The following is a 72,089-nucleotide window of genomic DNA, read 5'->3' as shown; positions in this document are numbered from 1 at the left end:
ATGCTGTATATTTGTAAACTTTCTTCTAGCATGGAAAAAAAAGACTCTTGGTAATAACAGCCGAAAATTTTCATAAATGTTCAACCTCTCCTCAAATTACCATTAAAAAAACAAAAACAAAACAGAGAAATGAGTGTTTATGTAGAAAGCTGCTGATGGAGAAAGTTTTCCTGAAACATTAAAAAAATGAAGAAATACATTCTGAAGTTTTAGTTCATCCATAGTCTAATCTGGTTCTTAAAAATCTGCATGATATGAACAGACCATAAATATATTCATTTATCCATTCTTTGCTTCCATATACAAATATTTCTTATCTCACTAATACACGGCACGCAGAGGTCTAGGCAGCATATATCCACGTATAGAATAAAATAGAATGACCTTCCTGCCTTCATGGAGTTTAGCTGCTGCTGCTGCTAAGTCGCTTCAGTCGTGTCCGACTCTGTGTGACCCCATAGGCGGCAGCCCACCAGGCTCCCCCGTCCCTGGGATTCTCAAGGCAAGAACACTGGAGTGGGTTGCCATTTCCTTTTCCAATGCGTGAAAGTGAAGTTGCTCCGGAGTTCAGAGCCAGCCCTAAATGAGAGTAAATAATCGGAGAAAGGATGTAGCATGAGTATTTATTCCTGAGTCAGCAGAGGAAGAAAAAGAAGGCCAGACTTGGGACTTCCCTAGTGGCCCATTGATTAAGAATCTGCCTTGCAATGCAGGAGACGCTGGTTCAATTCCTGGTCTAGGATCTAAGACCCCGCATTGTTGTTGTTTAGTTGCTAAATTACCTCTGACTTTGCAACCCCATGCACCGCCAGGCTCTTCTGTCCATGAGATTTTCCAGGCAAGAATAATGGAGTGGGTTGCCATTTCCTTCTCTAGGGGATCTTCCCAACCCAGGGATCAAGCCTGTGTCTCCTACATTGGCAGGCAGATTCTTTACTGCTGAGCCACCAGTGAAGCCCAAGACCCTGCATGTTGCAGGGTAACTAAGCCCATGTGCTGCAACTGCAGAGCCTACTCGCCACAACTAGAGAGTCTAATGCTCTGCAACGAAAGACCCCACATGACACAACTAAGACCCTGCATGCCACGACTAAGACCAAACACAGCTAAATAAATAAGTAATTGAAAAAAAAAAAAGAAGACCAGACTGACAGAGCCAGGGCAAATCTGCAGGGGAGAGACACAAGGGAGAAGTAGGTGGGGGCTAAATCATACATGGCCCTTTGGACTACAAGGAAGTCTTTGAATAGTGCTGGGCTAAGAATATATATATTTTCCATCTATAAATATATATTATAAAATATTTTGTTATGAAAAAATTTAAACTTGTACAAGGAAAACAGAATTTGTAGTACAATGATTACTGTGTAACCTATTAATTATCCACTTTCAACAATCATTAATATTCTCCCCTATTGTTTTTTTACCTATACTTCCTCCATTTCCTATCTCTACCTGATTATTACTTTCTATTTCTATTTAAAGTAACATGTATATATTCTCAAGGATTCACCCATGTAACTCCTATCAAGGCATAGAGTATGTCCACCACCCAACAACTTTTAACCAGCTTTTTTGAGATAGCATTGACAAAGCAACAATTCACCCATTTAAAGTATGTAATTCAATGTTTTTTGGTAAATTTACACAGTTGCACTATTTAATTTGAGAAGATTGTTGTCTCCCCTAAAAGAACCTCTTTATGTTTTAGTAATTACTCCCTAAGGCCCTTCCCAATTCACTCAGTGTCTGGGCAACTACTAATCTACTTTCTATTTCTATAAATATACGCATTCTGGTATCTTGTATAAGTGGGGTCACACAATAGGCAGTCTTTTCTGACTGGCCTCTTTCACTCAGTGTATTGTTTTCAAGGTTCATTCGTGTCGTAGCATGTAATGGTACCTCAATTCCCTTTACTGATAAATATTAGTCCATTGTATTAACACACTACATATTATTGACCTATTCATCAGTTCCTAGAGAAGGAAAAGGCTACCCACTCCAGTATGCTGGCCTGGAGAACTCCATGGACTGTATATTCATCAATTAATGGACTTTGAGTTGGGTCTTCTTTTTAGATATTATGAACAAACATTGCTAAGAACAATCAAGTACAAGCTTTCATGTAGATATCCGTTTCTACTTCTACTGGGTATATACCTATGACTAAAATTGGTGGTGGTGGTGGTTTAGTTACTAAGTCATGTCCGACTCTTGTGACCCCATGGACTATAACTTGCCAGGCTCCTCTGTCCGTGGGATTCTCCAGCAAGAATACTGGAGTAGGTTACTATTTCCTTCTCCAATGACTGAAATTGCCAGGAGTGAAATTTTGAGGAACTGCCAAACTGTTTCCCAAAGTGGCTGCACAATTTTACATTCTTGCCAGCTGTATATGGTAGTTTCAATTTCTTCATATCCCTGCCAATATATTGTCTTTTATTATAGCCATCCTAGTGGACATGAATGGTGCCACATGTGGTTTTGATTTGTATTTTCCTAACATCTAAGAATGCTGACCTCTTTTCATGAGTTTATCATACATTTGTGTATCTTCTTTGGAGAAAAGCCAGTTCAAGGCCTTTGAGTATTTTTAGATCTGGTTATCTTGGAAGCAACAGTTAGAACTGGACATGGAACAACAGACTGGTTCCAAATAGAAAAAGGAGTATGTCAAGACTGTATATTATCACCCTGCTTATTTAACTTATATGCAGAGAACATCATGAGAAACGCTGGACTGCAAGAAACACAAGCTGGAATCCAGATTGCCGGGAGAAATATCAATAACCTCAGATATGCAGATGACACCACCCTTATGGCAGAAAGTGAAGAAGAATTAAAAAGCCTCTTGATGAAAGTGAAAGAGGAGGGTGAAAATGTTGGCTTCAAGCTCAACATTCAGAAAACGAAGATCATGGCATCTGGTCCCATCACTTCATGGCAAATAGATGGGGAAACAGTGGAAACAGTGTCAGACTTTATTTTGGGGGGCTACAAAATCACTGCAGATGGTGACTGCAGCCATGAAATTAAAAGACGCTTACTCCTTGGAAGAAAAGTTATGACCAACCTAGATAGTATATTAAAAAGCAGAGACATTACTTTGCCAACTAAGGTCTGTCTAGTCAAGGCTATGGTTTTTCCAGTGCTCATGTATGGATGTGAGAGTTGGACTGTGAAGAAAGCTGAGCGCAGAAGAATTGATGCTTTTGAACTGTGGTGTTGGAGAAGACTCTTGAGAGTCCCTTGGACTGCAAGGAGATCCAACCAGTTCATTCTGAAGGAGATCAGCCCTGGGATTTCTTTGGAAGGACTGATGCTAAAGCTGAAACTCCAGTACTTTGGCCACCTCATGCGAAGAGTTGACTCATTGGAAAAGACTCTGATGCTGGGAGGGATTGGGGGCAGGAGGAGAAGGGGACGACCGAGGATGAGATGGCTGGATGGCATCACGGACTCAATGGACGTGAGTGTGAGTGAACTCTGGGAGTTGGTGATGGACAGGGAGGTCTGGCGTGCTGTGATTCATGGGGTCTCAAAGAGTCGGACGAGACTGAGTGACTGAAGTGAACTGAACTGAACTATCTTTTTATGATTGCATTATAAGAGGTCTTGATATATTCTATATATAAATAACTTATCAAATATATGTTTTGCAAATGTTTTCTACTATTCTGTGGTTGCCTCTTCATTTTCTTGATATTTGTGGCATGAGAACTTTAATTTTCATAATAGTTTATTTACTTTTTCCTTTCGTCATTTGTGTTTTTTGTTGTCATATCTAAGAAACCATTGCCTAAACTGAGATCATGAAGATTTATTCCTATGTTTTCTTCTAAGAATTTGATAGCTCTAGCTCTTACATTTAGATTGAAGTCTATTTTTAGTTAAGTTTTGAGTATGGTGAAAGAAATTGGTTTACTTTCATTCTTTGGCATGTGAATATCCAGTTGTCCCAACATTGTTTGTTAAAAAGATTATTCTTTGCCTCTTGAATTTTCTTGAAACTATTGTCAATTGAGCATAAATTTGGGGATTTATTTTGGACTCTCATTTCAACTACATTCATCTATGTAATCTTTCCTTATGCCAGCACCTCTCTGTCTTGATCACTGTAGCATCACCCAACAATACCCCCTTTAAAATGATCACTCCATCAGTGTTGTATGAAATGGTTTGAGGAGAGACAAAGGTGGAACCCAGGAGAATGATTAATAAGTGATTACAGTAGTGCCTGTGGAGAAATCCTGGTGACATATGTTGGTGTCACTGCAAGGGCATAAAAGTGGACAGGTGTATTTTGGAGATGTTGGTAATTAAAGACATAACAGAAATGACTTCTGGGTGCCTTTCCTAGACCTTAAAACTCCTCAGACCTTCATTTGCTCCTTCTTGTTATTCATATTCCTTTCTAGGGCTCAGATGCTCACCTAACTGGAAAGACTATCTCTGAGTCCTGCTTCTAATTCCCTTCAAACTTCCTGACCCCATCGTAGTTTTACTCTGTAAAATTACCTTGCTTCTTTTGTCTCATTTAGGAGTGTGAGAAATTCTCTCTCAGTCTTACTCTCTGACCCTCCCTCCCTTTCTCTCTCTTTTTAAAACTGGTTTACTGTTTGTTTTCCTCAAATTATAAGTTTGCATTCCTCAACTTCTTACTAGTTCTATAAGAAAGGATTCCTTATCAGCTTTTTTCACCTCCATACTTATGGAGTGGTTACCTGGTACTGCTACTTGAACTACATTGCTTCTCTCAAAAATTATACATATTAATACACTGAAGCCCTAACTCCAAGAGTGAGAATATTTGGAGACGAAGTATTTGAGAGGTATTAACAATTAGGTTTAGATGTGGTGATTGAGAGTAGGGCCCTCATGACAAGATTAGTGTCTTATGAGACCCCAGAGAGCTTTCTCTCTCTGTCCCTCCCTGTATCTCTATCTCTGTTTCTCCCCCATGAGAGAACACAGGGAGAATGTTGCCATCTACAAGCCAGAAAGAGAGCCCTCGTAAGGAAAGTGAATCAACTAGTACCTTAGTCTTGGACTTCCCAGCCTGCAGAATTGTGAGACAGAAATTCTTGTTATTAAAACTATCAAGTACACAGTAGTTTATTATGGAAGCACAAACTGACTAACAAAGCTGGATGAAAGAAGATGCATATATATATGTGTACATATATATATATGTGAGTGAAGTGAAAGTCACTCAATCATGTCTGAATCTTTGCGATTCCGTGGATTATACAGTGGGATTCTCCAGGCCAGAATGCTGGAGTAGGTAGCCTTTCCCTTCTCCAGCGGATCTTCCTAACCCAGGGATCAAACTCAAGTTTCCTGCATTGCAGGTGGATTCTTTACCAACTGAGCTATCAGGGAAGTATATATGTATATATATATAATAAATGAGGCTTCCCTGGTGGCTCAGACGGTAAAGCGTCTGCCTACAATGTGGGAGACCCAGGTTCAATCCCTGGGTTGGGAAGATCTCCTGGAGAAGGAAATGGCAATCCACTCCAGTACCCTTGTGTGGAAAATCCCATGGACGTAGGAGCATGGTGGGCTACAGTCCATGGGGTTGCAAAGAGTTGGACACGACTGAGTGACTTCACTTCAAAATGAATTCCAAAGTGCAGAAGATTGAAGGTTGTTTTGGGGAAAAAAATATACTTTGGTGAGTTTTTAATGTTTACTTACTATGTAAACCTAAAACAATGCATGGTATCAACTAAGGGGTTAGAAAGAGAAGACAGTCCAAGACAATTTCCTAAAGGAGCCCATGAAGGAATAGGTAGAGGGCAGGTGAAAAATCAGCCAAGGCTACAGTTTATTTCAAGAAAAAGAAGGTATCAATAGTACCAAATGCTATTGAGAAGCCAAGTAAAAATGACTGTTAACTGGATCATTAATTCATTGGATATTTACTAAACACTTACTGTGCAGAAATCTGGAACTGGTGGATGGGGAACATGCGCAAAAGATAACTACAGTATGTAATGGTGTATGACCCAAGTCGAAGAAGCAAAGTGACGTGAAGTCGCTCAGTCGTGTCCGACTCTGCGAGTGCTAACTGAGTGCTAAACAGTGGCACAGGGAACAGTTACAGAACACAATCATTATGTATTAATTTAAACTCAAAATCTCCTCTGTGACAGGCTGAAGAGTGGGATGGGGAAGGAGATGGAAGGGAGGTTTGAGAGGGAGGGGACATGGATGTACCTATGGCTGATTCTGTAAAGCAATTATCCTTTAATTAAAAATTTAAAAAATGTATATATTTCCCTAAAAATAAGTTGAGATATCATCCAGTGATCCTGAATCATTAGAGCCTTCAACCCCTCACTTTACTTCAGTTCAGTTCAGTTCAGTCGCTCAGTCATGTCTGACTCTTTGCGACCCCATGAATCACAGCATGCCAGGCCTCCCTGTCCATCACTAACTCCCAGAGCCCACCCAAATATGTCCATCGAGTCAGTGATGCCATCCAGCCATCTCATCCTCGGTCGTCCCCCTCTCCTCCTGCCCCCAATCCCTCCCAGCAACAGGGTCTTTTCTAATGAGTCAACTTCACATGAGGTGGCCAAAGTACTGGAATTTCAGCTTCAGCATCAGTCCTTCCAATGAACACCCAGGACTGATCTCTTTTAGGATGGACTGGTTGGATCTCCTTGCAGTCCAAGGGACTGTCGAGAGTCTTCTCCAACATCACATTTCAAAAGCACAGTCAGCTTTCTTTATAGTCCAACTCTCACATCCATACATGACCACTGGAAAAACCATAGCCTTGACTAGACGGACCTTTGTTGGCAAAGTAATGTCTCTGTTTTCGAATATGCTATCTAGGTTGGTCATAACGTTCCTTCCAAGGAGTAAGCATCTTTTAATTTCATGGCTGCAGTCATCATCTGCAGTGATTTTGAAGCCCCCCAAAATAAAGTCTGACACTGTTTCCCCTGTTTCCCCATCTATTTCCCATGAAGTGATGGGACCAGATGTCATGGTCTTCATTTTCTGAATGTTGAGCTTGAAGCCAACATTTTCACTCTCCTCTTTCACTTTCATCAAGAGGCTTTTTAGTTCCTCTTCACTTTATGCCATAAGGGTGGTGTCATCTGCATATCTGAGGTTATTCATATTTCTTCCAGCAATCTTGATTCTAATTGTGCTCCTTCCAGCCCAGCGTTTCTCATGATGTACTCTGCATAGAAGTTAAATAAGCAGGGTGACAATATACAGCCTTGGTGTACTCCTTTTCCTATTTGGAATCGGTCTGTTGTTCCATGTCCATTTTTAACTGTTGCTTCCTGACCTGCATACAGGTTTCTCAAGAGGCAGGTCAGGTGCTCTGGTATTCCCATCTCTTTCAGAATTTTCCACAGTTTCTTGTGATCCACACAGTCAAAGGCTTTGGCATAGTCAATAAAGCAAAAATAGATGTTTTTCTGGAACTCTCTTGCTTTTTCCATGATCCAGCGGATGTTGGCAATATGATCTCTGGTTCCTCTGCCTTTTCTAAAACCAGCTTCAACATCTGGAAATTCATGGTTCACGTATTGCTGAAGCCTGACTTCAGAATTTTGAGCATTACTTTGCTAGCGTGTGAGATGAGTGCAATTGTGCGGTAGTTTGAGCATTCTTCGGCATTGCCTTTCTTTGGGATTGGAATGAAAACTGACCTTTTCCAGTCCTGTGGCCACTGCTGAGTTTTCCAAATTTGCTGGCATAATGAGTGCAGCACTTTCACAGCATCATCTTTCAGGATTTGAAATAGCTCCACTGGAATTCCATCACCTCCACTAGCTTTGTTCGTAGTGATGCTTTCTAAGGCCCACTTGACTTCACATTCCAGGATGTCTGGCTCTAGATTAGTGATCACACCATTGTGATTATCTGGGTTGTGACGATCTTTTTTGTACAGTTCTTCTGTGTATTCTTGTTCAGTTATGTGGGAAGAAAAAGATATTCATCCAGATATGCCATAAGTTTATTTTTCACTAAGCTAAAAAAAAAAAATGTATCTTGAGAAGAACATAATAGAATAGCTGAGGTTGGAGGAGTTTAAACATTTGTATTGAAAATAACCTCATTTTCCTCCAAAGGCAAAATCTGGCTAGAAAAGTCCTCTTCCCTGTGCTTTGCCCAGGCTACAAGAGGGGGACTATCAGCCATAATTAGAGCTGTGGGGCTAAGTCCCCACACATTTCATTGAATACTTATCCTTGATAAAATGTCTGTAGACATAACGAATATAACAGACACATTAGAATTATGGACTGTAAAAAATATTGCAGTATGAATTATTTGTCAAGAAATAAAAGATGCATTGTAATTTGCCAAGACACAACTGTCTAATGTGTTTCCTTTAAAAAAAAAAAAAAGAAAAAGTGCTTGCTTGCAAAATATTTGGGAAAAGTAAATTATCTATTACTATTGCATGCTAGCTAATTGTCAGTAATAATCCCTTTCAATTACTACGGTGAAGTAGGTCAGCCAATTTTTAGTGCTTATGAAATTCGCAATTTAGAGCCAGGCAGCATATCGGCAAGTTAGGTTTTAATATGACTGAGTAAATGGGCTTCCTTTCAGTCCTCTTAACACTAAACGTGGATGTAGATCAGTTGTAATATCTAAAAACAATTATGCTTAGTTTTATTTATACTATTTTTTAACTACTTGTAATAAGATTTCTTTCTTAACCCCCATGAATTCATTTTTTAATAAATAGATTTTATTATTTGTGAAGTAAAAGTTGCTCAGTCGTGTCTGACTCTTTGCAATCCCATGGACTGTAAAGTCCATGGACTTCTCCAGGCCAGAATACTGGAGTAGGTAGCCTTTCCCTTCCCCAGGGGATCTTCCCAATCCAGGGATCAAACCCAGGTCTCCCGCACTGCAGGCGGATTCTTTACCAGCTGAGCCACAGTGGATTATTTGAGAGAAGTTTTAGGTTTAGAGAAAAATTAGACAGTACAGACAGTTCCCATGTATCCCATCCCCCGATTTGCCAATCATTTTCATTTACCAAAATTCTCCTTTGAGGGAGTCTTTGGCGGCTTAGGATGCTAAGACTATCTTTGTGCAGTTGTATTAATGTGACCACCTTCCTGCCATATTGACCCCCGTAATCTGCCTGCTGTTTCCAGTATTGTGTCCAACAACGTTTCTTCTACAGTTTGGTTCCCACAGCTATTGGAGAGCTTTAGATTGGCCATTTTGATGAGTGACCCTTGCAGCAGCAGGTTTGAAGGCTGTGTTGGAGCAGAGAGAGTCTGGGAGACGGAAAACCACAGTCCAGGCAGAACTGCTGAGGGACTAAACATAAAGCAGTGGTAACTGGGATGGAAAGGAAGAAACATACTGAAAGAGTTTGGGGGTAAATTTCATGTGACCTAGCACTGAGTTAGCTGTGCGCAATGAAGGAAGAGTAGGAAAAAGTCCTGAATTTCTGCCTCGGGCTACTGGTGTGGTCATTAACAGAGATGGGGAAATTCGAGAATAGGAACAGACTTTTAGAGGTCAAAAATACTGACTTGCCATACTGAAAGAAATTCCAAGTGAAGATGCTCAATCTGCAGTTGAAATAGGGGTGCATCCCCAAGGAAAGCTCTCAGGACACGTTCAAAGCTGTGTGGGTCATCATCAGTGTAGAGTGAAAAACAGACACAGCTGAGCATGGGTCGGGCCAGGGAAGCTGTGGCACGAGAGAAAGAAAAGGTCCATTTGTATTTCTCCAAATCTATGGGTCTTGAGGGCATTTGCAGATAGCAGAAGAATGGGAGTGCTCAGCAATCTCATTCTAACTCCAGCTTTCTCACCTAACTGAGTGGACTTCGGCAAGTCATTTCATATTTCTGTCTGTCTGTCTCTCTGTCCCCAACTGAAAAGAGATAATGAAGTTTGCCTACTTTACTTCATGTGTCAGTCATAAGAGATGATGAATTAATAAATGTGAAAAATGTTCTCAGAAATTAAATACCAGACATTATCTGTCTCTGGGGGTTGGGAGCACTTTGGACAACTGGGAAGGGAGAAGGGAGAAGAAAAAGTGCAATTGTGAGGTAGTTTGAGCATTCTTTGGCATTGCCTTTCTTTGGATTGGAATGAAAACTGACCTTTTCCAGTCCTGTGGCCACTGCTGAGTTTTCCAAATTTGCTGGCATAATGAGTGCAGCACTTTCATAGCATCATCTTTCAGGATTTGGAGAAGGAGAAGCAAGGAAGGCTGCAGGGCAGACCTAGAAAAGTACTACGATAATCAGTGTTAAACAGCCAGCAGCTTCATTGGTTGTAATCCTCCATTCTGTCAAGGACTGTTATGGGTTGAAGAGTGTGTCTCCCAGAAAGATAAGCGAAGTCCTAACCTCAAGTATCCCAGAAACTAACTTTATTTGGAAACAGAGTGGCTGTAGATATAGTTAGCCAGGATGAGGTCGTTCTGGAGAAAGGTATACCCTTAATCTAATATATGTGCTGTGTCATGTCTGACTCTTTGTGACCTCATGGACTGTAGCCCACCAGGCTCCTCTGTCCATGGGATTTTCGAGGCAAAAATACTGGAGTGTGTTGCCATTTTCTTCTCCAGGGGATCTTCCTGACCCAAGGAGCAAACCTGAGTCTCCGGCATTGCAGGCAGATTCTTTACCACTGAGCCACTGGGAAAGCCCCCAATCTAAATAAGACTCGTGTCCTTAAGATGATGACCACGTGAAGACAGAGACACAGGGAGAATGCCATGTGAAGATGGAAACAGAGACCAACTGGGGTTATGCGGCTTCTAGCCAGGGAGTGGCAGAGCTAGGGGGCAAACCACCAGAAGCCAGGGAAAGGTAAGGAAGGCTTCTCTCTTGTAAAGTCTCAGAGAGAGCTTGATTCAGAGAAGCTTGATTCAGACTTCTGGCTTCCAGAACTGGAAGGCACTAAATTTGTGTTCTTTCGAGCCTCCCAGTTTGTGGCCCTTTGTAACAGCAGCCTTCAGCTCAGTTCAGTTCAGTAGCTCAGTCATGCCTGACTCTTTGTGACCCCATGAATCGCAGCACACCAGGCCTCCCTGTCCATCACCAACTCCCGGAGTTCACTCAGACTCATGTCCATCGAGTCAGTGATGCCATCCAGCCATCTCATCTTCTGTCATCCCCTTTTTCTCCTTCCCCCAATCCCTCCCAGCATCAGGGTCTTTTCCAATGAGTCAACTCTTCACATGAGGTGGCCAAAGTATTGGAGTTTCAGCTTTAGCATCAGTCCTTCCAATGAACACCCAGGACTGACCTCCTTTAGGATGGACGGGTTGGACCCCCTTGCAGTCCAAAGGACTCTCAAGAGTCTTCTCCAACACCACAGTTCAAAACCATCAATTCTTCAGCACTCAGCTTTCTTCACAGTCCAACTCTCACGTCCATACATGACCACTGGAAAAACCATAGCCTTGACTGCCTTAGGAAACAAATATTGAATTAAACACTTTCTGTTTAGAAAAGTCTTTAATAGAGCTCAAGGTTTCTGTTACAAAGCAGGTGAATAAAATAAAAAGGGTAGCAGGTAACATATATTTGGGGGAAAAATGTAATTTTTCTCTCAATTGCACAGATGGATTGCATAAGCAAGTTAAATAGTCACTCTTCCCAGTGCTGTGCTTAGTAGCTCAGCTGTGTCAACTCTTTGCGACCCCATGGGCTGTAGCCTGCCAGGCTCCTCTGTCCATGGGATTCTCTGGGCAAGAACACTGGAGTGGGTTGCCATGCCCTCCTCCAGGGGATCTTCCCAACCCAGGGATCGAATCCAGGTGTCCTGCATTGCAGGTGGATTCTTTACTGACTGAGCCACCAGGGAAGCAGGAGACATTATTTATTCCAGGCATTAAAGCATGAAGTTGGCTAATTAGGCAATCCGATCAGCCTCAATCTGATAGTTCATTGGAGATGAAATAAGTGTCTCAAATGCCTTTCCAAAATCCAGAGATGTGAGATGAGGATGTGGCCTGGGTGTCATTTCTGCCTATGTAAGCCTTGAAATTACATTGATTCATTATTAGGTGGTGCTTCCTACCGCTGTTGGAATAGGACAGAAAGGACATCATAATTCATGTCAGGAACTCAGCATCTTTTTCCTTCATGGATTACCACCCCCACCCCCCCACCTTGCTGACATCAAATGGCCTCACTTATCTCAGGGCTAGACAGGTGGCCCTTACAAGTTCTTGTCTCCAGCCCAGCCCATCTAAATGGTTTCCAAACATGCTATGGGTAAGAAAGTAGAATATTTGTCTCCTGTGTTAAGCACACTAGAGGGCAGTACTTCAGGCAGTTGTCTTACTCTCATATGGAGCAAGCCTACTAGAGGATTAAACCACTACAAACAAAAGCAGGGACAAGTGATGGAGAGAAACATAGACACAAGATATCATTGGAACCAGTAACTTCAGCTATGCCTTGAAGCCCTAACATCCACTTGGATTTTCTAGTTACATAAACCAGTGAATCAAAGTCCGTATAGTCAAGGCTATGGTCTTGCCAGTAGTCACTCACGGATATGAGAGCTGGACAATAAGGAAGGCAGAGCGCCAAAGAATCGATGCTTTCGAACTGTGGTGCTGGCAAAGACTCTTGAGAGTCTCTTGGAAAGCAAGGAAATCAAACCAGTCAATCCTAAAGGAAATCAACCCTGAATACTCTTTGGAAATACTGATGCTGAAGCAGAAGTTCCAATAATTTGGCCACCTGATGTGAAGAGCCCACTCACTGGAAAAGACCCTGACACTGGGAATGATTGAAGGCAAGAGAAGAAGAGGGTGACAGAGGAGGAGATGGTTGCATAGTTTCACTGATTCAATGGACATGAACTTGGGTAAACTCAGAGAGATGGTAAGGAACAGGGAAGCCTGGCATACTGCAGTCTGTGGGTTTGCAACGAGTCAGACACAACTTGGGGAGGTGGAAGGGGGGTTCATGTTTGGGAACTCATGTACACCTGTGGTGGATTCATGTCAATGTATGGCAAAACCAATACTGTATTGTAAAGTAAAATAAAGTAAAAATTAAAATTAAAAAACAACAACAGCAGCAAACTGCTCTCTTTTTTCCTTTACCTAGTCTGAGATGAGTTTTATGATTGTAAAACCTCCCTGGCTTCCAGTTTTCTCATCTATAAATTAAGGGGATTATCCTTGAACTTCTACCATCATCGTGAGCAGAACATACCCTGGCTGAACTATTTTTTTTAATGGAATATTAACTAATTAAGAGAGTCTAAGGATGTTTAAGACAGTTAATTTTATACACTCTCAAGTCTAAGACTGGAACATTAATAGGTAATTGCTTTCCCCTTATATCGCCACAAACTCAACTTCCTTGTTAGCATCTCTGGCCTCTTGTTATGGAAAGTCTAAAATTGTCACCATTTTTATTTTCACATTTCTCTCTTCTCTAGGAAAAAAAAAAGTTGCATTTATTAGGCACCAATGGAAATAAAATTAGTAAAAGAAGTGAAAATATCAGCTTGACCCCTTGAATTTTAGTGCCAGAATGTAACTCAGAGGTTATCTAGTTCAATTTCCTCCCTTAACAGGTGAGAATCCTGAGGTCCAGAGAGTCTCATGACCTGTTAAAGACCTCTGAGCTAATGTCAAATGGGACTGGAACCCCATGCTTTTTAATTCTTACCTTATCATTCCTTCTGTTATGATAAACCTCTCCTGATGTTTACCACATTTGGAAGGATTCAAAGCTAATACTCCTAGCATCACTCTTTCTAAACTTTTAAGTGTATTTGGGGCTTTTGAAAACTGTGAGCTTGAATATCAGAGTTTCTTCTTGTCCAAAAATATGAAGAACAAATAGAAGCAGCCACTAAACCTGATGCTTTGTTATTAGCCTATTTTACGTTGCAAACATTTCTTATTCCAGAAGAGTACAATGTTTCTGCCATTTAAAAAAAACACACACACACCAGATTTTAGTCACCATTCCATCTCTTCCTTTTATGACAGCAATTTTTTAAAGGTTGAGCAGAGTTACCCCCACACCTGTTTCTTTTAAACTGAAAGGGACCCAGCTGCACTCTGCAGGGAAATCACAAAGACAACTGGAGATCTTGTCAATTTACATTCAAGCTTGGCTGGAGAAAAGTGGATAGCTGATTTGAGGAGATAAGGGAATAAGTACATTTACCTGAAGATGAGCGTGGCTCAGCTCAAGAGACCAGAGATAATGAGGGAGGCTTCCTTCGGTTTGGTGAGGAAAGCCATGATTCTGTAACATCAATCAAGACAGTTTTATCTGATTGCTAAGTTTCAAGAAAACCAGTGAACATTTAAAATAACTATACAGAAAGAGGAAAAAGGAGATAAAAGAAGGTACTATCATTCTCTGTTATGGAAAGTTCTAAACTAGAGCCCGCAATGGTATGAAATTAATGTTAAATTTCAAAGTTATCATAATGAAGTAGTGAATTTAGGTTAATTTTATAAGAACAGAGGATCCCCCTGTAGATTTCCAGACTTGCCTGCAAGAGATTTTGATCCTGGTTCAAGGCACATCAGGCTTTCCCAATGGTTCTACAGTAAAGAATCTGCCTGAAATTCAGGAGACACAAGAAATGTCGGTTCAATCCCTGGGTGGGGAAGATGGAAATGGCAACACACTCCACTATTCTTATGTGAAAAATCCCATGAACAGAGAAGCCTGTCAGGCTATAGTCCATGGAGTCACAAAGGGTCAGACACAACTGAGCACTCTCACCTTCAATGCACATTGAAGAGAAACAGGGCATTGGCTTGCAAGGGCTGGGATGACAAAGTGAGCTCCTTCAAAACTGAATGTATTTTAAAAGTCTCAGTGAGAATAACCACATCATACATTCTTATCACACTTCATATATAGATGTTCAATAAATGTGGGTTAAAATCATTTGCCTTATATTTATTAGCCGGTATCATTTTACCTCCTCTTTCACCTGTAGACTAGCTGTAAGCAGCTCATTATTTTACAATAGGCGGCAACCAGGGGCATAATCTGAATGTTGAGAGAACTTCTTCACCCCTTCTACAAGTGCACACACACAAACACACATTAATATACATACTTTGTGCAAAAAGTCCATACTAACTTGGCTTTAATGACTCACTCGTGGGCAGGAAAGATTCTGCCTGATGAATCCATTACTTTTGCCTACTGGGGAAAAATGCAATTTTAGAGAGTATCAGAAAACTTGAAAACATAGAGTCAGTTGGGATCATGGTACCATATCAAGGTACCTGTGTCAAGATGCTTGGAATTGATGGGGAGGTTCCCAAAGAAAGGAGAGAAATGCTGAATGTCAGATTATATAAGCAACAAAAGGGAACTACCACCTCCTTCTCAATTAACTTCACTTAAATATTTTAAAAATACCAATCATGTGGAAAGGATATGCCACAGTATTAATCATCTCTATATTTAAGGTCCCTACTCTATGATTAAGAACATAAAATAGCACATCTAAAATATTAAAATACACAAACAATGAATGGCAATGACTAATGACTAGTCCAGGCATTAGAGACCACAAACGTTTGAAGATTAATGATATTATTTCAAGATGGGTGTAGAGAGTGGAGTTCAAATAAGGCTTCAGTACAAGATGAGTCTTGACTACAGCTTCAAGGAAGGTAGGCTGCAAATAGAGAGGATGGGAAGAAACGCCACATTTCCTCACTGTGCTCATAAGAGCATAATGTGGAGGTGAGGAAAGGCTGGAAGCTTGTGTATAGGGCAAGGAAGAGACTAGCAGTAACACAAGGAGGAAGATTCTTGAAATGTTATATATAACAGAGGCCGGAGTGATAAGCTGTGAGATTTTCTCCATGTAGATCATGGGCAGTCTATATTATACATATATTTATTTATTTTATGACAATGTCCCATCGACTCTTAAAATATATATTTGTGTGTGTGTGTGTGTGTGTGTGTGTGTGTGTGTGTGTGTGTGTTTATTTGGCTGGGCCAGGTCTCAGCTCTGGCTTGCGGGATTTTTAGTTGCAGCATTTGACCTCTTAATTGCAGCCTACAAACTCTTAGTTGTGGCATGCAGGATCTCATTCCCTGGACAGAGAACAAACCTGTGCCCCCTGCCTTGGGAACATGGAGTCTTAGCCACCGGACCATGAGGGAAGTTCTGGGGAGTCATTTTAAAAGAAAAATATCTCATTCATGTTAGTATGGTTGTTCAGCTTTCAATTACCTAGCCCCCTCCCCAGAAGGATGTTCTGTGAAATGTCTGAGCTGAGAAGTCTCCCTGCAGTTAATGGCATTTAAAGAAGCTCGGACCATATGTCCATCTGGATAGTGAAAAGAATCCAGGGTCAGATTTGGAGTGTGAAGGATACACAGACTCTTGCCATCAATGTCATTTAGTTTCCCATAACCTGATCTTTTAAAAACATTTCTCCTCCCAGCAACAGTTTGTATTTCTAAATAGGGTGAAAAAACTTTATGTCTCTCTGAGTCACCCATCACCGAGCACTTTTTCTCCCACTTTGAATCAGCAGGGGGATCTTTCTGCTTTTCTGTTCTTGCCTATTTTATAACGTGATGAAGGAAGCAGCAGATCCTCTCGAAAACGCTGGGGACTGCTCTCTTTAGGGGGCCTAATTGTATAAGGACTTCCCGTGTGAGCATTTACCTGTTTTTCCTTGCTACATGTTCATTCCCTATTGAATCTTCTGTGGGAACAATGAAGTGCTAGCCCTCCACCCTTTGCTTCCCACCCACCGTCTTTCACAGTCACAAAAGAAACAAATAGTTCTTTTTCTTCCTTTATAGCCACTCCTATGGGCTAAATTTTACAGAATTTATTTAATTTTTGAGGAATAGGTGCATGATCTAAATACCAAAACTTTTCCTGAAACCAGGAACCTGACCAGAAATTCTCACAGTCAACGCTTCATGAAGGGATGGTGGTATCTTAAGCAAATAATCTGCTAAATTAATAAACCTCATAAATTACAAAATCCCTGAATACCAACTGCTGAAATACAATCACTCTCTGACCTGAACCTATTAAATGAAGAAGTCTGCTGTGCATAATTTACAGCAGTGCTATGAATGAAAAATAGCTCCTTAAAAGGGAGATAAAATACAAAAATAGCCTTGCTGTAGAAACAGAATTACTGGTTATTTCAGTTCTTATTTATTCTAATATTGGTTTTATGGGTCATCCAACAATTTTTATCTTTATCATTGTTTTGCTTTCAATTGCTCAATAATCCATGGTCAAGATAACATTACATTTTGCTGGCTGGATGGCAGGAGTGATGTTAAAAAGGCAACATTCATCATGCTATAGTGTACATGCAATATTTCCTTAAAGTTATAAAATATAATATTGCATACAGATATCTATTGGTAATACTGTTACCAATCTAATTAGTCACCTTGTCTAAAGAATCAACATATTTTGAAGGTATTAAATCAATGGTTCTCAACTGAGAGTTGTTTTGTCATCTAGGACATGTGACAATGCCTGGAGACCCTTCTTTTTTGGAGACACTTTTGATTGTTGCATCTGGAGCAGGGGATGCTATACATCCTATAGTGCACATCTATCTGAATAAAGATTTACACAGCCCAATATCAACAGTGCTGCTATTAAGAAGCTTTGTGTTAGTGATAAAAAATCAACCCCAATTTTCAGATATTTGGAGGGAAAAGAATCTTTCATGAACAATTTCTTGACATTTTTTTTTTCTTTTTAAGAACTGGCTATTCTATTCAATCCCAAACAGGCTATTCTAGATTGGCCAAAATGAATTTAGCATTCATTTCCCCAAGCCCCCTCTGGAATTTTTTGTAAAAGGATTAGCAACAGCCATCCTTATTTGTTCAAAGATTACACAAGGATTTTCTTGTGCAAATTTTTTTAGGAAAATTTTACCCAAACCATGAGAAAACCCTGTTAGAATGTTGGTTGCCATATGTCTCAAATGAGGACTATTTTGGACTCAGATGGAATGAAACAAATACAGAGAAAGAAAAGACCTGTGTCCTGCCCTTCATGCTGATTCTATTAATGAAATCACATTTTAAATCTCAATCTCTATCTATTATTTTGAGACTTTGAGGGTGAACACTTGCTGGGATTGATTGAAAGAAGAAAAATGAAAAGGGGCATGAAATTGGGACACTCTGATATTTGTATTGCTAATCAAATTGTAAAAATCAGGACAAAATTGCAGAACTGTTTTTTCTAGACCTAAAGTCAGCTTAGCTCTGGAGCCCCTCTCCTACACACACACACACACACACACTCTCTCTCTCTCTCTCTCTCTCTCTCTCTCACACACACACGCACACACACACACAATTTCCGTTGATGGTGGGAAATTCCTAATCTTCCTGCTTCACAACCATTCTGTCTCTCTGATTAATAAATGCATGTTCCTCTAGTCAAATTTAAGATTCAAACTCAGTTCATTTAACTTTCCCCCACCCTCTCTTCTGTCCTTCTCCTGGGAAGATATCGATTCTCCAGGACCTAATACAGTTATAAGAGCATAGGTTGAAAACCCTGTAAGTATCTATCCCACCTCAGAACCAGACCCAGTGGTCTCCGGGCAAAGGACATGAGAGGGTCCATGTCCTGGTACGTGTCTTGTGCTTCTCCTTCTCCTGTTTTGACTTTGCTTCTGGTTCCAGTGAATGATCATGCTCCTGCTTATAACCAACACCCAAACTGGTTATCACAATTCCCACATGAATTCTGAGTTTCTCTCTGGTACACTTGTTCCTTATTCTCTCTCTAGTTCTCCTGGGCACCTTGAGAATGGATCCTTCCCCTAGAGTACTTTTCTCTAAAAGGCATAGAGTCCTGCAGCTGAACTCTAGTCTGTGAAAGGAATCCTATTGCCTGCTGGTAAAGGCCTGATGTACCTGAACAGTTGTTGGAGGAGAAGGAGGTATGTCAAGGAAGGCTGACAAATTCTACCATCTGCCTTTTCCCTGATGCTGGAATTTGCCGGTTTCTCAGTCCAAGCTCTGTTAGCTTTCTTGGTGCATCATTGCCAGTACAATCCTGCTCCTGGCAAAGAACTTTTCAGTTTTAAACTTGAAAACTTAAAGATGAATTCATGGCAATAACCACCATCCTGATAAATATATTGGAAGTCTGAAGTGGAACTAGCTTAAATTGACTTATTTTGAAACAAGAAGACTCATTTCTTCATAAAATCACCAAAAGCGCAAGTGACTAGCTATTACTGGAAACAAATGCAGGGTCTAAATGTTGCTTTAGCCATTCGGTGCTAAATATTGCACATTCTTTAATACTCTCAACAATCACAGTATATTGTACAATCTACTGGAAAATTTAATATATATATTAGATAATTTTAGTATTTATTTTTTCAAAATTTAAGATTTCTTTAAAGAATTATAAAGCTTTATATTATCATTGGCTCAATCCTGATGAATAATTTCTAATCTGTTTTTTTAGTTGATTTACTTATATGGTTTGTGTGTGTTTTATAAGGTATGTCCAAAATATTAGGAATTTGAACAAATTAAACTGTATTAGCAGCCACATTTTTTTATTTTGTTGTCTAGTTTGCATAGGCGGAGGTACGTGCTTAATCACTCAGTCATGACTCTTTGTGACCCTTTGGACTGTAGCCCACCAGGCTTCTCTGTCCATGGGTGAAGGTACAGTCATTGTTATAATATAGAGCTTTTTAAAAATCCTAGGTCATGGGCTGTTGAAAGTTAGGAGAGGCTGCCTACATATCAGACCTGAATTCATTCTACCTCTTACCAGGAATGAGGTACCATAAGAATAGAGATTAAAACAGGGAGGTCAGACCGTTAGCCTCCTGGTTTAGCTAGAACCTGCTGCCACTTACACACCTATAAATGCATGTACATGGAGGACATTTTGAAAACAGAAGTGAATGTCTACTGGGAAGTAGCCTTCCTCCTACACTAGGATTGATGTTTTCAGAGATTTCGCCCTTCCTTCCACCTATCTCCCATTGTTAGAGGAAGAGTTTCTTTAATTGCTTGAAGATCTTGTCTCTGGCTCTCTTTTATGGCATCTGTTACATTTTGTGTTCTCAGTCGGGGTCAGTGGACCTCTCTGATTTCCCTTTTATTTCACCCAATTGCCAGTGTATTCACCTTGAATATTCTAAACCTCACTGATCACTTCATGCTTCTACTAACCTCTGTAGAAATCTCCATAGCGACATCCATGGGCACAAAGGATCATGCTTTTCTCTTAACTCAACTTCTAATTTAAAGTAAAGAATCTGCCTGCAACATGGGAGACCCACGTTTGATCCCTAGGTTGGGAAGATCCCCCGGAGAAGGGAATGGCAACCCACTCCAGTATTCTTGCCTGGAAAATTCCATGGACAGAGGAGCCTGGCAGGCTACAGTCCCTGGGGTTGCAAAGAGTTGAACAGGACTGAGTGACTAACACACATACACACATTTAATTGAAGGATAAAATGCAACCTCAAGTCACATTTTTAGAAAGACATCTTATACAAGCACTGATCTAAACCCTGAGTCCCTGGCTCTCCTCCCATCTCAGCCAGTGCTCCTTCCATGGAATTCTGCTGCTTCCCTGAAGAAGGAAGCTGCAATCCTTTATTCACATTCACTAAGGCCAACTCATAGTAATAAAAATGCAGTTGCATTATTGTGGTACATGTAACTCACTTCAGTGGGGACCTTCCAGTTTGTTTTCTAGATAAGATAAATCATATTTAATATTTGGTTATGGGAAAATGCACAAAATATTTCAATGTTTAGATTTCCTTTTGTGTTTAGCCCATTCTTGAGACTCTGACTTACTAAGGGAACAGAGGCAATACAGGTATTTCCCCAACAGCTCCTAAGAACTAAAATGGATTTGTTTTAACTCCTTTTTCACCAGGATCAGAAGAGGTAGATTGGAAAATAAAGGAGATGGATGATTGATATCCCGGCTTCACTATTGTTTACATAGTCGTGTTAGTCGCTCAGTCGTGTCCAATTCTTTGCGACCCCATGGACTGCAGCCCACTAGGCTCCTCTGTCCATGGTATTCTCCAGGCAGGAATACTGGTGTAGACTGCCATTCCCTTCTCCAGAGGATTGTGCCAATCCAGGGACCAAACCTGGGTCTCCTGCATTGCAGGCAGGTTCTTTAGGACTTGGTATTTCTCATAGGCAGGGAAACATGGTTTATTCTGTTGCTTAAACACTATGACAGAAAGTATTATCCAAAAATAATACCACCACAGCCCAATCAGCCATTAGTATCTGAAATGATAATGTGACACATTTATTCTCTTTTATTATTAAGGAATTATTCACTTACGAAATATCCTTAGTGAGAGATCATATTTAGTTCTATCACTTTTTACATCTTAATGTAAGTCATTTACCACTTGGGCATATGATAAACAAATATTAATTTGAGGGTGGTAGGTAGAGAATACGGGCTTCCCTGGTGGCTCAGATGGTAAAGAATCTGCCTACAATGCAGGAGACCTGGGTTCTATTCCTGAGTTGGGAAGATCCTGTGGAGAAGGGAATGGCAACTCATTCTAATATTTTTGCCTGAGAAATCTCATGGTCAGAGGAGCCTGATGGGCTACAGTCATGGGGTGGCAAAGAGTCAGACATGACTTGAGCAACTAACACTTTCACTTTTTTCACTTTCAGGCAGAGAATAGGATTAAGTTATATAAATTTTAATCTATGTAATAAAGACAAGGGGTCAGCAATATTGTCAAATGCACATTCATGCATTTTTAGACGAGGAAATTGAGACTCACAGAAAGTTAAAGTGTTAGTTGCGCAGTCGTGCCCAACTCTTTGCAACCCCATGGACTGTAGCCTGCCAAGCTCCTCTGTCCATGGGATTCTCCAGGGAAGAATACTGGAGTGGGTAGCCATTCCCTTCTTCAGGGGATCTTCCCTACCCAGGAATTGAACCTGGGTCTCCTGCATTGCAGGCAGATTCTTTACCATGTGAGCCACCAGGGAATCCCATACAGTTGATCAAACATAGATCCAAGGCTGAAGACCAGGGGCTCTGACTCCTAGAGCAATGCTGATGCCACTGTCTCACAGTAAGGTGGAGCTCTCCTCAGGCATGGGACCAGGATGGGAATGCCTGCAAGCTACTGAAAATATGTAAGAATTTTCTTGGGTCTAATACAGAATTTTCAAGTTGAATAATATCTGAAGAATCACCTATTCTCAGTCTCTTGGTTTCAACATGAGATAACTGGTGCCCAAGATAATTAGTGGTAGATCCGAGGCTAAAATTCAAGTCACCTGATTTTCAATCCAGTTCTCTTGCCACCTTATCATGCTTCTGTAAGGACCAGAAAATAAACGTGGTGGGAAAGAGAGAAAGAGCAGAATGCAAAATTAGAAGGGGAGGGTTATGTGAAGAGCAGGATCTCTGTTCTAGAATGTGGTGAAAGAGTGAATGATGTGAAGGAATAGGAAGTAAGAAGCTGGCACTGCTATCATTATAGTGCTCAAAAATTCAATCCCCAGACTAGTATTACCTGAAAACTTATTAAAAACGCACATTCTTGACCTGACCTGGATCTTTTGAATCAGAAATTCCACCAAGCTCTATTTTAACAAGTCTATCGGATAATTCTTTTTTTTTTTAATCGGATAATTCTGATGCAACCTAAAGTGTGATGGGGCTTCCCAGGTGGCTCAGATAGTAAAAGAATCCACCTGCAATGCTGGAGACCCCATTTGATGCCTGAGTTGGGAAGATGCCCCAGAGAAGGTAAGGGCTACCCACTCCAGTGTTCTTGCCTGGAGAATTCCATGGACAGAGAAGCATAGTAGGCTATAGTCCATGAGGTTGCAAAGAGTTGGACATGACTGAGCGACTAACATTTTCACTTCAGGCTTCCCAGGTGGCACTAGTGGTAAAGAACCAGCCTGCCAAACAATGTAGGAGATGCAAGAGACATGGGTTTGATCCCTGGGTTGGGAAGATCCCCTGGAGGAGAGCACGGCAAACCCACTCCAGTATTCTTGCCTGGAGAGTCCTATGGACAGAGAAGGCTGGCGGACTACAGTCCATAGGGTCACAAAGAGTCGGACATGACTGAAACAACTTAGTACAGCACACACTAAAGTGTGAGAACCTGTGTTGTAGACAAGTGTTTTGTTTTTTCTAGATGACATTAAAAATTTTTTTTGCATTTTATTTTGTTTTTTAAACATTTTATTTCTTATTGGGGTATAGCTGATTAACAATGTTGTGATAGTTTCAGGTGAACAGCAAAGGGACTCAACCATACATGTCCATGTATCCATTCTCACCCAAACTCCCCTCCTCTCCAGGCTGCCACATAACATTGAGCAGAGTTCCATGTGCTATACAGTTGGTCCTTGTTGGCTATCCTTTTTAAACATAGCAATGTATATATGTCCATCCCAAACTCCCTAACTATCCCTTCTTCCCATTCTTCCCCCAGTAACTCTAGTCGTGTCTGACTCTTTGCAACCCCATGGACTGTAGCCTACCAGGCTCTTCCCTCCATGGGATTCTCCAGGCAAGAGTACTGGAGTAGATTGCCATTTCCTTCTCCAGGGGATCTTCCCGACCCAGGGATGGAACCCTGGTCTCCTGCATTCCAGGCAGACACTTTAACCTCTGAGCCACCAGGGAATGTAACTCTAAGTTTGTTCTCTAAGTCTGTGAGTCTGTTTCTGTTTTGTAAGTAAGTTCACCTATATCATTTTTTATATTCCACATAGAAGGGATGTAATATGATATTGCTCCCTCTTTGGTAGACAAGTCTTTATGAAGCTTCTCTGGATCCAATTCTCAGGACACAGAGTCTTCTGAATAAGAAAAAGCTTTCTGTATCAGGCAGATCTTTGTTCTGGCTAATCTCTTCTAACTATGAAGATTGATCTGATTATTTTCATAAATAGCCACAGACTCTTAACATGAATGAAATGTTCATTTAATTCTCTCTCATTTCTTTTCAAGGTCTAAAATTCTCATTCCTTTTATAATTATTTCTCATCATATCATTTAGTGGTATCTATTTATTTAGGGATTTTTGCCTCCCCCTCCCCTGCCTCTACCCCTACTGGCCCAGTGGTTTCCATGCATCTATATAGTACAGGATGGTAACATATGGCACACTACAATTATCTGGACCCACCATATCATTATAAGCATATTTAACTGAAAAATATTTTAAAATGATAAATCAGAGCTGTCTTCTTGTTCTTTTAGGTCAAGTCTACATTTGTAAACTTTGTCATTTAATTGAGTCTTGAAGTTGGTGCAACCATGATATATTTAGCACTGATTTTGCTAACTTACTGGTTTTCCAATATTTTTCTTTACTAAACGAAAACAGTCAGAGAAGATTGGTCGATAACATAGGTAAATAACATAGCTGAGGAAGGGGAAACAGCTCCATAAAAATGAATGCAAGAAGCCTTCATATGAACAGTGGGGGAAACAGCATTGTGCTATAGGTTTAATAGAGCTGGGATTGAGCCCCTGCTCTGCTGGTCATCCCTGGTAGCTCAGGTGGCAAAGACTCCATTGGCCATGCAAGAGACGCTGGTTTTATTCTTGAGTCAGGAAGGTCCCCTGGAGAAGGAATAGGCTACCCATGCCAGTATTCTTGGGCTTTCCTTGTGGCTCAGCTGGTAAAGAATCCACCTGCAATACAGGTGACCAGGGTTTGATCTCTGGGTTGGGAAGATCCCCTGGAGAAGGGAAAGGCTACCCACTCCAGTATTCTGGCTTGGAGAATTCCTGAACTATACAGTTCACCGGATTGCAAAAAGTCAGATACGACTGAGTGACTTTCACTTTTTTTTTTTTTTTTTTTGCCCCTCATAGCCTGCATATCACTTCTCCTCTTGGGTCTCTATTTTCTTATCTAGAAGCAGGAACATGAATATTCACCTACTGGGGGAATTTTTGGGTAACAACCAAATGAAATAGCTTATGTGCATTACATAGTAATGGTTTCCATTTATTTCTGCCTCTCTTGTTTATTTGGCTGCACGGGGTCTTTATTGCCGTGTGCAGGCTTTCTCTAGTTGCAGGGAGCGGTGCACATGCTTCTCTTTACAGTGGCTTCTCTTGTTACAGAGCACAGGTTCGAGGGAAGCAGGCCTCAGTGGTTGTGGGGCATGGGCTCAGTTGCCCCATGTCATGTGGGATCTTCCAGGACCAGGGAATCAGACCCCTGGCCCCTGCATTGTCAGGTGGATTCTTAACCACTGGACCACCAGGGAAGTCCTCTCCCTTTCTTCTTAATTTTCTGTTCTATTAATTTTGCCTTCATAATATGCTGTCTTGTATCATTAAGTGGCTCTCAACTGTCTTATAAATTTATTGAAGGTAGAGATGTCTGAGACTCATTCATAATTTGTTTAGCCCTTTACATAACACTCTCAAAATCTAAATGTGTGCAGTAGGTGTTCAGCTCCTAAGAGATATTCAGTGTGCAATGGCAGTGGAATAGGAAAATGCCATGAACATTTGCCCACCACCATTTATCATTGCTGCTATAAAGGCTCCAGCTCTCTGGGGTCCCTACTCTCTGACATTCTGAAGCAGGCTGACAGCAGTCTAGCCAAAGGGTACACAAGAGACCGCATAAAGAACAGGGTCAATCTAGGTGGGCCAACACACGTCCTAAGACAATGCCACACCACTTTACTCATGTGATTCCACCTACAGGTTCTAGTCTGTTCCTTAGGTTTTAGTCCCAACACAGACAAGCAGCAAGTGGCAGAAATCACCAACTGGTGGCCTAAAAGGCGGAGTGTTTTGTTTACCACCTCACGGATTTTTTTTGTTTCGTTTTTTGTCTGTTTGATCTTTTATGAGCTTTGTTTTTACATGTTTTTAATTATCTAAGCAACACATTATTTATCAGTGAATTTTTTAAAACTTTCAGGTGAAGCTTAGAGTCTCTCTTCACCTCCACCCAATCCACTTTCCAATGTTAACACATTATTTTTGACACCATATTTTTGTGTTTGTTTAGTTGACTTTGAATGCCTTTGAATCTTTTGGGGGACACAACTTACCACAAGCTCTAACAATTGCTTCCCCCCACCAGCCCCACTGCAATCTATATGACACCCAGCTGGCCCTGAGGTCACTTGCTATATGAGAGGAAAAGCACTGGGCTTGAAGTCCTAAGAGCTCTTCCCTGGTGGCTCAGATGGTAAAGCATCTGCCTACAATGTGGGAGACCTGGGTTCGATCCCTGGGTTGGGAAGATCTCCTGGAGAAGGAAACGGCAACCCACTCCAGTACTCTTGCCTGGAAAATCCTATGGAAAGAGGAGCCTGGTAGTCTACTGTCCATGGGGTCACAAAGAGTCGGACAGAACACTCTTATCTGAACAAATCTTATTTCTAGGACCCATGTTCCCTACTTGACAAGATTGCTATGAGAATTAAAGCAAATTACATCAGTGAAACTGCCTGGAAAGCCATTATTTCCTGAGCAGGAGGTGCATCAAGCAAGGGAGCGTGTATCTCAAAGAAGCCCACTGAAGAGCAAAACCGCTTCCATGTCCATGATCCATGAAAATCAAGCAAAGTTTGAATTTGGGTGAGTGATAAATTCCACTATAAACAACATGTGTAAAGCACTTAGACATTCCCAAAACAAAAGTAGCTCACAATTTTAGTATCATTACTGATGCCTTGATTAATAGTAACAATAAATTCCTGTTTATTTTTAAATAAAAATATTTTGTTACTTCCTATTAAGTTGAATTTTTACTACAGGAAGAGGAGTCATATTTTTCCTATAGCTTCAGATACTTCCTGACACCATTAAACAAATGGTGAGTTGTTATGATTACTAGTCTTTCAAGACCCAGCTAAGCAGCTCTTTCATGAAACCTTCTCTGACCACCCCAACTGAATGAACTCCTCTGAATTTCAGTAGTGGTTGTTTCTCTCTAGTTTTCTCGGGCATTATGTGTACACATGGCCTTGCATTGCTTCTATTGTTGTGACACTGTTATTTAAATATTTGTGGAATAGAGATTCTAGTCTTTAATTGTTTATGTGTTTATCTCATCTCTCCTTGACGGGATAATAGGCTTCTTCATGTCAGAGGCCACATTCTGTGTCCCACTTTGCAACACGCCACACACACACTAGGCGCCTAGTAAGTGTCTTTAATTTTATTTGAAGAGAGTGTTAGATCCTACAAGTGCCCCAAGAATGTGTCTCTTAAAACTCCTCATCTGTAACCTTGTCCCTGCTGATTTGTAACCAGACAAGAGCTTTGGAGTGAGGTGACAGTATGTTTCTTTCTTCTGTGTTCCTCGGAATGAAGGCTCTTGTTTTCCACCCAGGCAAAGTGAGATGATTTGAATCTCTCTAATGCAAAACCCAGCATATGCTGTTCTTTGTGTTGAAGGTCATCTGCTAGAATCTAAAAGTATCTGTTGGCAATAATTATTTAAGTAGCGTATTTCTAATCTTCAAAGAGATAGTTTTGTGTTTAAAATTAATTTTCTTATTTGTCTGTGGTTGCAACTTAAAAAACACTTTTCCTTAGATGCGCTCACTATAAAATGTTAATAGCTACATATAGAGTGACTTTACGACTGTGGTGTCATTTTTCTCAGCTTGATCAGCTCTTTTGAATGGTATCATTATGATCAAAGTTGTTTACAGTAATAAAATATGAATAGTTTCGATAAAAAAGTAGGCACCGTTACAATTAAACAGTATCTGGCATTTTAGAATGTGATAACTACTCATAATGCTGTCGTCGAATAAGCAAATCTACAATATGAACATAATCACAAGAATGACCTAAACAAGTCTTTGAAGCACAAAAAGGAATATAATTGGGGGTGTGTGGGTGGGTGGTGTGTGCCACAAGGTTGGGGAAAGCAGAATATTCAACATACCTGAGTTCTTTCGAAGAAATTGTGAGGTTTTTAACATTGTATTTATATAGTACCCTTCATCAAGCTTTATTTCTGCAAGAAACAAGCAAATTTTAAAATTAGAACAACATGCTGAATGTCTCAATAAAACTTGGGTCTTAATACTTTGTTTGATAAGGTATTCTGCAAAAATTAGCATATTCATATTTATAGGGTTTTTATTCAATTATATTACCAGGCTATTGGAAAACATAACAACTAGGATATATAAAATAGCTCTATAAATCTTTACACCTTATATTAACACCTCTCCAAATGCAATAAAGTTTCCTTGATCCAGGCACTGATTTTCAGGTTTCTGTTCCTTTTCTTTTTTCTGAAGATTGACTTACTTCTGATTCTTATATATACTCATTGTTACCACTATTAGAGGGGTGGCAGGTAAGAGAAATTTGATGAATTTCTAGTCTATCAATATTGCTACTGGTTTGAGCTTCTGAAGATTTGAAGGAAGTAAAAGTGGCAGACTCTTTCTTTGGGGGATCAAAAAGGGCTGGTTTCAGCAATGTTAGGAAGGTGATTGTCTTCATAATGATAAAAGTGAGTAAAACTGTGAAGTCTAACACACAAGCAGCTGAGTATGATGAATATGTTAGCTCCTTTACAGAAGAAAGAAAAGAAACAGTTTTGACATGACTCTCCCTATAGAGAGTAATTGGGAAACTTCGTACAAATAAATAAAAAGTGTCAGTCGCTCAGTTGCGTGGGACTCATCGCGACCCCATGGACTAGAGCCCACCAGGTTCCTCCCAAATCTACCTGTATATCTTGTATGTATGCAAGTAACACTAAAATGTTAACCCAAGATGTGTGATCTCTTAACTAATTAATTATTTTTTGTAAAAAAAAATAAATGTTTTCTGAAACCTGCCAGAGTATTTCAATTTGCCAAATGAACAAAGTTGAGGCTTCTTAGACCTGCATTGAGGGCTTTCCATAATCTGACCTTGACATCCTTGAACAAACTCCTGTCTCCCCAGTTCTGTATGGTGAACCTCTAGCCCATCTATAAACTCCTAGAAAAATTGTTCCAAGTTGTGTCTCCATGAAATTCCAAACACACACACATGCAAGCATGCACACACAGACACATGCAATGTCCACCACCCAATCACAACCTACTCTCCACATATCTAAACAACATCTTTCTTACGAAAGTTTTCAATTCCTCCATTCCTTTTCTGTAATCGACCTCTCCAAAGTTCTATCTTTTTGTTGAATCTTCTCCTATTGTTTCTACCGTCCCTTTGGCACTTGAGTGAGTGAAGTTGCTCAGTCGTGTCCGACTCTTTGCGACCCCATGGACTGTAGCCTACCAGGCTCCTCTGTCCATGGGATTTTCCAGGCAATAGTACTGGAGTGGATTGCCATTTCCTTCTCCAAGGGATCTTTCCAACCCAGGGATTGAACCCGGGTCTCCCGCATTGTAGACAGACACTTTACCATCTGAGCCACCAGGGAAGTCCATCCTCCCCAAGCTATTTTAGATTTCTGGCTAGCTATTTGCCTTTCCTGAGCTACCCAGGTGGTTCACTGGAAAAGAATCCACCTGCCAATGCAGGAGATGAGGGTTTGATCCCTGGGTCAGAAAGACACCCTGCAAGAGGAAATAGAAACCCATTCCAGTATTCATGCCTGCAAAATTCTGAGGAGCCTGGAAGGCTACAGTCCATGGGGTCACATAGAGTCGGACACGACTGAGCACACACTCACTTAACTTTCATATAATATATCCTGAGAAATATTTAGGGGGAATTTTTAAATATTCATAAGATATTCTGGTTATGGCACACAGTTATCCAAATGACGAAACAATGATCTATGTCAGTCTGTAAGCATGGAAAGAATTTCTCACAGCTGTGGCTTTTCCATTTTCCTTTTGAGTTCAAAAAATGTTCTTCCTCTCTTTCCTGTACTCTCTGCAGGGTATACCTAAGTTGAAAGTAGAACAAAATTAAAAAACAAAAATCAAAAAGGCCTAACCACTGAGATATCAGAATGTCAGCTGCAATACTTAAAAATAATCTTCACTGATATAAGCAAAAATTGATAAGAGCCAACTATGACAACTCTTATCTGCAACAAGAACAACAATGCAAAGAGTCCATCCATTAAGATGTTTTTTGACTTCTACCCATTCCAAGGGCAATATTGTAAGTATAAACTAAACAAGTGACTTCTAGCAAGGGAAAACAAAATGACAATATATGCTTTTACCATCAATTTATCAGGCTGAATAAACATTGCTTTAAAGTAAAATTAGAAATTGTTAATTCAGCAGTTATTAGACTGAAAGATCAGCAAACCCATTAATTTAAAAACAAACATATAAACAAAACAATGACTGGCTAATTCAGGGATATCATCTTTGGACAATATAGCATATAGATTTGGCACCTTTATTTAAAATGGTATGAGAAATGAACTTCTCTACAAAATAAAAACAGACTCATGGAGATAGAGAACAGATCTGTGGTTGCCAAGGGAGAGGAAAGGCGAGGGAGGGATGGATTGGGAATTTGAGATTAGCAGATGCAAAATATTGTATACAGAATAAATAAACAAGGTTCCACTGTATAGCACAAGGGTATATTCAATATCCTGTGATAATGACAAAGAATATAAAACATAATGTGTGCGTGTGTGGGTGTATGCATGCATGCTTGCAAAGCCACTTCAGCTGTGTCTAACTCTTTGTGACCCTATGGACTCTAGTCCACCAGGGTCCTCTGTCCATGGGATACTCCAGGCAAGAATATAGAGTGGCTTGCATATATATATATATATATATATATATATATATATATATATATATACACACACACACACACACAACTCAATTACTTTGTTGTACAGTAGAATTAGAAATTAGCACAATACTATAAATCAACTATACTTCAATAAAAATTTTAAAAAATTGTTTTAAAAAGTATTGATGTGGTAGAGATGGAAAAATTGACGATTTTGGTGTTAGACACAATTATGTTTGTTTGTCTTGACAGAAGCTATATATGTAAGATGTGCAATATGACATTTTGATATATGTATACATTGTAAAATGATTACCACAATCAAGCAAATTAATATGTCCATCACCTCCCAGAATTATCTTTTGTGTATGTGTGTGTGTGTGTGGTAAGAGCATTTGAAATCTACTCTATTAGCAAATGTCAAGCATGCAATACATCATTAGTAACTATACTGCTGCTGCTGCTAAGTTGCTTCAGTCGTGTCCGACTCTGTGCGACCCCATAGACGGTAGCCCACCAGGCTCCGCCGTCCCTGGGATTCTCCAGGCAAGAACACTGGAGTGGGTAGCCATTTCTTTCTCCAATGCATGAGAGTAAAAAGTGAAAGTGAAGTCGCTCAGTCATGTCCAACTCTTTGAGAACCCATGGCCTGCAGCCCACCAGGCTCCTCCGTCCATGGGATTTTCCAGGCAAGAGTACTGGAGTGGGGTGCCATTGCCTTCTCCATAGTCACATGCTATACTTTAGGTCTCCAGAATTTATCTTATAACTGAAAGTTGGTGCCATTGATCAGTATTTTCACTTTTCTCTTACCCCTCAGCCTCTGGCAACCACCATTCTACTCTGTGTTACTACGAGTTCAACATCTTTTTAGATTCCACATGTAAATGAAATCACGTGATGTTTATCTTTCTATGTTTGACATTTCATTTAGCATAATGACTTCCAGTTTCATCCACATTCTCTCAAATAGCAGGATTTTCTTCTTTTTAGGCTAAATAATGCATTGTTTATATATACCAGATTTTCTTATCCATTTCTTATCCATTTGTTAATGGACACTTAGGCTGTTTCTATTCCTTAGCTACTGTGAATAATGCTGCAATGAACATGAAAGTGCAGATATCTCTTTGAAACAGTGATTTAATTTCTTTTAGATATACACCCAGAACTGGGATTGCTGGATCAATTGATAGTTGCATTTTTAATTGTTGAGGAACCTCCATATTGTTTTCCATAGGGCTGTACAATTTTTACTCCCATCCACAGTGCCCAAGGGTTCCCATTGCTCTATAACCTTGCTAACACTTGCTATCTTTGCCTTTTTGGTAATAGCCATACTAATAGTTGTGACAAGTTAGCGTAGCTAGTATCTTTTATTTTTTTTCACATTTCCCCAATGATTAGTGATGTTTTGAGCAGTCTGACATATTCATGTTGGCCATTTGTTCGTCTTCTTTGGAAAAACATCTATTTGGGTCCTTAGCCAATTTTTAAATAGAGTTTATTTATTTATTTATTTTGCTATTGCGTTGTATGAGTTCCTTATATATCATGGATAGTAACTACTTATCAGATATGTGGTTTGCAAATATTTTCTTCATTTTGTAGGCTTTTTCATTCTGTTGATTGTCTTCTTTGCCGTGCAGAAACCTTTCAGTTTGGTATAGTGCTACTTGCTTATTTTTGCTCCCGTTGCCTATGCTTTGGTGTCAATTCCAAAAATCAGTTGCCAAGAACAAGATAAAGGAGTTTTCCCCTGTTTTATTTCTGTTTTTACAGTTTCAGGTCTTAAGTTTAAGTCTTTAATTCATTCTGAGTTGACATTTGATTATGACATAAGGGTCCAACTTCATTCTTTCACATGTGGATATCCAGTTTTCCTACCACCATTTGTTGAAGAAACAATCCTTTTCCATTTTACATTCTTAGAACTTTTATAGAAAACAAGTTAACTGTATATGTGTGAGTTTATTTCTGGGCTCTCTATTCTGCCTGTTGATCTAGGTATCTATTTTTATGCTAGTTCCCCATCGTTTTGATTACTATAGCTACATAATATGTGTTAAGATTAGGAAATATGATGCCTCCAGCTATATTCTTCCTGTTCAAGACGGCTTTAGCAATTCAGGGTCTTTGTGGTTCTACAAAAATTTTAGAATAATTTTTTTCCATTTCTGTGAAAATGCAGTTGAAATTTTGATAGGGATTGCATCTCTCTATCAAAGAGGAAACACTCACTATTTATTTCTATTATTTCAACTACAACAATAAGCATTTTTAAACTATTTTTATGATACAAATACAAGAGGGCCCCAGAAAATTTCTAAAACCTTTAAGAAAAATGTAATTCCTTTACTATTGTCTTATTTGCAAACAAAAATTAATAGGAAAATCTTCAGTTTGTATGAGGTATTTTTTCCTATCTACATTTGCTATTTCATTTCATGTCCTCATTTGGAAATTATTTGTTTATATTCTTTGGTCATTTATTGGAACATTAACATTGATGAGACAGAAACCAATACTTCATATATTCCAACCTGAGCTAATGATCTGTGCATGGCATTGTGTGTGGACTGAGAACTGGCTCAGGATAGCTGAGGAGTCAGCCTCTTGTTTGACATTTGCTTTACTCTCTTGTTGGACAGAATCAAGAAATCACACAGCTTTGTTTACTGCTGGTAGTCATTCTACAACCCCAGGGGCACTAGCCTTCAGATGATGCTGACTCTGACGATGCAGGTTGGAGAGATGGAGAGAAACTGGGTGTTTGGTGACATCATTTAACTGATGAATTGACCAATCCTGAAACCTTCCCTAATCTGTATTTCCAGTTATAGTATGGAAAAATTCTCTATACTATTTATGCCATCTTGAGTTGTGTTTTTCATTGTTGTCATTGTTAGCTGTGATTGAATGTGTGTTGTTAAGATATTTTTCTCAAGTAAATAATCAGGAAAGTAGACAAAGACTTATGCACAGTAATTGTCATCAGAACTGCTTTATAACAGTGAAAAAATAAACATGATCAAGATACTAATCATTAGGGAAACATGTACATAGATTATGACTCACTGCTATGATAGCACATCATGTGACTATTCAAATTGATGTTACAAGTACTTTTTAAATGATAGTCCAGCTCCTAGTCATCTCTTTGCCCTTGGTTAACACTCACGTGCTCTCTGTCCACATTCCACTGTCTCATCTATTTGCTTGGCTCACATGATTTTCTTCAAAGAGAATGCCTCCAAAATCTTTCAGCTTTTCATTCTACTTCTTTGAAATTCAGCCCAGGAGCATCTCATCCAGAAAATCTTCCCATAACTTCCTTCCTTGCTCCTCAGGATGGTGCCAGCCCCTCCTTTACTCACTCATATCTGTGGTTATCACTTCTCTGGTGTTGTTTTAACCTCTCATTACGTGTCTGTCTTGACCATTAGACAGATACTACCTGGCTCTTATTTAACTGTGTATCCCTCACATCCAACCAAAGGCCTAGAATTCTATAGATACCCTATAAATAATTATAGGTTATGTGGTTGGATGGTTAGATGAACAAATGAATGAATCTTAACCAAGGAGCTATCAAGAAAGTAGAATAGTTAGCCTCTAATTTTTGTAACAGTTTTCTGCATAAAGTACACAAATAGGAAAATTGTGTTTAAAAAGCAATAGGCTTTTTTGCAGAAGTTAAATCTTTACTTTTAAAAATTATTCATCGTTTAAACCCTGTTTGTAAACATTTATTAAGCCAAATGTATTTGAAAATATTTATAATTGAGAGAGCTGAAGACAAACCCCATATTGTTATTCTCTCATGAAAAATTAAATTGACTTACTCATTTGATTAATTTTGAAAGCTTTGGTTTAAGGTTATAGGAGTCTGACAGAAAAATTGAAGCCATGATTGATTTACATGACACACTTTTAATGGAAAATACTGTAAAACATTGCAAAAGCTCTCTGACATCTTTAAAGATGAACTCAGATGAGAAATGCCAGGTTTGCAGGGCAGGGAAAGGCCTCTGCAAGAAACTTCACCTCAGACCCACCCTTTCGGAGGACCCTGGTTGGGCAGTGTGCTTTTATTTCCTAACTGCTGCTTATAGGAATAACAGAGAAACTAGACCTCACTTCCCTATTTTACAATGTAAATACTATGTTTTATAAAAAGACTTAGAACAGTAGAGAGAATACAAAATAAATTCTCAACCTGCACACTGCATATTAAAGGTACAGAGCTGGGGTGGGGGGGAATCCTTTTTTTGAAGACAGACTGTTAGTCATTTTAACCAAACTGCCAGAAGAGTAGATGACATATAGGAGGCATTCCTAGGAATTGCTGAGTGAATGAAATGTTGATGGTGGTTATATTTATACAGTGGGATCATCTATGAGTGCTATGTCTTCCTTTTCATTCTTCAATCTTTTCTAAATTTTCTAAATTTATGCTTGTGGTTTTATTTTCATAAATTCACAGTTAATACAGAGAAAGAGCGGAACAAAAGATACTCTGATATTAGAAACCTCTTTGTTCTCATCTGTAATTCCACATGCCCCTAGTAACTGGTGCTTGTTATATATAGCCAATCAAAATAGAAACACGTCAGGTCTTTCCTAAGTGCTAGCCTGTTGGAAGTACAGTCACGTGATCTGATTTTTTCTCTCCAGTTATCAAAAATTTTCACTCTACTGTCTACCTATGTAAAATCGGAACTCACAGAAGAGTTACAGTGAAGAACTAATATCTGCTAAGTACCTGGTGAATTCGATGATCCTGTTACCTCTAAAATCATCCCACCAAGCCTGCATCCCATGGTGGTGCCAATGAATGACTTGAGAATGATAGTGATCTTTAACTTCCCTATAATTTCTATCACTTCAAATAAGTCTAATAAAAAACGGTATGCTTACTCTCCAGATTCAGCTTCAAGACCTTTTACCTCTTACCAAGAAGACTGTCATCTCTGGTTCCTCCTACAAAAGTGATCTTTAGCCACCACCATAGGTATTATTACCCTTATTTTACTAAGGGCGTGGTTAATGAGCAGTAGAGCTCATAAGAGAACACTTGTGTTTCTAAACCCAAAGTCTGTCATTTTCCTACTATACCTGCTGCCAAACCTTATAATAAACTACAAAATAAAGTTAGACTGATAGCTTTATCATTTATAGAATGAAGACTACCTAGGATTTGTTATTTAGACAAGTTATGTGAAATGATAAGCGATTCCTGTATTACCTGTAAAATTCTCTTGACTTAGCAAAATCAGTCAGCTGTGGCTGAAGGAAGTATTTCTGTTCTTCTCCAGTTTGAGATCTCTTTCAGACTGATCATTCTATCCTCTTTGTTCATTTGTTCATTTTTCACATGAGCTATCTTCTGTAGCCCATACAGTTCATATCTTAATGATCTCCATATTTTCTTACTTTGAGAACATAGCTGTTAATTGCAAAAAGGATTTATTCATTTATTATTCTTTAGATAACTGTTAAAGTCTCTCATTCTAAAATAATCAATTATTCATTAATATAATATTGTTATGTTATTATAATACAATGCTAATTAATTATTCCAAATAAATTATCACTCAGCTGTATTGCTCTCTCTTCAACTAGCTCTGTGATGACTAGCTACTGCAGGTATCCATGTAATTCTGGGACACAGGAAGCTAGTGGTATTTCAAATTGCTCACTTCAAATGACTGGCTATTTAATCTTGAAAATTAATGATCTAATTTCTCACCTTCTATTCTCTGTGAGTAGAAGGGAAAATTTGCATAGTGCCTTGTCTGTTTTTCTATATTGTGGAAAAATGTGGGTAGGTGTAATTTGATAAAGGCTTCCCACCTTAGAGCTGAATTCACTTCTGTTACCTCCACTATAAGAGTTTTTCTGTTCCTACTCAGACCACAGCAGCTGAGTATTGACTGTTTCAGGCTCACTAAACCAGGACTCTTGAATGGAAAACTTCACTCTATCCCTGTGCTATCATTCTTCACAAGTCTCTTTATGGCTATTAATTTCTTCCTCAGAACCATCTTCTTATAATTACTTTCTCATAGAAGCAATGAACACATTTTATAAGTTTTAATCAGTTTTGGTCAGGAAAAAAAATTGCAGAGATTCACCTTGAAGATTTCCCCTTTGTCTGCACAGATACTTGTACATGGTATGAATGACCAAAATGTAGAGATACGTATGCAAGCTTCAGAACCAAATCTCTTGGATTTGAATCTTAGCTCTATAAACTGCTTTTTGTATATTTAATGTTTTACCAAACAATATTTATATATATTTGCAACTCCAGGAATACAAGAGAAAAAAACTTAGTTGGCATCTAAATCTGATTTAAGCTGTTAAAGAAAGTTTTTTTCTTTCTTGTTTTTGTTTTTTTAGTTCCAGATTTTACCCTTTCTCACAGTTGATGAAAGAAAAAGTTTTCCTATTACTACTGGGAAATTAATATTTAAGTAAATAAAATATGAAGTCACATTTTACTTTGATAAAAGCTTCTTTAGAAGACCACGTTTTTGCTTTCCTTTGGCCCTTGATGTGATCTTGTAGGAGAAAGATCTACCCAAAGGGGAAAAAAGATGAATGTACACGACTCAAATAGGTTTTGTTCTTCTGTTTAGTTTGATTCATCATCTCACTAAAGCAGACTGATATCCTTTCTATGCAACCAAGTATGTTCCGAACAGATGTTTCAGTTCAGTTCAGAGTTCGTGTCCAATGCTTTGTGACCCCAGGGACTGCAGCATGCCAGAGGGCTCCCTGTCCATCACCAACTCCCGGAGTTTACTCAAGCTCATGTCAATTGAGTCAGTGATCCCATCTAAATATCTCATTCTCTACTGTCCCCTTCTCTTCCTGCCTTCAATCTTTCCCAGAATCAGGGTCTTTTCAAATGAGTCAGGTCTTTGCATCAGGTGGCCAAAGGATTGGAGTTTCAGCATTAGCATCAGTCCTTCCAATGAATATTCAGGACTGATTTCCTTTAGGATGGTCTGGTTGGATCTCCTTGCAGTCCAAGGGACTCTCAAGAGTCTTTTCCAACACCACAGTTAAAAAGCATCTATTCTTTCACGCTCAGTTTTCTTTATAGTCCAACTTTCACATCCATACATGACTACTGGAAAAACCATAGATTTGACTAGATGGCAAAGTAATGTCTCTACTTTTTAATATGCTGTCTAGGTTGGTTATAACTTTTCTTCCAAGGAGCAAGCGTCTTTTAATTTCTTGGCTGCAGTCACTATCTGCAGTGATTTTGGAGCCCAAAATAAAGTCCGTCACTGTTTCCAATGTTTCCTAATCTATTTGCCATGAAGTGACAGGACCAAATGCCATGATCTTAGTTTTCTGAATGTTGAGCTTTAAGCCAACTTTTTTCATACTCCTCTTTCTCTGTCATCAAGGCTCTTTAGTTCTTCTTCACTTTCTGCCATAAGGGTGGTGTCATCTGCATATCTGAGGTTATTGATATTTCTCCCAGCAATCTTGATTCCAGGTTCTTCATCCAGTCCAGCATTTCTCATGGTACTCTGCATATAAGTTAAATAAGCAGAGTGACAATATTCAGCCTTGATGTATTCCTTTCCCGATTTGGAACCAGTCTGTTGTTCCATGTCCACTTCTAACTGTTGCTTCTTGACCTGCATACAGATTTCTCAGGAGGCAGGTCAGGTGGTCTGATATTCCCATCTCTTTCAGAATTTTCCACAATTTCTTGTGATCCGCACAGTCAAAGGCCTTGGTATAGTCAATAAAGCAGATGTAGGTATTTTTCTGGAACTCTCTTGCTTTTTTGATGATCCAGTGGATGTTGGCACTTTGATCTCTGGTTCCTCTGCCTTTCCTAAGTCCACCTTGAACATCTGGAAGTTCATGGTTCACATACTGTTGAAGCCTGGCTTGGAGAATTTTGAGCATTACTTTGGTAGCATGTGAGATGAGTGCAATTGGGCGGTAGTTTGAGCATTCTTTGGCATTGCCTTTCTTTGGGATTGGAATGAAAACTGACCTATAAAACTGACTATAAATTAGGGCCATGAAAATGACAAGAGACAGAACTCTGGTGATATGTAAAAAAGTGCAGTTTTGTTACCAAGTCAACGGTAGGAGGACTATTTAAAAAACAAAAAAAGAGGCAGAGAGATCATTTTTCAATTCAGTTCCTTTTTTATTCAAATCCACAAGGACTTTTTGAAAGCTTGTTTTCTGAAAGTCATTGTGCCAGAGCCATAGGGAATGTACTAGGCCATATAAGTAAATGTAATAAGGGAATTTCTGCTCAGTTGGTGTTCAGCAAAATACGTATGGTCGGAAAACACACAGATCATAGTACTACTATGCTTATCCTTTGAGCCCAAACTTCAAATTGTATAAGGATTAGTCATCATACCTATTTTCTCACTAGGCTGAACAAACAAATCTTTAGATAGAGAGGATCCTCAAAGCAACAGTAAAAATAAACCAAATAGCACTAAATTTTCCATCATAATCTTGAAACTCTGCAACATAAAATTTCCCCAATTTTTCAAACTGTGCCAAATTTGATAGAGAGAGTCACCAAATCCAAAAACATATACACTCAGAAGAATTTTTAAGATCACTGATGACTCCTCTCCCTTATGTATGAAGGCTATAGGACAACGTTGGCATTTTGCAGAAGCACTGAGTTCTGAACAAGAGAAAGAGAAGAGGTGGTGGCAAGGGGAAATGCTTCCGGAGAGCAGCTTCTGAAAGTGGTTTCTGGAGGTAATTGGAGGGTGTGTTTTCACCAGTCCTCTTGATAATTTCTCTCACACTGCCAGCATTTTTCAGGTAACACTGGTTCATCCAGAAAATCTATTCACCGGTGAGTTAACTGGTTCACTAAGCATCTGGTATGCTCAAAATTCAAAATTCTCCAAGCCATGCTTCAAAAGTACATGAACCGTGAACTTCCAGATGTTCAAGGTGGATTGAGAAAAGGCAGAGGAACCAGAGATCAAACTGCCAACATCCACTGGATCATCGATAAACTAAGAGAGTTCCAGAAAAACATCTATTTCTCCTTTATTAACTATGCCAAAGCCTTATCAAGACTTCTGGGAGAAATATCAATAACCTCAGATATGCAGATGACACCACCCTTATGGCAAAAAGTGAAGAAGAACTGAAGAGCCTCTTGACGACAGAGAAAGAGCAGAATGAAAAAGTTGGCTTAAAACTCAACATTCAGAAAACGAAGATCATGGCATCTGGTCCCATCACTTCATGGCAAATAGGTTGGGAAACAATGGAAACAATACAGGCTTTAACTTTTTGGGCTCCAAAATCAGTGCAGATGGTGACTGCAGCCATGAAATTAAAAGACGCTAGCTCCTTGAAAGAAAAGTTATGACCAACCTAGACAGCATATTGAAAAGCAGAGACATACTTTGCCAACAAAGATGAGTCTAGTCAAAGCTGTGGTTTTTCCAGTAGTCATGTATGGATGTGAGAGCTGGACTATAGGTAAAGCTGAGTGTTGAAGAACTGATGCTTTTTTAACTGTGGTGTTGGAGAAGACTTTTGAGAGTCCCTTGGACTGCACGGAGATCCAACCAGTCCATCCTAAAGGAAATCAGTCCTGAATATTCATTGGAAAAAAAAAATTCATTGGAAGGACTGATTCTGAAGCTGAAACTCCAATCCTTTGGCCACCTAATGCAAAGACCTGACTCATTTGAAAAGACCCTGATTCTGGGAATGATTGAAGGAGTGAGGAGAAGGGGATGACAGAGGATGAAATAGTTGGATGGCATCACCGATTCAATGGGCATGAGTTTGAGTAAGCTCTGGGAATTCCTGATGGACAAGGAAGCCTGGCATACTGCAGTTCATGGCTTCTCAATGAGTTGGACATGACTGAGCATCTGAACTGAACTGAACTGAAGCATCTTCTTCTTGGAATACAAATAGCTTTCAAGAGAGCAAAAAGGGTACTTGTGCTATGTCACTTTCAGTTCATTTCAGTCACTAAGTCGTGTCTGACTCTTTGTGACCCCATGAATCGCAGCACGCCAGGCCTCCCTGTCCATCACCAGCTCCCAGAGTTCACTCAGACTCATGTCCATTGAGTCGGTGATGCCATCCAGCCATCTCATCCTCGGTCGTCCCCTTTTCCTCCTGCCCCCAATCCCTCCCAGCATCAGAGTCTTTTCCATTGAGTCAACTCTTCGCATGAGGTGGCCAAAGTACTGGAGTTTCAGCTTTAGCATCATTCCTTCCAAAGAAATCCCAGGGCCGATCTCCTTCAGAATGGACTGGTTGGATCTCCTTGCAGTCCAAGGGACTCTCAAGAGTCTTCTCCAACACCACAGTTCAAGTCATGTCTAATTCTTTGCAACCCTATGGCCTATAAACTACCAGGCTCCTTGGTCCATAGAATTTTCCAGGCAAGCATAATGGATTGGGTTGCAGTATCCTCCTCCATGAGAGCTTCCCAACCCAGGTATCAAACCCAGGTCTCCTGTATCTCCTGCATTGGTAGGCAAGTTCTTTACTTGCTGAGCCATGGGGGAAACCCCAGAAAGGGCTAATTGTTGCTATTGTTCAGTCACTCGGTTGTATCCAAATTTTTGTTACCCCATGGACTGCAGCACACCAGAACTCCCTGTCCTTCACCATTTCCTGGCGCTTATTCAAACTCATGTCCATTGCATCAGTGATGCCATCCAACCATCTCATCCTCTGTTGTCCCCTTCTCCTCCTGCCTTCAATCTTTCCCAGCATCAGGGTCTTTTCCAATGAGTCAGCTCTTTGCATCAGGTGGCCAGAGTACTGGAGCTTCAGCCTCAGCATCAGTCCTTCCAATGAATATTTAGGATTGATTTCATTTAGGATTGATTGGTTTGATTTTCTTGCAGTCCAAAGGACTCTCGGATGACCCAGAGGGATGTTGTGGGGAGGGAGGTGGGAGGGGGGTTCATGTTTGGGAACGCATGTAAGAATTAAAGATTTTAAAATTTAAAAAATAAAAAAATAAATAAAATTTAAAAAAAAAAAAAAAGAGTCTTCTCCAACACCGCAGTTCAAAAGCATCAAATCTTCTGTGCTCAGACTTCTTTATAGCCCAACTCTCTCATCCATACATGAGTATTGGAAAAATCATAGCTTTGACAAAATAATTCCTCTGCTTTTTAATATGCTGTCTAGGTATGTCATAGCTTTTCTGCCAAGGAGCAAGCATCTTTTCATTTCATAGGGGAAGCCCCCTAAAGGGCTAATAGTTACTCACAAGTTAGTGGGTACTAGTCTGAACGTGTTTAATATAATTGCTTTCTTTCTAGTAATTTAAAGCAACTAGGTTGTCAGAATAGTAGTTTTTATTTCTTATTTACGAAGCAGTGAATATATATATACCTTTTTTCAGATCTTTAAAATTTAAAAAGACTTATCACATGTATTTTCTAGTGTGACACTTGTAAATGTCACATGACATAGAGACACTGTGGGTTGCCTGCTATCTGTCACTTGCATAAAACCCTGACTTGGGATACCTCTCACACCTCGTTGTGACTCAGACTTAAAGCAACAAAAGTCTAAATCAGTCATGGTTTTTTCATTTGTTTTACTAACCATTGGATTGGGGTGAGTATGTAATTCACTGCAGGACAAAGAGATATGCAGGAGTTCTCTTGAAGGGCTTCCAGAAAAAGGTTATTTTGATCTTAAGAAAAAGAAGGAAAAGAAAGCACAGGAAGAAATCAGTCCCCCTTCTTCCATCTGATGTTCTTATACTGATTTTCCCACTCTCTGAAAGGAGAGCATTCCTATGAAACTTTTCGTAAACCAAAATGGCATCAAGTGAAGATGCAATTACCTCAGGACACATCTTGCGAATGGATGCACAAAATAAATTGAGATAAAGCACAGAAGCTCACAGACACAGTTTAGAGCTATGACAGCTGGATACTGAGATGCTGAGTGTGGTCCCCAGGGAAGGAGTTTGGCACGGCCAGTCTTGCTGATCACAAGTGTCACTGCCTCTATAATTACACCTGCAAAACAAATGCTGAACACTATTTTTCCTTTTCAACTTTTTTTCCCTAAAAATGAAAATAGTCTTTGGATTTCTTCCAGTTAGCAAAAACAGGTACTAATGTATTTCAGAAAAGTGAAGTGTATACAGTGCACTTTTGAAAACAGGATGCCTGTATTGGCATATGAGGCTTCATGAGCCTTTTATTTCCTTTTATTTAAAGGAAATAAAACCAGAACTGCAGAAGTCATCTTATTTCCAGAAAGTTATTGAATTACCAAGCTGAAAATGGATGACACAAAGATGGAAAGTTCTAGGGTCCTTGGTTGTGTTATTTAGTTACTAATTTAAATACTTGAGTTACTGGACCCCCTTAGGATTTTGCGTTATATGAATAAATTTATCTGCCTTATTGTTTAAAATAATTGAGTCAGAGTTCTTGGCTACTGTTAACTGAAATCACAATACATGTGAATGAGTTAGATTTAGAGATATGTATGGTAACTGAGGTTAAAAATTTCAAAAAACTTGACCAAGACCACAGGGTAATTGTAGGTACATGATATAGTTGTAATTTCACATTCCAGGGATTATATGCCTTCCATTTAATGCTATGTCAAATTTTTTGAGTGGAAAGAACAAACAGTATTAGGGTGTTGTAAACTTTGGGAAACTGCATAGATTTATTTTATCCTCCTCAAAATAGGAACTTGTGGTAGAGGGCTTAGGACAGCAGGAAGAACAATAGGAGATTAGAGTGCAGAAAAGGAGTAGCAAGGTATCATGCTCATATGTTGCTTATTTTTAAATTTTGTCTAAAGTTAGCCTGAAACTCAAGAGAAAAATTGAAACTCTCTCCTTATTTCACATGTACTTCTATTCCTAGAACCCAAAACCTAGGTAAGTAGTATTGATAATTCTATGTTCTGTTTAATAGAGCTATTTTCATCCAGATAACTTAGGTAGGATTTCTTAGAGACAAAGAAAAAAATTTTTTTTAAATTTAAACTTCATTTAAGTGGTTCAGGTGGTAAAGAACCTGCCTGCCAGTGCAGGAGATGCAAGAGACCCGGGTTTGATCCCTGGGTCAGGATGATCACCTGGAGGAGGAAATGGCAACCCACTCTGGTATTCTTGCCTGGAGAATCCCATGGACAGAGGAGCCTGGCAGGCTATGGTCAGTGGGATCACAAAGAATTGGACATGACTGAGTGCACAAGCACACAACCAAAGAAAAAAGATAAATTTATTAAAGAATGAATGGAGAATCCCCTAGAACATAAAAGTAGAAAGCACTGCTTGGCTGAACAAGGGTTTTGGGCCAGGAGTTAGAAATCTATCAGGAACTTATATGTGTCACCACATAAGAGTCTCTAGGGCACTGTTGGTGCTCTTCTCTAATTTATCTCTCCATGCAGACCAGCCTTTTCTCCATTCCTCATGTGCAGGGTCAAAGATGTATCCTCCCACCCTCCATCAACCCATCAGCACCAACCTTCTAAGCAAATGACTTTCTAGGCAAATGCTATTACGGTGGACTCACTCTAATCATGTTTCAATTCTTTCTTTTGGATTCTTCAAGAGGATAGGTCTGGCCAAGCTGAGCTTCTGGGGTTTGTTTCACTCTAACCAGACACCCCTACTTTTGTTCAATCAAATTTTGCATAGTTGATGATCACACTGAAAAAAACACTTCTATGTTTTTTAAGTTACCTCTATGGTAAACATTTTTGGCAACTTTTATAAAGTTACTTCTGTGGTAAAGGACAGCTCTCAGAGAAGTGGCTGTGGCTGTGAAGTACCTTGAAATTAGATCTGACCAGAATTTAAAACTTCATTTTATTTTATTTTATAATGATTTTGAAGTTTCAAAAGCCAATTTGGAAATAAAAATTTAAACACAGTTTGGTGGTAAAAAGTAGGAAACTTGCTTATAGTGATGAAAGGGAAAAATAACCAGACATCTCTACAATGATGATTGCTTAGTGCGGACAATGATAAAACAGTGGAAAAAGAAAAAAAATCTCAGAGGTAACTATTGCTGGTGTATCTGGCCATTTTTCAAAGTACAACTATCTGTGTAATTTATAATTACCATTGCACTAAAGTGTATTCATTACATGTACAAAACTATATATGTTAATATTCAAGAGGAATTTTAAAAATAAACACATTTTATATCGGAAGTACATGCAAAATTAAATTTTTACATAGATTATTTGATTGCATTCAAGTAATTCAAGACTATGCCTTCAGAACTACAATTCTAAAATTTCAGATAAATAATATATAATACAGGAATGATATCAGAAAATATAACATATATTTTAAACTGGCAAAATGAGTGACATTAAAAATTGCTCACACAACAAATTGTACCAAGCATACAAAAATACATCATTTAAGTCAAGCAAAAAATGCCTGTATGTGAAATAAATTTAAATTAAATATTAATGAAGGTTAGGGAAGCACAAGTATAAAAACTGTTAAGAATTGTATAGGTTATAAATTTTAACCATTAGGTTTTTGTAAGCTAAAATTTATGTTCTATATATGTCAATACCAGTATGAACTTTTTTTATCAAAAAATGTTTTTCAGGAGGCAGAAATTTTAGGGGCACAATAAATCAAATCATAAATTCTGACATGATATGTGAATCTACAAAAATATACATTATATTATACAATATACATTATATTATACATATACATTATCTACATATACATTATATACATTATATTTATAGTAATATATGTGAGACTATATTAGGAAAAACCTAGCTAAGATGAAATTCATTTTGTAAATCTAAGTAGGCAATAATATAGTTCTTTATGAGATTTCCAGGGAATTTGAAAAGAAATGCTATGTTGAGTAGATCTTTTAAGAAGTAATGACTTAAGATTTCAGAATACCATGACAGGAAATGTTAGAATTAAATCATATAGATTCATGTGCTGTACATGGAGAGGTTATCTAGGGGGCAAGCTGTTTCAGCATAAAAATTAAAGTTAAAATCACACTATCCAATTAGAAAAATCAGAACCGCACAATTACCCAGTACTGCAAAAACAAACTTTCCTCCTTTTCAGAAGATAGGGCAATTTCACTCTTTTGCTGGTTTTTATTTTCACTAATCTCTGGCCTACCTGGGTTGAGTGAATATGCCAAAATGTAATGCAAAAAGCTGTTCGTGTTTCAGCTTAATTGGGAGCCAGAAATGGAGTACATCTCAAGGGATTTCTGACTGAGGATGGCAGGCTTGAGATGTTTGGAGTGTTCCAATCAGATTTTGGCTAAGAATGTGAATTATGTTTATTCAAATGTCCTTAAATCTCCAGAATCCTTGGGGCAAGTCTGCGTGACTCTGACTGAAAAGTGACATTTTATATCTTAAATGGGGCTGAGTCCGTTGTGGCCACAGCAGAGCACTTCCTCTGGAAGCCTGAGCCTTCCTGAGGCCTCCACCCTGGAGTCAGGCCGCCATGATTCCTAGGACACTGCCTCCCAGACTGAATCTATTATAACTCTGAGCAGCCGCTATCATTTTGTATATCATCATCAGGACACTACAGGCAAATCAGCAGGGACCCCAGATGGCTGCTGCTAGGAGTCCTCAGCCACTTCTGGCACCCTAAGGGCCAGTTAATTCCATTCTGTCTCTCATGCTTATAATCTTAGGACAATGAACAATATGCAAATTACCCTGCTCACCTAATTCTTCAATATATGGTTTGTGCTTCTTTTTCTATGTCTTATTTTCCTGCTCTGATACATATATTTTTTCTCTTTGTCAGCTCCTTGTATTTGTTCTTTGAAACATTAAATTCAGTTGCAAATCAACTCTTCTACATTATCAACTTTCTCACATTCACCCCTTGGTGGTGTCTCTTCCCTTTGTATGTATTTGTTTACAATAATCTTCTTATTGAAGTAAAATTTACATTTTCTAGAAATCCCATATTTTAAATGTATAGTTTTATGAGCTGTCGATACTTTGCTCACCTCTCCAATCAAGATGTAGAACATTTCCCTCTTGCAGAAAGTTCCCACGAGGATCTTTCTGGTCAATTGCTCATCCTTTCCTCTAAGCAACTGTTTAAAATTTTTATCACTGTGGATTAGTTTTGCCTGTAAATGCAACCACATCATAAGAATTCTTCTGTCTAACTTCTTTAGTTCAATACAATGGTTTTGAGATTTGTCCATGTTGTTGTTTGTATTAGGAACTCATTCTTTTTCTTGCTGAATTGTATTCTAAAATTTATGTAGTTTTTTTGTGAAGGTATATTTTCATTTCTCTCGACCTTAGGATTGGGTTGCTGATTCATAGGGAATTTGTTTCATATATAAATTAACAATGACGATCAGGTTTTATAAAATGGCCCAGTGAATTTATTTAATGTTAAGTTCACCTGAGAGAAGTGAATAACTTCTAAGTATAACAACAACTAGGGCATCTAAGACTGGAAAGCAATCATGAGTTGTGATGAATTCATCATGCAAAGCTCCCTGGAAAAGCCGTTTCTGGACACTAGTTGGCCTTCACATCATGTTTCTCTTCTCCCTACTCTGGATCATGTCTATTTTCATTTGAAATTCTATGCATCTTAACTGTTCCACCTTTGGTGTGTCAAACTACGACCTACGTTCCACCATTCACTGCATCACTTTTGAGAGCAATACACTTCTTTCAACTTAGGTCCAGTTGTTGGAGGCCTGCAAATTAACTGACAACAAGCAAGTTAACAGAAGAAATTTCAGTTCAGTTCAGTCACTGAGTCATGTACAACTCTTGATGACCCCATGGACTGCAGTACAGCAGGCCTCCCTGTCCATCACCAACTCCCAGAGTTTACTAAAACTTATGTCCATTGAGTCGGTGATGCCATCCAACTATCATATTCTGTCATCCCCTTCTTTTCCAGCCTTCAATTTTCCAGCATCAGGGTCTTTTCCAGTGAGTCAGTTCTTCACATCAGATTGCCAAAGGATTGGAGTTTCAGCTCCTTTCAATGAATATTCAAGACTAATCTCTTTTAGGATGGACTGGTTGGCTCTCCTTGCAGTCCAAGGGACTCTCAAAAGTCTTCTCCAACACCATAGTTAAAAAGCTTCAATTCTTCAGCACTCAGCTTTCTTTATAGTTTAGCTCTCACATCCATACATGACTACTAGAAAAACCATAGCTTTGACTAGACTCAAATTTTTGGCAAAGCATGTCTCTGCTTTTCAATATGCTGTCTAGGTTGGTCATAGCTTTTCTTCCAAGGAGCAAGAGTCTTTTAATTTCATGGGTGCAGTCACCATCTGCAGTGATTTTGGATCCCCTCAAAATAGTCTGTCATTGTATCCACTGTTTCTCCATCTTTTTGTCATGAAGGGATGGGACCAGATGCCATGATCTTAGTTTTCTAAATGTTGAGTTTAAAGCCAACTTTTTCATTCTTCTCTTTCACTTTCATCAAGAGGCTCTTTAGTTCTTTGCTTTCTGCCATAAGGGTGGTATCATCTGCATATCTGAGGTTATTGATATTTCTCCTGGCAATCTTGATTCCAGCTTGTGCTTCATCCAGCCCAACATTTCTCCTGATTTACTCTGCATATAAGTTAAATAAACATGGTGACAATATTAGCCTTGATGTACTCCTTTCCTGATTTGGAACCAGTCTGTTCTTCCATGTCCAGTACTAACTATTGCTTCCTGACCTTCATACAGATTTCTCAAGAAGCAGGTCAAGTGGTCTGATATTCCCATCTCTTTCAGAATTTTCCACAGTTTGTTGTGATCAACACAGTCAAAGTCTTTGACATAGTCAATAAAGCAAAAGTAGATGTTTTTCTGGAACTCTCTTGCTTTTTTGATCATCCAGCAAATGTTGGCAGTTTGATCGCTGGTTCCTATGCCTTTTATAAATCCACCTTGAACATCTGAAAGTTCACAGTTCACATATCGTTGAAGCCTGGTTTGGAGAATTTTGAGCATTACTTTGCTAGCTTGTGGACGAGTACAATTGTGTGGTAGTCTGAACATTCTTTGGCATTAATTTTTTTGGGGATTGGAATGAAAACTAACCTTTTCCAGTCCTATGGCCACTGCTGAGTTTTCCAAATATGCTGGCAGAACTTTCACGGCATCATCCTTTAGGATTTGAAATAGTTCAACTGGAATTCTATGCCTCCACTAGCTTTGTTCATAGTGATGCTTCCTAAGGCCCACTTGACTTTGCATTCCAGGATGTCTGGCTCTATGTGGGTGATCACACCATTGTGATTATCTGGGTCATGAAGACCTTTTTTGTGTAGTTCTTCTGTGTATTCTTGCCACCTCTTCTTAATATCGTCTGCTTCTGTTAGGTCCATACCATTTCTGTCCTTTATTATGCCCATCTTCACATGATATGTTTCCTTGGTAGCTCTAAGTTTCTTGAAGACATCTCTAGTCTTTCCTATTCTATTTTTTCCCTCTATTTCTTTGCACTGATCACTGAGGAAGGCTTTCTGATCTCTCCTTGCTGTTCTTTGGAACTCTGCATTCAAATGGGTATATCTTTCCTTTTCTCCATTGCCTTTCCCTTCTCTTATTTCACAGCTATTTGTAAGGCCTCCTCAGACAACCATTTGCCTTTTTGCATTTCTTTTTCTAGGGGATGGACTTGATCACTGCCTCCTGTACAATGTCACGAACCTCTGTCCATAGTTCTTCAGGCACTCTGTCTATCACATCTAATACCTTGAATCTATTTTTCACTTTCACTGTACGATCATAAGAGATTTTATTTAGGTCATACCTGAATGGTCTATTCCCTCCTTTCTTCAATTAAGTCTGAATTTGGCAATAAGGAATTCATGATCTGAACCACAGTAGCTTCTGGTCTTGTTTTTGCTGAATGTACAGAGCTTCTCCATCTTTGGCTGCAAAGAATATAATCAATCTGATTTTGGTGCTGGCCATCTGGTGAGGTCCATGTGTAGAGTCTTCTCTTGTGTTGTTGGAAGAGGGTGTTTGCTCTGACCAGTGCATTCTCTTGGCAAAACTCTACTAGCCTCTGCCCTGCTTCATTCTGTACTCCAAGGCCAAATTTGCCTGTTACTCCAGGTATTTCTTGACTTCTTGCTTTTGCATTCCAGTCCCCTATAATGAAAAGGACATCCTTTTTGGGTGTTAATTCCAGAAGGTCTTGTAGGTATTCATGAGTGAGTGAGTGAAGTCACTCTGTTCTGTCTGACTTTTTGTGACCCCATGGACTGTAGCCTACCAGGCTTCTCCATCCATAGGATTTTCCAAGCAAGAATACTGGAGTGGATTGCCATTTCCTTCTGCAGGAAATCTTCCCGACCCAGGGATTGAACCAAGGTCTCCCGTATTGTAGGCAGACACTTTCCCATCTGAGCCACCAGGGAGGTAGGTCTTCATAGAACTGTTCAACTTCAGCTTCTTTAGCATTACTGGTCGGGGCGTAGAATTGGATTACTGTGATATTGAATGGTTTGCCTCGGAAATGAACAGAGATCATTCTATCTTTTTTGAGATGGTATCTAAGTACTGCATTTCAGACTCTTTCGTTGACTATGATGGCTACTCCATTTCTTCTAAGCGATTCTTGTCCACAGTAGTAGATAAAATGTCATCTGAGTTAAATCCACCCATTCCAGTCCATTTTAGTTCACTGATTCCTAGAATGTGGATGTTCACTCTTGCCTTCTCCTGTTTGACCACTTCCAGTTTGCCTTGATTCATGGACCTAAAGTTCCAGGTTCCTATCGATATTGCTCTTTAAAGCATCAGACTTTACTTCCATCACTAGTCACATCCACAACTGGGTGTTGTTTTTGCTTTGTCTCTGGCTCTTCATTCTTTCTGGAGTTATTTCTCCACTCTTCTCCGTTAGCGTATTGGGCACCTGCCAACCTGGGTAGTTCATCTCTCAGTGTCCTATCTTTTTGCCTTTCACACTGTTCATGGGATTCTCAAGGCAAGAATAATGAAGTGGTTTGCCATTCCCTTCTCCAGTGGGCCACATTTTGTCAGAACTCTCCACCATGACCTGTCCACCTTGGGTGGCCCTCCGTGGCATGGCTCATAGTTTCATTGAGTTAAACAAGGCTGTGGTCCATGTGATCAGATTGCTTAGTTTTCTGTGATTGTGGTTTTCATTCTGTCTGCCCTCTGATGGAAGGCAGACAGAAGCTTATGAAAGCTTCCTGATGGGAGAAAACAGAACCGGATGAAAACAGAATGGTATATATAACAGAAGAAAAGAAAAGGTTTATTTATGTGTGTACTCCATACATGCTGGAGGCTTAGTTATGAGTAACTCACTCAATAACCAGGGATTATAAGTATACATGCAAAATTTAACAAAAGTGAAGGGGATGCTTAATGTTTCAATAAGAAGGTATGAAAGGTACTGTTGGGCTTTTTGATGCTAATAGAAATGGGCAGTCTGCTTCTGTGGCAGTGGAATTCATAGAAAACTCCCTGGAGGGGGTTAATGGCAGCTGTATTTTCTGAAAGTTCTGTTTTAGTCAGATAAGGGAAGTTCAGATAAGATTTCTTTCTGCATGTTTTTAGTTCAGATGTTTTCACTTTAAAATAATCTTTATACCAACTTCAGAAGTTTGAGTGGGTCTCCATATTTCCCTATCTAAAACTTTCCTAAAAGTATGACAGAAAAAAAAAAAAAAAAAAGGAGTTAGGTTGATTGCTGTGGAGAGAGATTCAGGTTAGAAGTTACGAAGTAGGAGGTATGAAAGAAAGAGAAAAACAAAGATTAATCAGTGGACCAGGTGATAAGCTAACTTTGAAGTCCAGAGGGCAACTGGTCAAGAAGATTTCTCAGTGTGGGGCTTGAAGCATCTTTAGTAAGAATTACAGTGGTAATGCTACTGTCATGCTCATTTGCCTTGGAGCAAAGATTGGGACATGCCAATGTTCTTTGAAATTTCTGAGTGCCCCACACGGTTGTGGTGGCCTTTGAGGTTTTATCACGTCAGTCACCTTCAGCTTACAGGGCTTCAGGTAAAAGGCACCTTTAGTTTTCAGTGGTGCCAAGCCAAGTGGGTGGGAGAAAAATTGGAAACATGAATTACAGATAAAATATACAGGAGAGCAGGATCCAGGTGACAAAGAGGTGAAAAAGAGCTCAAAGAGAATGAATAAGTGATAACTCACGAGGATGAGTTATAATTTGTCATTGAAACAAAAATTTTCTGTACAATCACCCCAATTCTGATCAAATAGAATCAAAGTAAAATAACTCTTGTTTACAAAATAAGTCTAGTCTCATTACATTGGACCTGGTCATTTATATTAGTTCAGCAAAAATTGTAAATGTCCACATAGGCCTTTTAAACTTTGCTTTTTGGAGCTTTCCTAAGGAATTTCAGATAAGACTTTTAAAAGTTTCTTGAAGTTGAGATGCCAATCTAAGGACTTGCCACTAGACTTTACCTACGCTACCTGTAGATTTAGGTGAATTCCTCTCTTCAGAAAACTAAGATCATGGCATCCCATCCCATCACTTCGTGGCAAATAGATGGGTAAACAGTGGAAACAGTGGCTGAGTTTATTTTGGGGGGCTCCAAATCACTGCAGATGGTGACTGCAGCCATGAAATTAAGACACTTACTTCTTGGAAGGAAAGTTACGACCAACCTAGATAACATATTAAAAAGCAGAGACATTACTTTGCCAACAAAGGTTCATCTAGTCAAGGTTATGGTTTTTCCAGGAGTCATGTAAGGATGTGAGAGTTGGACTACAAGGAAAGCTGAGCACGGAAGAATTGATGATTTTGAACTATGGTGTTGGAGAAGACTTCTGAGAGTCCCTTGGACTGCAAGGAGATCCAACCAGTCCTTCCTAAAGGAGATCAGTCCTGAGTGTTCATTAGAAGGACTGCTGTTGAAACTGAAATGCCAATACTTGGGCCACATGATGTGAAGAACTGACTCATTGGAAAATCCCTGGATGCTGGGAAAGATTGAAGGAGAGAGGAGAAGGGGATGACAGAGCATGAGCTGGTTGAATGGCATCACCAACTCAATGGACATGAGTTTGGGTAAACTCTGGGAGTTGGTGATGAACAGGGAGGCCATACTGCAGTCCATGAGCTTGCGAAGGGTAGGACATGGCTGAGTGACTGAACTGAACTGAACTGAACTCTCTTCTTGGGGTCTGCAAAGTAGCTTAAGTTTTGTAGACCTGGAAACTTAAATGGCCTTCCTTAATCATCTGTAATACTGGGAACTGTCTAAGTTAGTATCAGGCCTTCCCCCCCCCCTTTTTTTTTCAGAGTGCTTTATAAGCATTGGCTCCATGAAGTCAACTTAAGTAGTTCCTTAAACAGTTTGCTCATATCTGATGCTATGCAAACTATTCTCAAGTATGACATTCCAGACAAAGCCTTGGTAGTAAAATCAATTTTCCCAATTATGTTACAAGTAGAACAGATTCCTATTGAATTTGGGCAAATAACTATATTGCCATGAAAATAAGAATACTCAATGAGAGTTTTCAAATTCTGGAAGGGCTAGGTAGAGAGAAAAACACAAATGTTTCATTTTTGATGAGAAACCTATAATTTACTAAATTGTTGTGAGTTATAGCCAGCTTAAGAGAAAACAGAAGATTCCTTAAGTACAGAAAATAGAATATTAAAGAACTATCAATGCTCCAAACATAAGGCCATAAGAATAATAATCACCCCTCATCAGTTCATTCAGTCCCATGTTGTTAATTCTTGCTCTGCTTGACCTTGAGTTACCTATTTTATGAACCCATCAGCTTCCCCACTAATGTTCTGAAAATCTTTACCCAGCCCAGTGGTATGATCTCAAAGCTATTTGAGCAATGCCACCAGAAGCTGGTACCCCACAATTCCTATCATAATCATTTCCATGGATCTCTGAGACAGTTCCTTTTGTTGAGAAGGAAGCATCCTGACTTATTAATGATTGCAAGAGCTTTCAAAAAGTATCAGAGTAAAACAATAACTATTCATGAAAGCGAGAGAGTTAAAATGGCCATCATGAAAGATTTATGAAGAGATCCTTATAAAAATACAGTGGTCCTCCCTCTACCCACAGTGGGTACATTCAAAGACTCCCAGTGAGTGCTTAAAACTGCAGATAGTAATGAACCCTAAGTATACTATTTGTTCCTATACATACCTATGATACAGTTTAACATAGACATAGTAAGTTATAAACAATGATTATAGCTAATAATAAAATAGAATACTTGTAACTATACTGTAATAATAAAAGTTATCTGGATGGGGGCTCGCTCTCACTCCCAAAATATCTTTTTGTACTGTACTCCCTCCTCTTATTGGGATGATGTGAGATGATAAAATGCCTACTTGGTGACATGAAGGAAGGTGAATGGAAAATTGTGATGTAGTGTTGGGCTACTATTTGACCTTATGACAAAGAGTCAGAAGAAGGATTATCCATTTCAGGTGACCTTGGATCACAGGACCGTGATGATGTCAACAGTTAAATGTCAGAGTAGAAGATGTCAACATTTGGGGACTCTGAGCAAGAAGGAGCAGGATCGCTCAAGATTACATCAAGTTACTCAGAAGAGCACACAATTAAAACTTAATTATTATTTATTTCTGGATTTTCCATTTAATATTTTCAGTCCATGCTTGGCTAAAAACCATGGAAAATGAAATGACAGATGAGAGAGGATAACTGTTATGCAACAGATAAGAAACTTACTTTGTTTCTGTGACATATAACATTAAAGGTAATAATTGTAATTACAACTGATAACATATCAGGAGATATCATGAATGAGTAGAATATTGATAAATTTCTATGAATTTTATATAATTTGAAATACTTATATTAACAACATATACCCATGCAAATATAACTCTTAGGGGGAGTTAAGTATCTCCTCTTATTTGACAATGTTTTTATGCAATTAAACATACAAAATAAATGTAATTATTCTTTAAATATCTCTCTCTTCAAAAGATGAAAGAATAAATCATTTGAGATTTTTCTAGAACCCTCTGGGAAATCAATGTCAGTTTCAGATCAAGATTTTATTTAGGGTTTGATTTGAGCAAGATAAGATATTAAAAACTGTCCAAAATGACCAAAAGTTTGAACAATTGATTAAATAGGATTGCATACCACTATGAAACAATAAAAGATTTTTAAAGTAAATATAAGAAGTAACACGATTCTAAAAAGCAAAAGAAAAACTTAGTTCACTTAATGATGAGAAAATTCAGTTCTCCTAAATAATTGAGAGCAAAATAAAGACAATGCACCGCAACAAAAAGACACAGAATCTTTGCTTCCTGTGTGGATTTTTTAAAAGGTAAAAAAAACCTTTTACAGTCTTACGTTGCTGCTGCTGCTAAGTCGCTTCAGTCGTGTCCGACTCTGTGCGACCTCATAGACGGCAGCCCACCAGGCTCCCCGGTCCCTGGGATTCTCCAGGCAAGAACACTGGAGTGGGTTGCCATTTCCTCCTCCAATGCATGAAAGTGAAAAGTGAAAGTGAAGTTGCTCAGTCGTGTCTGACTCTTTGTGACCCCATGGACTGCAGCCTACCAGGCTCCTCTGTCCATGGGATTTTCTAGGCAAGAGTACTAGAGTGGGTTGCCATTGCCTTCTCCAAGTCTTATGTTAAGAGTTCACTGATTATCAAAGAAATTCTGTCCTTTTGAGAGAAAAACAAACTCTAACTTTACATCAGTACACAATGTTAAAGATCATTTTAAAAACTGATAATAAACTAATTTAGTCTTAGCCAACTTGTCCACATGAAATGATTCTCTGTCTTCTTTTCTTTCCTCTTATGTGACCCTTTACAACTTTCTAGATCCATTCAGGCTTTTGTTCTCCACTGTCCTCTCATTCTAGAACGACCTTTTAAACCAATCTCTAAACATCTTTTCAAATGAGTCAGTTCTTCCCATCAGGTGGCAAAAGTATTGAAGTTTCATCTTCAGCATCAGTCCTTCCAATGAATATTCAGGACTGATTTCCTTTAGGATGGACTGGTTGGATCTCCTTGCAGTCCAAGGGATTCTCAAGTCTTCTCCAACACCACAGTTCAAAAGCATCAATTCTTCGGCACCCAGCTTTCTTTATAGTCCAACTCTCACATCCATACATGACTACTGGAAAAATCATAGCCTTGTCTAGGAGTCTGGTTCAGACCGTTAGAAATCACATAATCTGCCCCCTTATAATGAAAGCTATTCTTCCTTCCACAAGAGAAAAAGCATCTGTATCATCTCATTTACTCTGAGAGGGTGATGCGCTTGTCACCAGTGTCACTTCTCCACAGTTTCAAATAGGTACCCTTTTGTCTCACAGAAGCCTTCTCAAGGCTATAAACTCCTTACACTGTGGCAGCCTCCTCCTTTGGATTGCCATGTTAAGAAGGGATCTTTTCTCTCTCTCAGCCGCTCCTCTGCATTCCCCAGGGAGATATTTATAGCCCTGCCCTTCCACACCCTGAGTGACTCTTAAGGGCAGCCCTTCGGCTTGAGAAGTACAGACCAAATGACAGGTCAACCTGTCATAAGCAAGCTGGGAGGCAAGTGTTAAGTGACATGCCAACCACACGGTGATATCCATCTCCAGTTATTATATGTATCAAAGGAAGAACAGTGGGAGCCATCATCTCACCTTTAGTCATATCACCTACTCTGCTCAGATGCAGTCAAGCACGTCTTTCAGAATAAAGGATGTTGCCGTAATGGCTATTTTGTTGTTGTTGTTATTGTTTTGTTTTAGATTTTGTTTTCGTTTCAGTGACTCAGACCACAAAGAATCCACCTGCAATGTATGAGACCCAGCTTTGATCCCTAGGTCAGGAAGATCCTCTGGAGGAGGGCATAGTAATCCATTCCAGTATTCTTGTCTAGAGGATTCCATGGACAGAGGAATCTGATTGGCTGCAGTCCATGGGATTGCAAAGAGTCAGAAATGAGTGAGCAACTAACACACACACACACACACACACACACACACACACATACATGTTCTTACCCACTGTTGCTACAACTCTAGCCCAGTCGTACAGGGTGTGATGTTCAGTGTACAGACTTTCAGCCTGGCATAAGTCCGTGGATGTGATCATGAGTGGATATAAGAAGTGTGAAAAAGGAAGAGTACCTAAAATTCAAGCCCTGAAGGGTAAATGGATGTTACTTAAAAAGACAACTCAAAATGAAAAGGTAATAGTATGCTCAAAACTCAGCTGCAAATTTCATTACCCCTCATGACTAGGTTATGATGATTGTAAAGAATTGCACGTTGTTCAACAATCAGCAAAAACATAGATTTGCTTTGTGTTTTATTTTGCTTTTCAAGTTCTGTTGCTATTTTGTGCACTTAATATATAATGTCTGTTAAAGCAAAGACAGATATTCCCTAGCTTTTATGGGCACCTGAGTTTTACAGGGGAAAGGAGAATTTATACCAGAACTTGAAAATGAAACAAGCATGCTATGATACTTTCAAAGTTTAGTATAATGCTTATTGTCTTTTCTGAAGGTGGCAAAAAAGATTTAAATGAGTTCTTTTCTGAGAAATTCTACTTTTCTATCATAGAAACTTCACAGTAAAAATAATTTTAAAATTTGTCGCATGAAATTTAAATGAATCATTTTTATTTGAAAATCAAGGTGTGCTTGTGATTTGCATGATAAAACAGAAGCTTTCTGCCCTTTTTATATAAGTATATTCTTAGTCTAGATTATCTAAGATAGAACATCTTATCTGATAACATCTCAACTGATAAAAGAGTTTTGAAAGAAAGAAGAGAGCTGGAAGCTATTGTTCCTTTGGATGTAGACCTATGCCCCCCTCCTCCAATAAAGAAAATAAGCCATGTGGTAGACAATATTATTATCTGAAAGAAGCCTAATTATTTATTATAAATTATAATCATATTGAATCTTAACTCATCTTTTTATATCATTTTTTAATGTAAGTTTACTGCAAGTAGCAGCAGCTCTTGCTATGTCACTTATCAAAGATAATAAAAGCAATAAAACCTGGATTTGCCTTTAAGACTTGAAAAAAACACCAAATTTACACAGAGAAAGTGATATACGGGAACGACACAAGCGATGCTCCTGTTATCAGAAAATAACACAATTGAATTGCACTGGGCCAGCTCCAGTTGTCATATCATGTTGCTGTTGTTTCTTATAAAATAAATAGGTTTGTTTATCATGGGCCAATGTGACATGGCAGTACAAAATTCATATTCCATGCTCTGGCAGCAGGGAAGAGAGCAGGTGTCGCCACTCAACTAAACCTGCAAAATTGTTTGGAATTTTTATTTATTAAAGCCCACCTTCTTTGCACCACGCTCACTGGCCAGTCTACATCTCCTGCAGTCAAATTCACGAATATTTTCACTGCTAAGGCAATAGATGTGACCATCCAGAAAAACAAAAGTCTTCCTTAAATGCTGGAATACAAATTGATTTCACCAGGGGGAATCCAACTGTACTATGTCCTGTACACTTACTTATAACCAATTAAACTGCTCTTTCACCAGTTTAAATACACCTTTTAAAATTACTCTGTTCCTTTATATTAAAAATACAGGGCAGAACTCTTGCAAGGCACCATTCACAATAATAATTTCATTTCCCCATCCCCTTACCTCCGCTTGATTTTTCTCATTTTATCCCCAGGATCTCATGGCTTTTCTTTTGTAAGCTGCATTATAGAACCTTATGGTGAGGGCATGATAATGAAGAAAAACAAAACTATGTGAAAAAATTATAATTAAGCAGTCAATGGCACATTTCTGCATGAAGCAATGGAGGCAATTTACAACATAGGTCCCACCTGTAGGAAAAGCTGTTGTGCTGAAGCACATTTTTATGCTGATAAACTACTGAACCTAGAGTACATTAATAATAAAATTCCCATAATATAACTATATTCTATGTCCTGAGATGAAGATACAAGTGAAAAATAAAATCAAAGTAAATTGATAATACTTTTTTCCCCACTGAAAAGTAGAATATTCATATCCTCCTTTTTGGACACTAAAAAATGTTATTTTTCATCTTTATCATGTACATATATGTGTATATATATAATGTGTACATGTATTCATGTATATTTGTGTATATATTCTATATGTGTGCATATCAGTTCAGTTCAGTCACTCAGTCATGTCCAACTCTTTGCAACCCCATGAACCGCAGGACACCAGGCCTCCCTGTCCATCACCAACTCCCAGAGTTTACCCAAAGTCATGTCCATTGAGTCGGTGATGCCATCTCAAACTCTGTTGTCCCCTTCTCCTCCGGCTTTCAGTCTTTCCCAACATCAGGGTCTTTTCATGTGAGTCAGCTCTTCATATGAGGTGGCCAAAGTATTGGAGTTTCAGTTTCAACATCAGTCCTTCCAATGAACACCCAGGACTGATCTCCTTTAGGATGGACTGGTTGGATCTCCTTGCAGTCCAAGAGACTCTCAAGAGTCTTCTCCAACACCACAGTTCAAAAGCATCAATTCTTCTGCACTCAGCTTTCTTTATAGTCCAGCTCTCACATCCATACATGACTACTGGAAAAACCATAGCCTTGGCTAGACAGACCTTTGTTCACAAAGTAATGTCTCTGCTTTTTAACATGCTGTCGAGGTTGGTCATCACTTTCCTTCCAAGGAGTAAATGTCTTTTAATTTCATGGCTGCAATCACCATCTACAGTGATTTTGGAGCCTCCCAAAATAAAGTCAGTATTATATACACATATATAATGTGTGTGTATATACACATACATAATTTATATAATATATACTTTATACTATACATATGATATATATGTACATTATTCACATGCACTATATTTGTGTGTATGTGTGTGTATGTTAGTTGCTCAGTCATCTTCGACCTTTGCATTCCCATAGACTATAACCCACCCGGCTCCTCTGCCCATAGAATTTTACAGGCAAGAATACTGGAGTGGGTTGCCATTTCCTTCTCCAGGGGAATTTGCCAATCCAAGGATTGAAACTGCATTTCCTGCATTAGCAGAAGTGTTATTTACCACTGAACTACCAGGGAAGCCTACATATACATATATATATACACATATATATACTTGGTACCTTGTGGGAGTCTATAAGACAAGATGCCAAGAGCATAAGGTTCATATTCATATAATAATGGAATTCTTTCCATATGTGAATCTCAAGGAATCGTTTGAAAGGTTAATTTTCAAAACATATGCACTGATCACTTTTTATTTTGCCTATTTCAGAGATTTGTGACCTGTGATAGAGGAAGGAATCATGGTTTGCTCACATTAGCATAACAAAAGAGCTCACTATCACAAAGTCCATTTCTTCATCTTAAAGACAGCATCAGTGTTCTTTGCCATCCTCCATTGAACTTAGTATTCATGCGATTTAGAAGTCGGTGAGTGGGCCAATGAATCAAGCTAGGTCAATCAAATCAGACTCTTCTTGGAATTAAAATCTTGAGCAGAATGTCACCAGAATAGACAAGAGCTGGATCTGACTTCTCTTGATCACAAAGCCCTGGAAAGATTCTTTAACCTGTTTGCAATGTCTGCCCTGAGATCTTACTTTCCAAAGCTTGATAGTCATGCTTTTTCTCCAGTTCCATGATCTGCTGTAATCACTTCCAATAAATTCCACCCCCCCACTTTTTTTCTTTTTGTTTGGATTACCCAGGAAAGCTTTGACCCATGGATCCAAAGAAACATAGGCAAAATAGTTTGCAATATTTTTGACCCTGCTTAAAAGCCAGTGGGCTACTGCATATCCAATATAAGAAAGGCTCTCAGAAGTATTCTTGTGACTAGCATACTTGTAACAAATAAAGCGTCAATCAAAAGAACTTAAGTTCAGATTCTGCCTTATTGATTCTGGAACCTTTCTAGATCATTTAATACCTCTGAACATCAGTTTTGTCATTCATAAAATGGGTACATATTTCCTGCTTAGTTATACTAAGCATAAATGGAAATATAAATTATTTGAAAATCCCTTAATAAGTTATGAAGTATAATCCAATTGCTGGCTGTGGTTATTAACTCCTTCATTCCAGCTTTGCCACTTTTGGGCTGTGGGACATTTTACATTTCTGTGCCTTAGCAGCCTCATCTATGAAATGAAATATAACAATCTCATAGGGATTTTGTGGTTATTAAATAAGTTAATAAGTATAAACTGGTGCAAAGTAAGTATTATGAAACTGTAACCTATTTTTGGCTGTAATATTATACCACCAATGTGAGTTCACAGAAACCTAAATATGCATGTTTCAGCGTGGTATCTGTCCTTTTCTTACCTTACTTTTTTCTCTCTATTGAAGTTTTCTTTTTTTTAATAAGCCACAATAGAGGCATCCAGATTGCAAAGAAGGAAGCAAAACTATTTCTATTTGCAGATGACATATCTTGTATACAGAAAATCTTTAGGAACTTACTGAAAAATTATCAGAATAAATGAGTTTAGCAAGGTTGCAGGATATAAGGCCAAAAACCAAAAATCAATTGCCTTGCTAAGTGCTTGCTATAAACTATCTGAAACTGAAATTTAAGGAAACAATTCCAGTTAAGAAAGTATCAAAAAGAATAAAATGCCAAGAAATTTAACAAAAAATGTGGAAGGCTTATACTCTGTAAATTACAAAGCATTGTTGAAAGAAATTAAAGAAGATTTAAATAAATGGGAAACTATCCCATACTCATGATGTACACTGCATATAAGTTAAATAAGCAGGGTGACAATATACAGCCTTGATGTACTCTTTTCCCGATTTGGAACCAGTCTGTTGTTTTGCGGCCAGTTCTAACTGTTGCTTCTTGACCTGCATGCAGATTTCTCAGGAAGCAGGTAAGGTGGTTTGGTATTCCCATCTCTTGAAGAATTTTCCACAGTTGGTTGTGATCCACACAGTCAAAGGCTTTGGCATAGTCAATAAAGCAGAAATAGATGTTTTTCTGGAACTCTCTTGCTTTTTCCATGATTCAGCGGATGTTGGCAATTTGATCTCTGGTTCCTCTGCCTTTTCTAAAACCAGCTTGAACATCTGGAAGTTCACAGTTCAAGTATTATCGAAGCCTGGCTTAGAGAATTTTGAGCATTGCTTTGCTAGATTGAGATGAGTGCAATTGTGCGGTAGTTTGAGCATTCTTTGGCATTGCCTTTCTTTGGGACTGGAATGGAAACGTTCCCGTTTCCATTCCTGTGGCCACTGCTGAGTTTTCCAAATATGCTGGCATACTGAGTGCAGAACTTTCACAGCATCATCTTTTAGGATTTGAAGTAGCTCAACTGGAATTCTGTACTTCCACTAGCTGTGTTTGTAGTAATGTTTCCTAAGACCCACTTGACTTCACATACCAGGATGTCTGGCTCTAAGTGACTAATCACACCATAGTGATTATCGGGGTCTGAAGATCTTTTTTGTACAGTTCTTCTGTGTATTCTTGCCACCTCTTCTTAATATCTTCTGCTTCTGTTAGGTCCATACCATTTCTGTCCTTTATTGAGCCCATCTTTGAGGAAATGTTCCCTTGGTATCTCTAAATTTTTTGGAGAGAAATGTTCCCATTCTATTGTTTCACTGAGGAAGGCTTTCTGATCTCTTCTTGCTATTCTTTGGAACTCTGCATTCAAATGGGTATATCTCTCCTTTTCCCCTTTGCTTTTCACTTCTTTTCTTTTCATAGCTGTTTGTAAGGCCTCCTCAGGCAACCATTTTGCCTTTTTGAATTTCTTTTTCGAGGGGAGGGTCTTGATCCCTGCCTCCTGTACAATGTCACGAACCTCTGTCCAAAGTTCTTCAGGGACTCTGTCTATCACATGTAATCCCTTGAATCTATTTCTCACTTCCACTGTATAGTTGTAGGGGATTTGATTTAAGTCATATCTGAATGGTCCAGTGGTTTTCCCTACTTTCTTCAATCCAAGTCTAAATTTGGCAATAATGAATTCGTGATCTGAGCCACAGTCAGCTTCTGGTCTTGTTTTTGATGACTGTATAGGGCTTCTCCATCTTTGGCTGCAAAGAATATAATCAATCTGATTTTGGTGCTGGCCATTTGGTGATGTCCATGTGTAGAGTCTTCTCTTGTGTTGTTGGAAGTGGGTGTTTTCTATGACCAGTGCATTCTCTTGACAAAATTCTATTAGCCTTTGCCCTGCTTCATTTTGTATTCCAAGGCCAAATTCTCCTGTTACTCCAGGTATTTCTTGACTTCCTACTTTTGCATTCTTATATGCAGAGTACATCATGAAAAATGCTGGACTGGATGAAGCACAATCTGGAATCAAGATTGCTGCAAGTAATATCAATAACCTCAGATATGCAGACAACAAACACCACATTTATTGGAGAAGTAAATGGCAACCTACTCCAGTACTCTTGCCTGGAAAATCCCATGGACAGAAGAGCCTGGTACAGTCTATGGGGTTGCAAAGAGTCGGACACAGCTGAGTGACTAAATTTTCACTTTAACCATACTTATGGCAGAAAATGATGAAGAACTAAAGAGCCTCTTGATGAAAGTGAAAGAGGAGAGTGAAAAACAGTGAAAAACTCAACATTCAGAAAACTAAGATCATGGTATCTGGTCCCATCACTTCATAGCAAATAGATGGGGAAACAGTGACAGACTTTATTTTGGGGGGCTCCAAAATAACTGCAGATGGTGATTGCAGCAATGAAATTAAAAGATGCTTGCTCCTTGGAAGGAAAGTTATGACCAACCTAAACAGCTTAACAAGAAGCAGAGACATTACTTTGCCAACAAAGGTCTGTCTAATCAAGGCTATGGTTTTTCCAGTAGTCATGTATGGATGTGAGAGCTGGACTATAAAGAAAGCTGAGTGCTAAAGAATTGATGCTTTTTAACTGTGGTATTGGAGAAGACTTTTGAGAGTCCCTTGGACTGCAAGGAGATCCAACTAGTCCATCCTAAAAGAGATCAGTCTTGAATATTCATTGAAAGGACTGATGCTGAAGCTGAAACTCCAATCCTTTGGCTACCTGGTGCGAAGAATTGACTCATTGGAAAAGACCCTGATGCTGGAAAATATTGAAGGCTGGAAGAGAAGAAGATGACAGAATATGATGGTTGGATGGCATCACTGACTCAATGAACATGAGTTTGAGTAAACTCTGGGAGTTGGTGATGGACAGGGAGGGCTGGTATGCTGCAGTCCATGGGGTCACAAAGAGTCAGATATGACTGAGCAACTGAACTGAACTGACTGATCCCATATTCATGGATCAGAAGATGTTATTGTGCTTAGATGGCAGTACTGCCAATATTGATCTATAGATTCAGTGCAATCCCTCTGAGGATCCCAGTGGGTTTTTTTTTTTTAATTTTTTTATTTTTTTTTTAAATTTTAAAATCTTTAATTCTTACATGCGTTCCCAAACATGAACCCCCCTCCCACCTCCCTCCCCACAACATCTCTCTGGGTCAGGAATTAGCAAGCTGCTTGGAGAAGGAAACGGCAACCCACTCCAGTGTTCTTGCCTGGAGAATCCCAGGGACGGGGGAGCCTGGTGGACTGCTGTCTATGGGGTCGCACAGAGTCAGACACGACTGAAGTGACTTAGCAGCAGCAGCAGCAGTAGCAGCAAGCTGCTTCTCACATTCATAGGGAATTGCATGGGACCCAGCATAACCAAAGCATTTTTAAAAGAAAAAGAATAAAACTGGCAAACATGTATTTCTAGATTTCCAAACTTACTACAAACCAAGCAGTGATAAGAGAGTTTGAAACTGGCAGAATGATAAGATCAACGAATTAGAATGAAGAGTTTAGAAATAAACCCCCTCATCTACAGTCAACTGATTTCTAACAAGGGTTCCAAGTCTGTTTAATGGGGAAAGAATAGCCTTTTCAACAATTGTTCTGGGACAACTGAATGGCCACATGCACAATGTACGTAATGTACATTTCACATGATGTACAAATATTAATGCAAAGTGGATCAAAGGCCTAAATGTACCAGCTAAAATTATACAATCCTTAGAAGAAAACGTAGGGGTAAATCTCCATCACTTCAGATTTGGCACTAGATTCTTAGATGCGACAAAAAAGCACAAGCAACATAAGGAAAAATAGATTGAACTGGATCAAAATTAAAAATTTCATGCTTTGAAAGACAATATTGAGAAGCTAAAGACAATCCACAGAATGGGAGAAAATATTTACAAATCATATATCTGCTAAACAACTTTTGATACAATTGGCCAATAATCACATGAAAAGAAGCTTGGCATAATTTGTCATTAGGGACTACCACAATGAGATACCACGTCACACTCACTGGATAGCTGGAATCAAAAAGTCAGATAAGAACAAAAATATGGAGAAATTGGAACCTTCATACACCACCAGTGGGAATGTAAAATGGCACAGCCACTTGGGAAAACAGTCCAGAAATTTCTCCAACCATTAAACATTGAACTAACACTCAGTTCAGTTCAGTTCAGTCGCTCAGTCATGTCTGACTCTTTGTGACCCCATGAATCACAGCACGCCAGGCCTCCCTGTTCATCACCAACTCCTGGAGTTCACTCAGATTCACATCCATCGAGTCCGTGATGCCGTCCAGCCATCTCATCCTCTGTCGTCCCCTTCTCCTCCTGCCCCCAATCCCTCCCAGCATCAGAGTCTTTTCCAATGAGCCAACTCTTCGCATGAGGTGGCCAAAGTACTGGAGTTTCAGCTTCAGCATCATTCCTTCCAAAGAAATCCCAGGGCTGATTTTCAGAATAGACTGGTTGGATCTCCTTGCAGTCCAAGGGACTCTCAATAGTCTTCTCCAACACCACAGTTCAAAAGCATCAATTCTTTGGCACTCAGCCTTCTTCACAGTCCAACTCTCACATCCATACATGACCACTGGAAAAACCATAGCCTTGACTAGACAGACCTTAGTTGGCAAAGTAATGTCTCTGCTTTGAATATACTATCTAGATTGGTCATAACTTTTCTTCCAAGGAGTAAGCTTCTTTTAATTTCATGGCTGCAGTCACCATCTGCAGTGATTTTGTAGCCCCCCAAAATAAAGTCTGCCACTGTTTCCACTGTTTCCCCATCTATTTCCCATGAAGTGATGGGACCGGATGCCATGATCTTCATTTTCTGAATGTTGAGCTTGAAGCCAACTTTTTCACTCTCCTCTTTCACTTTCATCAAGAGGCTCTTAAGCTCCACTTCACTTTCTGCGATAAGGGTGGTGTCATCTGCATATCTGAGGTTATTGATATTTCTTCTGGCAATCCTGATTCCAGCATATGTTTCTTCCAGTCCAGCGTTTCTCATGATGTACTCTGCATAGAAGTTAAATAAGCAGGGTGACAATATACAACCTTGATGTACTCCTTTTCCTATTTGGAACCAGTCTGTTGTTCCATGTCCAATTCTAACTATTTCTTCCTGACCTGCATACAGATTTTTCAAAAGGCAGTTTAGGTGGTCTGGTATTCCCATCTCTTTCAGAATTTTCCACAGTTTCTTGTGATCCACACAGTCAAAGGCTTTGGCATAGTCAATAAAGCAGAAATAGATGTTTTTCTGGAACTCTCTTGCTTTTTCCAGGATCCAGCAGATGTTGGCACTTTGATCTCTGGTTCCTCTGTCTTTTCTGACACCAGCTTGAACATCAGGGAGTTCACGGTTCACGTATTGCTGAAGCCTGGCTTGGAGAATTTTGAGCATTACTTTACTAGCGTGTGAGATGAGTGCAACTGTGCGGTAGCTTGAGCATTCTTTGGCATTGCTTTTCTTTGGAATTGGAATTAAAACTGACCTTTTCCAGGCCTGTGGCCACTGCTGAGTTTTCCAAATTTGCTGGCATATTGAGTGCAGCACTTTCACAGCATCATCTTTCAGGATTTGAAATAGCTCCACTGGAATTCCATCACCTCCACTAGCTTTGTTCATAGTGATGCTTTCTAAGGCCCACTTGACTTCACATTCCAACATGTCTGGCTCTAGATTAGTGATCACATCATCATGATTATCTTGGTCGTGAAGATCTTTTTTGTACAGTTTTTCTGTGTATTCTTGCCACCTCTTCTTAATATCTTCTGCTTCTGTTAGGTCCATACCATTTCTGTCCTTTATCGAGCCCATCTTTGCATTAAATGTTCCCTTGATACCTCTAATTTTCTTGAAGAGATCTCTAGTCTTTCCCATTCTGTTGTTTTCCTCTATTTCTTTGCATTGATCGCTGAAAAGGGCTTTCTTATCTCTTCTTGCTATTCTTTGGAACTCTGCATTCAGATGCTTATATCTTTCCTTTTCTCCTTTGCTTTTCGCTTCTCTTCTTTTCACAGCTATTTGTAAGGCCTCCCCAGACAGCCATTTTGCTTTTTTGCATTTCTTTTCCATGGGGATGGTCTTGATCCCTGTCTCCTGCACAATGTCACGAACCTCATTCTATAGTTCATCAGGCACTCTGTCTATCAGCTCTAGTCCCTGAAATCTATTTCTCACTTCCACTGTATAATCATAAGGGATTTGATTTAGGTCATACCTGAATGGTCTAGCGGTTTTCCCTACTTTCTTCAATTTGAGTCTGAATTTGCTAATAAGAAGTTCATGATCTGAGCCATAGTCAGCTCCTGGTCTTTTTTTTGTTGACTGTATAGAGCTTCTCCATCTTTGGCTGCATAGAATATAATCAGTCTGATTTTGGTGTTGACTATCTGGTGATGTCCATGTGTAGAGTCTTCTCTTGTGTTGTTGGAAGAGGGTATTTGCTATGACCAGTGCATTTTCTTGGCAAAACTAATAGTCTTTGCCCTGCTTCATACCGCATTCCAAGGCCAAATTTGCCTGTTCCTCCAGGTGTTTCTTGACTTCCTACTTAACATATGACCCAGCAATTCCACTCCTAGTTACAGATAAATGCAAAATGTACACAAATATCTGTAGCTGCATTATTGATTTAAATATATAAATAATATATTTATAATAGCCAAAAGTTAGAAACAACCCAAATGCCCATCAGCTGATGGAATGGATAAACAAAATGTGGTACACTCATACAACGGATTTTTATTCAGACACAAAAAGAATGAATATCAATATACTCTACAACATAAATGAACCTTGCAAAGTTAATGCTAAGTAGAAAAAAGCCAATCATGGAATACAACATATTACATAAAGTGTCCAGAATAGGCAAATATATTCACAAAGTACATAAATGGTTGCTTAGGGCTGAAGGGGATAGAAGAAAAGGGAGTTATAGCCAAAGTGAATGGGGTTTGAGGTGATGAGAGTGTTCTAAAACTATGGTAATAGTTGTATGTATCAGTGAATATTCTAAAAACAACTGAATTATGCACTTTAAGTGGGTAAATTACATGGTATTTGCATTACATTTCAATAAAGCTATTGAGTTTTCTTTCCTAAAACCACTATAGAGGAAGGAAATTGCTTATCTGCAAGTGGAGGTACTTAATAAAAATAGATAAAATACTTTGGGTGCAAAAGTTATATAATGTGTTAGGATTAACACAATTTTGTTTATATATCCATAAAGCTTATTATGCCCAACACAAACATACACATTCTAAAGCTTACATATGGACTCTACAACTAGGCCCTACATCTCTATTCTCTGTATTGAATATGGGACTCAGTATCAGACAGATAGAGAAATATACTTTACTAAACTTGCGTGCAAATATCGCACAGTAAACTGAAGCACCTTGGCAGAAGGTAACAAAATGTGCACTTTGCTTTGGATCACTGACTCTTTCTATGTTTCACCCATACCTTGAAACCCTGGAGGAGGGCATGGCAACTTACTCCAATACTTTTGCCCTGAGAGTCCCATGGACAGAGCAGCCCCAAGGGCTACAGTCTGTAAGGTCACAAAGAGTCAGACACAACTGATGCCTGAGCACGCATGCACACATACCTTAAAAAGAAAACAAAAGCAGGAAGAATTATATCCTGACTCTTCTGTTAGGCTTTTCTACTTTTCCCTTGTTACCACCTCCATCAGAATTGAATACTGTCATGTCTTCTCAGAGAAGTTTGCATATGACTGTGTCACAGCACTGAATTCATCCTGAGTCACTTCTTTGTTTTCAAATGCTTATTCTGTCTACCAGGCTGCAGCAGCTGGAAATCAGAGACTGTGTGTGATTTATTCTTCTCCCACAGTGATAGACTTTTACTAGATTTCTGCAGGGAAAAAAAATGAACATTTTACATTCTAGAAGACAAATTTTTCCATCAAACAATACAAAATCATAGAAAATCAGAGGTGGAAGACCTTAGAAAATATTTGATCTAGTGCCTCAATTAGTGTTAAGAAATCTTTCCTTAGCATTCTCGAAAAATGTTTTAATTCAAGCCACTACTTGAGCATTTCTGATGCCGTAGAATCCATACCTCACAAAGGGGCACATTACATTTTCAACTTGCTTTTATTGTTGAAAGGTTCATCATTAATATTAAACCTAATCTTGTAACTTCCACCCTTTGGTTGGTCTAAGATCGGTCACGTATGGCTATACAACATTATCTAATTCATCTTCCATGACAGCATATTAATTATTTAAAGACACTATCATAATCTCCCTTGTTTTCTCTTTGCCAAGCTTCCCACTTTATTCAAATGTTTCTCATAGATGTGGTTTCTGAACCTTTCACTGTACAGAGTCAGCTCCTTGGGACACCACCAGATTTTCAATACCCCTTTTAAGTTGTACTTCCTAGAAAAGGAGCCTAAAACACGTGACCAGTGTCAAATACACAGATGCCTTTTTCCTTCCTTAATCTATACCCTGGACTCCTGTTAATCATTCCAAAACTGCTTGAGTTATTTGGAAAGTCACATCACGTGGTCTCTCCTCCTAAGCTTGCCATAAGCACAACTCTTCTTATGCATTTTTTCTATATGAATCCCATTAAGTCAGATCTGCTTAGTTCCTCCACTTGCAATTCATCTTTTTAACCTTCATACAAGTTTCCATGTTGATTTATAAGTAAACAAAATGTTCTGCTTAACAAATGTCTATACCTCTTCACATCTCTTATCACAGAAGGAATGTTATATTTACTATGCAGTTATTTGAGAGAAGGATCCATGTATATTTTTGGTCATTGCTGTATTCTTATTACTTAGCAAAATGACTGAGAGTAGTCGTCACTGATGAACATTATTTCTTTCCATAATTATTTGACTATATCACCACATTGCTTAAAACAAGTCAATTTAGAGAAACTGTTTGGTTGCATTATCAGTCAATTCAGTCAAAAGAATTAAGAAGTAACCTCATGGTGACAATGTTTGAAATGATCTTCCCAAAAAAGATCAATAGCATTAAAAACCCAAAGTTAGTGACAGATTTTCAAAATATACCTCATCTTACCTAAGAATCTAACCTTTGTATCAAACAGCTAATAATCCCACAGCCTGAAAAGCATTAATTTGCTGAGTAAAGTGGGTGTCCACACACTTAGTCTCTGCAATGCTGCCTTGTAATTAATGGGTTCATAATGCTGATGGCCATGGCTACCCCATTTTTTAGATCCTAAGAGAGTTTGTTTTCCTAGTTTTACTCATTTTTGAAACTTTTGATATGTGCATGTTCAGTTTGTAAGGTATACAATCCATTCTCATTTCCTTGACAAAGTGAAGAAAAATTCAAAGACATCTCCAGAAAAAGAACTGTTTAGGACTATAAGTAAATGTAACATATAAATAAATTGTAGGCACTGGAAGAGATAAACAACCTAACAATTCTAATTAAAACTGGGCTGTCACATTTTTCAGTATATAGAGGCTAAAAATTGTCTTTTCTATCAAACACTAACTCAAACACATTATTTTATAAATTACACTCGCTATTCCACAAGATTTTAGGATTTGTGAAGCTTTTTATCATTTTTTTGTTACCCTCATATTTATGGAAGAATAGGCAGACAAACCTCCTGTTCTTTAATAACGCGATATCCGGTACTCTTTGGAAACAGGACACAATAGAGAGAAGGACTGTTTATGAGTCAGAGAAACATGTGCTCCTGTCAACTTGAATAAGAGCCATCAGATATTTCTGGTGATGAAAACCTTTCAGTGAGGTGAAACAGGCCACATTCCATTCCTTTTATTTTCAGAGATGAGATGGATTTGAAAACCATAACCTGGCTTCTTGATGCAAGGACTCGCCACATGAGATAATCTCCAGCACATTACTATTGGCAAGCAGATCTTTCACCCTTTTGTCTCCATGCATTACAGAAAATGTTAAATCAGTTTGGTGTCCATATAAACTTTTGATCCTAGGAACAGCCTAGGGTACCATCATTATCTTCCCGAGGACCATGTATAAGGCCTTCAGTAGGTAGTACTAATTTAATTTCTTTGCTAGAGGAAAAAGTAGCTGATTTTCTAGATCAATATTTGATTGAATATGTTTGAAATGTTGGCAGATAAAGGCCCCTTTTCTGGTCCAAAGACTTTTTGAACCACAGAGGTATAGCGTTCTAGCTCCCCTGGGATTTGAGTGGAAGGAGGTCTCAAAGATCTGTAAGAAGCCTTCCTGCCTTTCCTTGTGTTCTTCCAGCAAGACTCTCTAAAGCTTGAGATGAGAAAAAGATAAGATCAAGAACTGGAATGTCTTTATACCCATTTTTTTAATCTTTCCTGGGGCTTCTCTTAACTAAAAATAATCGTTTATAACACTAGTTTACAAAAACCTCCTGTAATAGGATGGTTGAAAGAAAACCGATCTGATCAGCTTTAAGGAGATAACCCAGTGACTTTGGCTAATAATTTGAGACCTCAGATTCTACCACTCATACTACTAATTAAACAAGAATGCCCACGTATCCTCAAAAATGAAATGAATAGAAACTTAACGGCAGAGATGTGTGACATAGATTAGAACTTGAGTTAGTCTAGTTTATATTAATAATTAAAAGATATTTTCACAAATTGTACTGGTATTGTAAAGACATTTATGAAGGAAAAATGAAGATTGGGAAAAAATTCCATCCATATGGTATCTGACCATACAAACAAAAAAATCTGGTTCAGAAGTATATGTGTCACTGTAATCATTATTTTTTTCTTTCAAAAGTTTTATCTAAGTGATCAGCTCTCTCCCAAATAAAACAGCTTGCATATGACTGAAAAGTATTACTCAAGTAAACAATGCTAGCAACACTATTTTCTAAGTCTACATAGAAAATTCAAAGATTCTTGAGAAGAATGTTTTCCTTTGCTACAGAAATGCACCCACATTCCCTAAAAGCACAAAAAAGGAAAGGATGCTCACAAATTTCTTCAACTTTCTTTCCTAACGTTGAACTTTTATTTGACTGA

Source organism: Capra hircus, chromosome 11, assembly GCF_001704415.2.
Source record: "Capra hircus breed San Clemente chromosome 11, ASM170441v1, whole genome shotgun sequence".
In the NCBI taxonomy this organism is placed as follows: domain Eukaryota; kingdom Metazoa; phylum Chordata; class Mammalia; order Artiodactyla; family Bovidae; genus Capra; species Capra hircus.
The sequence above is the reverse complement of the archived record's forward strand: the minus strand, read 5'-3'. Positions refer to the sequence as shown.